This window comes from Zea mays, chromosome 5, assembly GCF_902167145.1.
Source record: "Zea mays cultivar B73 chromosome 5, Zm-B73-REFERENCE-NAM-5.0, whole genome shotgun sequence".
Taxonomy (NCBI): domain Eukaryota; kingdom Viridiplantae; phylum Streptophyta; class Magnoliopsida; order Poales; family Poaceae; genus Zea; species Zea mays.
In genome coordinates, this window is record NC_050100.1 from 51362850 (window position 1) to 51434628 (window position 71779).

General features: G+C 47.0%; 1 protein-coding gene and 3 pseudogenes across 4 annotated transcripts; all 4 read left to right on the plus strand.

Moving 5' to 3' along the window:
- Positions 1-25949: 25949 nt before the first annotated feature.
- Positions 25950-26473, plus strand: LOC109939681 (30S ribosomal protein S9, chloroplastic-like; annotated as a pseudogene).
- Positions 26474-26842: 369 nt separating this feature from the next.
- LOC103626339 (guanosine nucleotide diphosphate dissociation inhibitor pseudogene) lies at positions 26843-27479 on the plus strand (annotated as a pseudogene). Its single transcript, XR_002261931.1, has 4 exons — positions 26843-26959; positions 27080-27160; positions 27248-27310; positions 27392-27479. The product of XR_002261931.1 is annotated as a guanosine nucleotide diphosphate dissociation inhibitor pseudogene (transcript).
- A 585-nt stretch (positions 27480-28064) lies between these two features.
- LOC103628192 (probable protein S-acyltransferase 7) lies at positions 28065-29134 on the plus strand (annotated as a pseudogene). Its single transcript, XR_553930.2, has 2 exons — positions 28065-28248; positions 28333-29134. The product of XR_553930.2 is annotated as a probable protein S-acyltransferase 7 (transcript).
- Positions 29135-30552: 1418 nt separating this feature from the next.
- Positions 30553-51780, plus strand: LOC100384686 (uncharacterized). 2 transcript variants are annotated; one of them, XM_020537487.2, is made up of 17 exons: positions 30553-30945; positions 31049-31130; positions 31243-31295; positions 31377-31521; positions 31668-31806; positions 31888-31942; positions 36613-36817; positions 37022-37117; positions 37254-37373; positions 37488-37613; positions 37788-37943; positions 48209-48325; positions 49085-49207; positions 49285-49352; positions 49481-49616; positions 50568-50733; positions 50820-51780. In XM_020537487.2, the coding sequence occupies exons 4-17, from the start codon at positions 31462-31464 to the stop codon at positions 51056-51058; spliced, it is 1806 nt and encodes a 601-aa protein (XP_020393076.1). In that variant the 5' UTR covers positions 30553-30945; positions 31049-31130; positions 31243-31295; positions 31377-31461; the 3' UTR covers positions 51059-51780. The 2 variants fall into 2 exon arrangements, with proteins under 2 accessions (XP_020393076.1, NP_001349347.1); NM_001362418.1 differs by having other exon boundaries at positions 30640-30945; positions 31377-31431; positions 50820-51726.
- Positions 51781-71779: the final 19999 nt, after the last annotated feature.

Here is a 71779-nt window from a genome sequence, read left to right on the forward strand (position 1 = left end):
AGGATTTAATTTCCCCATTGGGGTATTAACATAATTATTATTTTTTTTTTGTTTACCATATTTTTATATCATCACAAAATGCACACAAAGTAAGATCCAGCATGATGCACAAGTTGTTTATGTGCCACTTGTTAATTATTCACTTTTCAATGTGGTTATTCACATGTACCAATGAGTAATGGCAACACATATAGGGAGAATAATCTTAGTTCTTATGCTTTTACAAATTTGGGTATTACAAATCCTACCCCCCTTAAAAATAATCTCGTCCTCGAGATTAGTAAGAAAAGGGATATAGAAAGAATGGTTTGCAATTGAGATTTTAGGTTCAAAATTTAAGAGTCTTTTTTAGTCTTTAATACTGATTAGTATGTGATTAGAAAAGCATTAGCATCTTTTATTTCTGGCCATCTAGTAGACAAGATTTGGTTAGAGCAAGGATAGGTTGAGGCAATAAAGGCAGGGCAAGAAAAGACTTCATCTTGGATGGTGGATCTTGATCCATCTGAAGTTCTGATTCAATTCATATCCTTCCTTGTCGAGGTTGACCTTCTTCTTTCCTTCGGTCTTGGCGTGATCATCTGAGTTAGGAACATATTGTTAAGATATATGTGGGTAGGATGGATTACATGGCGTAGGTAGGTTAGAATCTCTGTTGGGTTAAAACAGAGGGGTTATGCAACCATCAGATGGTCAGGTAGTTGTGTATGGTCAAGTTAGTCCAATGCACCAATTTATCTTAGGACATATTTATAGGAGTATGGTCTAATCTATTTCATCACTATGAACTTGTTAAGTAGCTGACCTTAAATTAGCTCAACTTAAGGTTAGACTTCGTTAGCTTAGATGGATCTATCACACAAGATTGAATCTAGGTTAGATTGGTATGACTAGTTTGACTAAATAAGATCTAATTAATCTGCATTAGATCATGGTTGTTTAATCTAGGGTGGATAAGTATGCTTATTAGGATAAGATGGATCCATAAAGATAAGATAGAATCTTTTGAGATCAGTTAGATTTATTAGGATAAGGATTAAATCTTTTCAAGATAAGATGGATCTAGATACATTAGGATAAGTTAAGATCTTTTGAGATAAGATAGATCTATGAGTGTAAGATAGAATCTTTTAAGATGAGATGAATCCATTAAGCTAGATACATTTTTTTAATGAGGGATAATCCAACTTGTCTAGTTACTTTTATAAGCATTTTTTTTATATGTATATGCAGATGTAATTGTGGACATTACTCCACAACTAATCACACTCAATCAAAGATCCAAATCAAACAAGTACCATAAGAACAAGCATTCATGTGCATAGATATCTATAAAAAAATAGTTTTGTTTTTGTTCCTATGAGTAGGTCTCCTATTCCTAAAGTCACTTTAGGCACAGGATTTCAAAGTGTGAAATCCACATTTTTCTTTAGAATGAAAAGGTAAGAATAATCAGAGTAAAGCGGAAATAGATGAGAAAAGATTAAGAAAAGTTTAGAAAAGAATTAGAGTAGCAAGGGTAAGTAAAGAATGGTTGTCCAGTTCTATCTAGGTTTCGTCCTACAGTCAACATTCCTCTGATACCACTTCTGTCACACCCGGATTTTAGGGGTCCAAAACCCGGGCGCGAACATAAACACCAGGTGTGCTGGGACCAAGTCTCACACATATGATGCATAGTGGCACAGGATCGAATGTCACATCTTTACTAGATAACAGGAGTTCTGTACGAAAATAATTAAACAATTACATCATATGAGGAAACGATCCAGCAACCCAAAGTTGACTGGGAGACGACGGCCTAGACCTCTCACGAACACATCACAGCATCCTCCATGCGCCTCATCCTGCGGTACCTGATCTTGACCTGTGGGGGGGGTGTGAGACAGCAAGAGTGAGCTCACATACGTTCATCGCTCAACAAGTTGTGGGGAATAATGTGAATGAACTCGCCAAAGGTGGGAGTTCATGTGAAGTGTAAGGCTTACCAAAGAGAATGGTTAGAGCTGAGCATTGCTTTTAAAGTTGGTCAAAATTTTATTAGCAATTACTAAGTATAAGTAAATACCAACCCAATTAAATAGTAGAACAGAAGTAACGACATCACCTGCGATGCAATGCATATGACAAATTGAATTTAGTTCCATAAATTAATCATGTGAGGGTCCGAGCTGCTCATGACCGTGAGCACGGCTAGTATACCAGTTTTACACTCTGCAGAGGTGGCGCATCTTTACCCACAAGTCATGTTACCCATCTGCCAAGGGATCGCGACTTCCCATACACCTCTACCGAGGAGGCGAGGCAGGGTAACACTACGAGGCCTTTACAAAGTTCCACTAGCTTCAGAAAACCCGCTACAGTTTATAGGAAGCTCCAATGCAGGAATTCCCTTGCAGGACCGCCATCGCAGCAAAATCCTCCCGAGGGCCTCCCTACACTGACCACTCCCCTACTGCCCTTGCCCCTTTCGGGTAAGGTAGTCCTCCACTAGCTTTCCTAATTAATCAGCCAAGGGCGTCCCATTATACCCTTGTGGTAGCACTGTTTTCCCGGGTGGTCGCTCCATGTTCCAATTAACATAATGATCTTATCATGAATGATAAATAACAACGGATAACAAAAGTAAAATCATGAGTAATGTATCTTCATACCCAAAACCACATAAAGCACTAGCAAGTACTACCCAAAAAGTTCAGTGGTAACAAGGTATAATGATAATCAAACTAGGGTAACCTATTGGGTCCCATCAAAATTAACCTATGCAGATCATTATGATTAATCAGAACATGGCTGGGTAAAAAGAAGTGATCAAGGGCACAACTTGCCTGGCACTTGAGATTACAGGTACCAACTTGCTTTTCAGATGACACGCGTCCTCGCGCTAGTCGTAGCAATACAAACAAACATGGTATAGATAAAATTAACATCACACCATACAAACTGAATAATAATAATCTATGTGTTTCTACGAGACTAACGCAACTGGAACGAGTCAAATCGGATTTAAAACGGGGAAATTATAAATTTCCTAAGGTTTATGTATTTTGCACAATATTAAATAGGATATAAATTTTAATGTGACTTTCATGTGAAAACAGTGACACTAAGTGATAAACAACATTCTTACAAAATTATAGGAATTAGAATGGATCAATTTGGGCTCAATATGAATTTTCTATGAATTTTATAAGTTCTAGCCATTATTTTCCTATTAAAAATCCCTTTACCAATTTATTTACTCAATTTCAAACAGCTCTGGATTGGGCCATTAAATCTGAGAAAGGCAGGGGCCTCAGGGAAAATTGCCCAAGACACAGTGAACAGCGCTCACTGGACGGCGGGTTTATTTCAGTGAAACCGAGGGGCTCTTAAGTAAAATGGACCCGCGAAGGGGTACGCAGCGATCCTGGCCGCCCAGATCTAATTCTACGGCCCAGATTAGATTGCCCTAATATCTAAACGGTACACAGCAGGAACCCTTGGATCTAAAATCACGGGCGGGGATTTAAAGAAGACGAGATCAATCTGGATCCATCTGATCCGATCCTATGGCCCGGATTTAACCCCCGCCTAAACAATTCGCGCGACCAATCTAAGTCGCCCGCTATCGATCCGATGGTCCATCCATCAACGCATCTGACATCGGCCCACTTAGATCGAACGGCCCGCGGCTGTCTTCCTATCTCACGGTCACCAGAGCGGCGGCGCGCGCACACCCGATGGCGAGCCCCGGTGAGCACACGCCCAACACCCCAGAGCACGATTCCTACTGCCGATTGGTAATAGACGTTCTACAGAGCATATTGAACGGATTACGGTGAGGCTTACTTGGATAGAGGGGCGGTAAGGATGCTGCCTACGCGGCGCAGCGGGTCCGCCGCGGTTGACGAAGCCCGGCGGCAAGATTCGGACCATCCAATGACCCATGCGCCCGCCCAGATGTGGATGTGTGATCCATGAGCCCCGACGGACCCCATGACCCAACACAGTGGCCGAAACGATGGCGAGGTTGTCCATCCATGGCGACGGCGGAGGTCGTTGGCAGCGAATCCGCACCAACAGAGCCATGGTGGCGCTAATCCAAGGCAGAACTCGATTCGAGGGGTGAGGAGGTCACGGGGTCCCGCGTTTATACTCTAGGGGCGAGGGCGAGTCGATTGAAGCCCAGCCGGATAGGGATCCCGCGATCCCCGGTGGTGGTTCACAACGACCCGGAGCTATCTTGATTCAGACTTGAAGGAGACAACTGACGCACTGGGCCCACACGGCAGCAACGCAGCGAGACCCACCGGCGAGCGGGTCCGGGTTGTCAGCGAGGGTTGCGGGCGCGCGGAGTTAAGGGGTGCTGGTGGGCTGACACAATGGCCCCACAAGCCAGTGGCGCCCCGCGCGTGGTGTGGCTGGCCCGTGGGCCCACCATGTCGGCGCAATACCACGGCGAACAGGGGCGTGCACAAGTTGGGCTGTGCGGGTGTGAGAGGAATAGTGGGCCAAAATGGAAGCAGCCGGCCCAAACAGGATTTCTTCTTTTTCTTTTTTTTTCTCTCTCTTTTCAAATTCAAGTTGTGTTCAAATTTTAATTCAAACTCTTGTGACCAAATATTCTCAGATGATATTGCGCCAGAAACAGAACTACTTTGAAGATATATTATTATTTATATTATTTTTATATCTTTTCTCTTTTTGGTTTCACTTCTAGAATTTCTTTTCCAAACTCTAGAATTTCTTTTAGGATTTAATTTCCCCATTGGGGTATTAACATAATTATTATTTTTTTTTTGTTTACCATATTTTTATATCATCACAAAATGCACACAAAGTAAGATCTAGCATGATGCACATGTTGTTTATGTGCCACTTGTTAATTATTCACTTTTCAATGTGGTTATTCACATGTACCAATGAGTAATGGCAACACATATAGGGAGAATAATCTTAGTTCTTATGCTTTTACAAATTTGGGTATTACACTGGGGATGTCAGTTAAATCCGCTGGTGATAGGCTGAAGTTAGGCCTGTTCATGATCTTCCCATGCGTGCAACCAATCTTCATGAAAGCAACAGTTGTGCCGCGAGAAGCTAGCAGGGCACAGAAGTCACTGTGCCCAGCTATAACTTCGTCAAGCGCATCAACTTCGCCCTCAATATGTTCGAAGGTGCCTGGCAGGTCTTCAACCGAAGGTTCAAATTTTTCAGAACTGGCTCCAACTGAGTTGAAGACCTGCTTCAGCCGTTGCACGCACCGGTTGCCGAAGTTTAAACATTTGTCCTGGAGCTCCTTCGAAGATTTTTGCAAATCCAAACTTTTTTCGACTTCGGCTTCAAGCTTCGTATTAAATTTCTTCTTTTCTTTCTCGAAGCTTTCCGACTTCAGGAGAAGTTCACTATTTAATTTGGCAATTTCGGCTTGGGCCTCCGCTAGTGAACCCTCCATTGTTTGGAGAACAAAATCTTTCTTTTCAAGAGCAGCTTCATGGTCTTTGATCTTGCTCTCCAAGCCCTCAATTATAACATCATTTTTCTTATCTTTGAGGTCCTGTTGCATCCTCAAGGCTTTACTTAGTAGCATACTCTGTGCAAAACAACCTTCATCAACAATCACCTTCATCGTAAAACAGTGAAAAGCCGAAGGAAAATTTTTACCTTGAAATTAGAATAGAATAAACTGCCAACGATATGTTGTCGTCGGTAGCAACTAATGTCAGCTTCAAGCTTCGGAAAACCAACATTCTTCGACAGAGTGCTGATAACCTTCGCTCCAGTTCGATCTCGGATGCATCCTAAGCTTTCTTCATTAATTCCGCCGAAGAGCAACGCTCCTGGTTGGTAGCCACAGGATATAGCATACTCCTGCAGCTCTTATTTTTCAGCCTTAGATAATTCTTGACCAATTATATTTTGAAAATTGAAGCCTTTTTCCTCCGAAGTATCTTTGGTGATTTCCTTCCCTTTTTCAGGCACTGCGGCCAGGGTTTCTTCTGCAGCTGCAGCAGCTTCTTCCGCCACCATATCCAAGAGCATTTTATCAATATCAGAGAATGTGCTTTCCAGATTGGTAGCTTCGGAAGTTGCAGCTTCGACAGTTGTAGCTTCGGGTGGAGTAGCTTTGGTAGAGGCAGCAACTTCGGCAGTTGGTGTTATTTTTGATGCTGAGGCCGGCAGTGGCATTTCTTCAATTGCTTGCATAACAGTAACAATCTTTCGCTTTTTTCGCCCAACCTCCTTCTTCGCTGCCGAAGGCTCGTCCTTCTTCTGTAAAAGTTTCATCAGTTCTGGCCTCAGTGGGCTTAGCAGCCTGATAGGTAAGGATTCGGTCATTACCTTTAAAATTTCTTCCACTTCGGCAGCAGAAGGTGTCGAAGGAACTCCCTCTTCTATCTCGGCCATCTTCGGCTCTGGAGTTGCAGTTTTCCTCTTCTTCGTGGTTGTCACCTTCGGCTCAGGGCTGGATTTTTTCTTTTTCAAAAATTTTTCATCTTCTTTTATCATCCTAGCAGTCTGTCTGTTCATAACACTGACAACCCTTTTTCGCTTTGACCCTTCGGCACCCTTGCTTAATCGTTCATAGTCAGGGTATTCAAAGTTCAGGGCATCCATTACTCGATTCAGCCTTCGTTTTGGTCAGGTGCCGAAGGCGCAGTCATCAGTTGATCTTCTTTTTTAGTATAGTTGCCCAGAATTTCGTTGCACATAGCCTCAATCATTTCTAGCCACTCTTGGCAAGGCTCTTTGAATTGTTTCTTGAACTTGAAGTGATAGGGCAATCAAACAAGTTCATTCTTTTTCTTTTCTCCCTTCAGCTTCGGCATATTCCATTCACTCAAGTCGGAAATACCCCATTGGCTAAGTATTCTTGCACCAGATCTCTAGTGCCGATCTGCTTAGTCACAACTCTGAATTCTGCCACAGCCTGTTGGCATGGTGACCCCGACGACATGCGGCACAGGGGCCTGGTTAGCCCGAAGCTTAAACTCAGCGGCCTCATTACCAGCGTCTTCAATTTCTCTCTCTTCTTCTCATCAGCCTTAATATAGAACCACTCACTTTTCCAACCGGTTGGCCACTTGGTGCGGTAGCTTAGCACCGGGGCCTTCATATCCTTGTGGTAAGCGAAGTTGTAACAGCCAAAATTCTCATGAAGTCCATCTTCTTTGGCCTTCATCTGATAATGTAGCTCATGCACTCGACAGAAAGCTTCAGCATTTGGGTCCATTCCCTGGCTTCGAAGGGCCCAAATGAAGATGCTGAGCCTAACGATAGCGTTAGGAGTCAGCTGATGAAGATAAATTTCATAATTATCCAAAACTTCCCCAATCATCTCATGAAGCGAAAACCGCAGTCCAGCTTTGAAAAAGCTTTTGAAAACTACTACTTCGTCATTTTTTGGTTCTGGGGTGGTTTCTTCGCCGGCAAAACGAAGAAGCTTCTTCTCTGTCTCCCCGAAGTAACCGAGCTTCAACATCATGGGCACATCGGCCTCAGAGACAGTAGATTTTTCAAAATCTAAGTGGTTGGGCTTTGCTGGGATTAGAGTGTTATAGTCTTCCTCTTCATCAGCATTTTCTTCCTCAAAATCAGCTTATTCAGCCTCAGCAGTATGTGCATCTTCGTCAACAGCCCCTCTGTCACAACCAATCCCGATTGCTTCATAACTTCAGAAATTGGGGCTGTTTCGGTGGCTTCAGACTCCTCTCCGTCATGGGTCACCCTAGCAGTTGAACGTACTCTGGCCATCTGATGTTGAATCTATCATAGTTCTTACGAAGTTGATGATTTTTACAGTTTTGACGAAACTCCCTCTTATGCCGAAGCTAAATCAAAACGATGTTTTGCTCGAGAATGCGATGAAAAAGCTTCGGCTATGGTTAAATTTTTTAGCAGCGCAACAGTGCAATGACAATGAATGTTGTGGTAACTTCGCACCTACCCGTCTGTTTATATAGTGTTGCAGGTGTGAAGGTGAATCGTCAAGTCGCCCGCACCCGCTGAACAGTTACCTGCACCCACTGAACTGTGGACCACTCGGCGCGTGGGAGGTGAATCGCCAGATCGCACGTACCCGCTGCATGGTGGGCCACCTCGCATTCGGAATATTTTAATCGTTTCTCGGCAACGAGCTTAGGGAAGGTGTTTTTCGGACCTTCGGCATTCCGAAGCCTTGGAAAAGTTTTTCACGGGTCAAGCTCATTACGAAAAACGATCTAGCACCGCGAAGGGGCTACTATTGGGGGTCTGCTTCGTCGCCGAAGGTCCTGTAAGAAGAAACACCTTCGAAAAATCAACACAGAAGCAACACCGAAGGTAACATCCAGGGAGCTTCGGCATAGCGACACGCCTTGAGACGAAGGGTTGAACCGACTTAAATATGAAAATACTGATTGGCCCATGATAATTTGTGTCATGATTTTAACTAGTTGTAAAGGACATAAATGTAATTTCGCACAGGTTGCGACTTGTGCCTATAAATAGATGAACAGTACCCCCGTACTGTTCACGCTGATTTATACTCGCTTGTGCATCACGCTTGTACTTTTGTCTCCTGTGAAGCCGAAGGTACAAATGTAATTCAATATTGTTCTTATTCATTCATAATTATATAATAAAAGATATATTATGATGTCGTATGATTATCCATGTTATTTCTCATGTTTCATATGCTTCGTCTTTTATTGATATATGCTATGATGATGAAGGTACGTCCTTCATAACCTTCGTCCGAAGATCGTTATATCCTTGGGGAAATAATGCTTCGAACGATGAAGGGCATTAACCATTAACCTATTTTTGTGTTGCCTTGTTCTTAATTCATAGCATTTGAGAACAAGTCCCCAACAATGGCCAAGTCAAAAGACAAGCACCAGTATATTTTGTCTCCGAGGTTCTAAGCTTATCAAAGAAAAATTATACAGAATTAGAGAAGGTATTATATGTTGTGTTGATGGTCTCCAGGAAGCTTCGACATTATTTTCAAGCATATCATATAATTGTTCCTTCGTCACAACCTCTAAAGGACATAATGAGGAATAGAGAAGCTACTGGGAGGATCGGAAAATGGGTTGCCGAGCTCAATGAATTCTCTATTGATTATGTACACAGATCCTCAATTCAGTCTCAGGCGTTAGCGGACTTCATTGCTGATTGGACGCCAGGGGCTCAGGGAGAAGAAGTAACAAAAGACGCCGAAGCCTGGACAGTCTTTTGTGATGGTTCTTGGGGAACCTTCGGCGCAGGAGCGGCTGCTGTTCTAGTAGCGCCCTCTAAAGTCAGAACATGCTATGCAACAAGACTGGACTTTAGTTGTACAAATAACATTGCTGAGTATGAAGCCCTTATGTTGGGGCTTCGGAAGCTAAAGGCAATGGGAATAAGAAGGGCGATCCTTAAAACTGACTCCCAAGTCATCTCTGGCCATGTAGACAAAAACAACAAGGCAAGCGATCCGAAGCTTGAAAAACATTTGGACACAGTTCGAAGGTTAGAGGCTTCTTTCGAAGGTTTTTCTGTAAAAAATATTCCAAGAGGGGAAAATGAGCATGCAGATCTGCTAGCTAAGTCAGCAGCACAGGGGCTCCCTCTACCTTCAGAAGTATTCTTTGAGACAATAAAACCACCTTTGGTTGAACTTCTAGAGAGAGCAGTGCTCATAATATCACCTGTGCATAGTGAAGATTGGAGGACTGAAATCATATCTTTCCTCCAAGTAACTGTCTTTCGGATGACGAAGTTTATAATAAAAGAATGGAAGCAAGGACAAGACCATATGTCATAATAGAAGGGGAGTTATACAAACATGGAGTCTGCTCTCCACTTCTCAAGTGTTTATCCAGAACCGAAGGTATAGAGTTGATGAAGGAAATACATGTAGGTTTGTGTGGATCTCACATTGGGTCTAGACCTTTGCTGGGAAAGGTTTTTAGACAAGGATTTTATTGGCCGAAGGCAGCTTCGGATGCAGCAGATTTGGTTCAAAAATGTGAAAATTGTCAAAATGTGCAAGAGACCACAAACAACCTTCTCGCTAACCCAGTTAATACAGCCAACCTGGCCATTGCAAAGATGGGGACTAGATTTGTTAGGACCACTCCCACCAGCACAAGGCAACTTGAAGTATGTTGTGGTGGCAGTAGAATATTTTTCCAAGTGGATTGAGGCGAAGCCTTTGGCTACAATAACTTCAGTCACGGTTCAAAAATTCTTCTGGCAGAATATTGTTTGTCGCTTCGGTGTGCCGAACGCAATAACTATGGACAATGGCACACAATTTGATGCCGAAACATTCAAAGATTTTTGTGACCGAATTGGTACGAAGACTCATTTTGCATCAGTCAAGCATCCAGAATCAAATGGGCTGGTAGAAAGAGCAAATGACATTATAATGACAAAAATAATGAAGCTAATCTTCAACCAGCCCAGAGGAAAGTGGCCAGATGAGTTGATTAAAGTGGTATGGAGCCACAACACAACTGTGTCAAGGTCAACATGATTTACACCCTTCAAGCTCCTATTTGGTGACAAAGCAATAACTCCAGAAGAAGCAAAAACAGGGTCAATAAGAACAACAGCTTCGACAGAAGACGAAGTTGACTATCAAATAACAAAAGATACCATAGAAGGGACCAGACTTCAGGCTATAGAGCACATCAGTAAATATCGGGCTGAAACAATAAGGTGGCGTGATAGAAAAGTTCGATTGAAAAACATCAAACCAGGACATCTGGTGCTTCGGCGAGTGGCCAACCCAGATACAGTGGGCAAGTTGCAAATGAAGTGGGAAGGTCCTTTTCTGGTGATATCTTCGTCAAGACCCAGTTCTTATAGATTGAAGGATATGGACGGCAACGGCATACCCAGATCTTGGAATGCGGATGAGCTTCAGCGATTCTATGTGTAATTTGATGTAATCTTTTTTTCTTTTTCTATGGTACCCTTTTCCTTTCAAGAGGGGGGAAAGGTTTTTAATGGGGCCATAGCTTGTACTTTTTCATTCTTATTTAGCCCTACGAGGGCCAAATCCCCCAAAGATGTAATATGTAAAATCTGAGCTTGCACCATCGAGTGCAAAAAGAAAAACAGGGAGAAGCTCAAAAGACGTCACCAAGGGGATGCAAAGCATGACGAAGCTGCAAAAAAGTCGTTCCTAAGGGAGCGCAGTGTAAGTTTTCTGCTCAAAAGTCATTCCTAAGGGAATGCAGAGCCAAAAATTTGACGAAGATGCAAAAGTCGTTCCTAAGGGAGCGCAGAGTAAGTTTTCTGCTCAAAAGTCGTTCCAAAGGGAATGCATAGCCAAATACCACCAAAATATAAGGTGAAGAAGTTCAAAAGTCGTTCCTAAGGGGATGCAATGCCACCGAAATAGAAGGTGAAGAAACTCAAAAGTCGTTCCTAAGGGGATGCAGAGCTTAAAAGTCTCAAAAGTCATTTCTAAGGGGATGCAGAGTCTGGGTGTGGTTTTGTGTGTGAGTTCGGGACATTCATTTGCACATTACATTACATCATTCATTGCATTCATATACATTCATGTAGACATTCATAGGATCATCATCATCATAACACGAAGCACAAACAGAAATACTTCAGCTTTGATAGCAATGCTTCGATGAGCACGAAGAAGCAAATATATGCTTCGTTGTGAACGAAAAGAAGGGAAGGTGTTTTTCGCCTTCGGCTCAAAAGATACAAGTTTCGTCCACAACAAAGCAATTTATACATGGATGGAAAGGTAAAAATATATTACAAGGTATGGACAAATATACAAATGTTCAATTCTCGATTACAATGTCTTTTACAAAGATAATGCAAATGCTTCTAAGCTCTATGCAGGCAGGCCTAAAAAAGAGCTTCAGCAGCCTTCGGAATGTGCTTCGGACTATCAATCTTCGACACCATCATCCTGCACACAACAAAGCAGTATAAGGTAAAAAGTACTTACAAGAGAAGGTAAGCAACAAGTATAAGTTTCATACCAGCTTAAGCAAGCTTCGGGCCTCGTCACCAACTAAATCTAGCCCACCCTTCACCCAAATCTGTGTTATAAATCTGCTCCCTATGCTTCGGGCTTCACTAGGGATATCAACCAAATCCATTGAGGATAAGTTGAAGGTTGGTCTATTCACAATCTTCGCGTGCGTACAACCAGCCTTCAAAAATGCTGCAGCTGTGCCGCGAGAAGCTAGCAGGGCACAGAAGTCACTGTGCCCGGCTATCACTTCATCAAGCGCCTCGACTTCGCCTTCAATGTGTTCGAAGGTGCCTGATATGTTTTCAGCTGAAGGGGTAAATTTTTTCAGCACTGGCTCCAACAGAGTTGAATTTTTTTTTTCATTCGCTGTACGCAGCGGCCGCCAAAACCCAAACACATGTTCTGAAGCCCTTTTAAAGATTGCTACAACTTTGTATTTTTGTCAGCTTCAGCTTTGTATTTTGTTTGTAAATCTTTTCTCTCTTGTTCGAAGCTCTCTGATTTTTGGAGAAGTTCCTTGTTTAATCTAGCATTTTCGGCTTGGGCTTCTGCAAGTGAACCCTCCATTGCCTGAAGCAGGAAGTCTTTCTTCTCAAGAGAAGCTTCGTAGTCTTTAATTTTGTTCTCTAAGCCCTCGATTATAACTTCGTTTTTTGTCTTCGAGGTCTTGCTACATTCGCAGGGCTTTGCTTAGCAACATACTCTGTAGAAGTAAACCTTCATCAGCAAATTTACTTCATCATAAAAATAAAAAGAGAAATTTTGCTTTACCACAAGAATTTTACCTTAAAGTTGGAATAAAATAAACTGCCGACGATATGTTGTCGCCGATAGTTGCTAATATCAGCTTCGAGCTTCGGGAAACCGACACTCTTCAATAAAGTACCGATTATCTTGGCCCTGGTGCGGTCGCGAATGCATCCTAATGCCCCTTCATCAATCCCACCAAAGAGCATGGCTCCTGGATGGTAGCCACAGGAAATGCCATATTCCTGCTGTGGCGGAACCGCCCGAATTATTCCAACTTAAGTGCCTAGGTCCCACCTTAAAGGCTAGACCACACTTAAATGGGAATAAAATGTCAGTCCCTCGGATCTAGTCCGACGAGGCCACTAACAGGATCAAGTACCACATACTCACTCGATGGTGAGGCACAGAGCAAATACAATAAAACATAAAACCATACATTAAGGAGTATTAAATTTATTACAACATCATCGGAGTTTAGCAAAGGCAGTGATCATTGTTTGGAAATGCAGCGGAATAAAACTAACGGAAAAATAAACGGAGAAATGGGGAAGCCTGTCCCATCACTCCTCATGCTCCTCCTCTGCCGAGGTAGGGTCCCACTCGACTGTCCAACCCAGTGGCAAGGTGGACGGCCAAGTCACTCCAGCAACCATGTCCTCCAGGGAACCTGTAAAAATTATGCCACAAGCAAGGCTGAGTACACTAATACTCAGCTAGACTTACCCGATGTGAGGAGTCTGCTCCTCTACCTCTAGACATGCAGCTGTTTGGCTGAAGGGTTTGGTTTGCCAAAAGCACTAGCTGAGTCTAAAATCAAGTTTTAGCTTTTTCAAGTTTTAGTGTGACTCTCTTAAGACTAAATGTGTACCTATCTAATCATACATGGTATCAAGCATTTAGCAATCATCAACTTTTGCCAAATCAACTCATTTCCACTTATTACTCAATGCAGTACAATGGATCAAGCAGTCTCATTAGCTGCGAGAAGCAGACGATTCGAAACGAGTTTTTATCCTTGCAAGGTAAACCTAAACACACGACGTGGTGAGGCACTCCATCCCCACACACATCAACCATCCCCATCGATTCCCCGTCAGCAGATCAGGGCTCACCGTCTTGGCGTACAATGCCTCACTGACCCCGACTGCCGTCGTGCAGTGACCGCACTTGTACCCACCATAACCGGAATGGGAGACCACGTCTCAGGTCGCGTGAGGGGTAAAGTCTGCTGCCAGGTTCACTCAGGTACTAGGCTTACCGATTTACCATATTTCTCGTCATGTGCTTAGTACGTTCAAACGCTTGACACAGGTATCTGCACGTTAATTCTTATTCCAATTTTGTCTCGTAGACCACGCATCCCCATGGATCCATGTCCATAGACTATCATCATTCTGATATAAAAATGGATACAATCAATTCCTGACCTCGCGCGAGTGCTAGAAAAATCACTCGACTTCTACCGAGATCCCTAATTAGCAAAGCAGCTACTCGACCTAGCATACTAGTATCCACCTCAAAAGGAATCCTGAGTTCATGCAACTAGGGTTTCAGACAACTCCTACACTTAAGTGCACAGTACAAGCCTACAAACATTAAGTGCAGTAAAATAACATATATAACGGTTATGCATAAAACCGGGGCTTGCCTTTCAAAGATGGGGCAGGCAGATCCTCGATGGCAGGCTCTGGTGCTGAATCCTGGGCTACCTCCTGAGCAACTCCTTGCTCCGGCACGAGGATGTACTCCCCGTCAGCGAGATTACAGTCTATCGAATGCAATGAATAAGATACATGCTTATTAATGACATGATAAATTGTAAAGGTTATGCATGGTAAAATTAGTACTAAGTTGAGTGAGACTCTAGGGTTTCCTTTGGGTATACTTAAGGGTTTTATACCTTCACCCATGGAATTTTGGATGACTTTTTTTAATTTTACTTTTATGTTCCATGAGATCCTTGGAAAGTTTTGGTTGTACATTATCCAATTCTCCCAACATTTTCCTTTTTCTTTCCATTGTGCTTCTATTTAAGCATTTTTGAACTATCATGGTCAGTTAACATTTTCCAAAAATGTCATAAAAATTACAGTGGGTAAACATTTACCTTTGTGGGTTATTCTAGAAGTTTGAGGTTGAAATTAATTTAGATGCTCCTTGTGTAAAATTATCAAAAGTAAGGGTAAAAGGGCACTTTACACTACAGCTCTAATTTAGGTGAGGTCTCTGCACTAAATTTTATTTTGGTCAAGATTCATAGGTGATATTAGGCCTCTGTGTTACAAATCACAGAAAAAGACCTACTGGATATTTAGTTGTGATTTTCTAAAGTTTAATGCCAAAAAGGTACTTATAACTAACTTGTTATTTGAAAAATATCAAACAACAGAACTCTTATTTTTCCTATATTCATAATAACAAAATATTAGTTATCCCAAGGCTGGGGGTGGTTTCTTCTCAGGATTATTTTTCTAAGATTTTCCTAAGTTTTCATTGTTTTCATAAAATAAAAGGAAATGCATTTCTTTTGCACTAACAGAGGGTCTAACAAAATTTTCCAGTGAACTACACTAAATAAGTGAGCTAGCAAAAATGTGGTTGCCCCCTGGTTCTTATTTTAAACTACCTTTTCTATTTTCTTTAACTTTGGGCTAAAAAGAGTTTAAATGGTAAACCCTCCCTTAATTTGGTGTACTGAGGGGTGTACTATTTTTAAACAGATTAGGAAGTGGTTAAGTACTTCTCTCATTTTTCTTAACTCCAGTCTAACAGTGTAACTATTTTTCTCTATTTATTTAGCTTTTGGCCAGAACACTATTTAATTCAAAACTTTAAATTCTTCTGCAACACTTAGGGGGTTTTGTATTTTTTTCTAAGTAGTTCACATTATTTAGAACCTGGCAAAATTGGTTTGACTAAATTTGGTTGAATAAAACTGAAGTTGTGAATTTTACAAGCTCTGTTTGTATTTAAATGAGAAATGTTTAAAAGGTTTTCTGGAAAACCAGTTTACACCGAGGACCCTTGGCTTTTCCTAAACCAACTCTTTAACTTATGCCCCTGCGCCACTATTCATCTGAGTCTCTGACCATTCAAAAAACCCCTGATTTCTTTTCCTTCTTCCCCGAGGTCCCTCCCCCTTTTGAACAGTACACGCGGAAGTAAATAGGGCGGCGCGGCTTACCGGCGGCGAGGGAGGTCCGGCGAAGGGCGAGGTTGGCTTTGAGAAGTCCTTGCGGTCACGACGAGGTATGGCTCAACGACGGTGATGGCCGGAATCGGCCGATCCACGTGCGCAGGCGGGCGAGCTCGTCGGCGGCGGGTGCTCCGGCCTATCCACGACGATATAGTTCAATCCAAGGGCACGGGAAGCTTCACGGGGTGCTAAGGAGTCTACCCGTGCAAGGAATTGAAGAAAAGCTCACCGTGGAGCTCGGTCTACGCTCGCCGGCGGTCGGGTGAAGTCCAGTGACCTTGATCTGGTGTCTCTGGCGAGGCAGAACTCGATTCCTCGCTCTGGAAGCTTCATCGAGGCACATAGAGTCTCTCTCGAGGGTCGGATGGGGCTGGGGATGGCTCGGTTGGCCGGTCTACGGTGGTGGGTGCTCGGGCGGCCGCTGGCACGCTGTGTGCCGGGCAAACGTCGGTGATCTTGCGCTCCAGCGAGGTTGAGAGCGAGCGGGGGCGTACGGTTGAAGCCTTGACTGGCTTTATAGGCGCGGGCGCGGACAGTAGCACGGGCTTGGCTTGGCGCGGCGTGGGGCGCGCGGGGTCGGGCGTCGGGCATGCTCTGGCGAGGTCAGGGCGCGTCGAACACGTGGAGGTGTGTTTCTATCCTTGTTCAAACGCTTGCTGAGATCGCAAACGTGTGAATCTTGGCAAAAATCCTGCGCAGACCTCTTCCTGACACCTAGGGCTATCTCTTGTATGTGAGTTCCAATGGGAGATATGCCCTAGCTAGGGAGATATGCGGATGCCAAATCTGGGTTGTCTCACTGTTCACCCCGAGACAAAAGTGGTGTCAAGTCGTGTCAAATGAATTTGGCTCGGGTTCAAATTTTTCCAGTGGGTTCCTTAGGTAGTTTGGCTCCTTTTTGGTATTCAGACCAAGTGGTTTTGGCGCCATTTACTAAGTGAACACGCCTGATCTTTAGATTAGGGTTTATTTTTGACTCAGAGAAGATTAGAGAGCTCTAGTGTGCTCTCTACTTAAAGAATAGATTTAGGGTCTTTAAGGGGGCCTTTTTGTAATGTTTCCCCTCTGCATTTTATAGATTTTAATGTGTACTTACTTTGGTTAAGGGTTAACTCATGATTTGCACATTTGCTTAACCTTTCCCTTAAACCAGGGTTTTGGGAGTTAAGGGCTCAAGAAGGGTCTAGGGTTTAATCTTCTCTTGCCCAAGGTGATAATTTCATAAATGCTTAGGTAATGCTTTTGTCATGGACATTCCTTAGCTAACACATTATTACCAAAGTTTCTAGGTGCTCCTTCTCCTCCACTTAACCACATGAGATAACATGTCATGAGTGTAAGTAGGGAGTCAGGGCCATGGTAACACCTGGGGTGTTACACCTGCAGCTCCTTCTTTTCGGCCTCGGATAATTCTTGCCCGACCAGGTTCCGAAGGTCGAAGTCTTTTTTCTCCGAAGCAACATCGACAATCTTCTTTCCTTTGTCAGGCATTGGGGCCATGACCTCTTCTACAGCCGCAGCTGTTTCTTTCGCAACCATACCCAATAGTAATTTATCAATTCCAGATAGTGTACTCTCTAAGTTGGTAGCTTCTACGACAGCTATAGCTTCGGTAGAGATGTCTGCTCCGGCAGTGGCCTCGGCGCTTGTAATAGGTATTATTTTAGATGCCGAGGCCGATGGTGGCGTCCGTTCAATGGCTTCCATTATAGTACCGATCTTTCGCTTTTTCTGCCCATCCACCTTTTTTGTAGCCGAAGGCTCGTCCTTCTTCTGTAAAAGCTTCGTCAGTTCCGGTCCCAGAGGACTTAGCAGCTTGATAGGTAGAGATTCAGTCATTACCTTTAAAATTTCTGTCACTTCGGCAGCAGGAGGTGTCGAAGGAATCTCCTCTTCTACCTCAGTCACCTTCGGCTCTAGAGTTGCAGCTTTTCTTTTCTACAAAGCTGCCACCTTCGGCTCAGGAGTGGATTTTCTCTTCTTTAAAATCTTCTTCATCCTCTTCAATATCTTCTTCTTCAGCAACGGTCTGTTCAGCTTCGGTAACAGGGGTACCTTCGTCAGTAGTTCCCTCTGTCACAACTAGACTTGATTGTTTCATGACTTCGGAAATTGGTGTTGTCTCGGTGACCTCGGTCTCTTCTCCTTCACGAGTCACCCTTGCAGTAGAACGCACTCTGGCCATCTGATGGATTTTTTGTGATTTTAACAAAGTTGATGTCTTTTTTAGCAGTTTTGACGAAGTTCACTTTTTTTACGAAGTTAACTCTAAATGATGAAGTGTTCGCTTGAGAGCGCAGTGAAAAAGCTTCAGCTATGGTTAATTTTTTAACAGCACAACAATGCAATATCAATGAATGTTGTGGTAACTCTGTACCAACCCGTCTGTTTATATAGTGCTGCAGGTGGGAAGGTGAACCGCCAAATCGCCTACACCCGCTAAAAGGTGGACCACTCGGCGCTTGGAAGGGGAACCGCCAGATCGCTCTTGTCCGCTGAACGGTGGACCACCCGACGCTTGGAGTATTTTAATTGTTTCTCAGCAACGAGCTCAGGAAAGGTGTTTTTTGGACCTTCGGCATTCCGAAGCTTTTGAGATTTTTTGCGGATCGAGCTCATTACGAAAAACGATCTAGCACCGCGAAGGGGCTACTGTTGGGGGCCTTCTTCTTCGCCGAAGGTCCTCTAAGCAAAAACACCTTCGGCAGGACGATATGCAAGCAGACATAACGCGAAGGTATATGCCGAAGCTACAATCCAGGGAGCTTCGGCATGATGACACGCCTTGAGACGAAGGGCAGCACCGACTTAAAGAGGAAAAGACCATTTAGTCCATTATAACTTGTGTCATGATTATAATTAGTTATTAAGGACATAAATGTAATTTTGACCGGGTTGCATCCCGTGCCTATAAATAGGTGAACAATACCCTTGTACTGTTCACGCTGACTTGTATTCACTCGCACGTCACACTTGGATTCTTACCTTCTGCCAAGCCAAAGGTACAAATGTAATTCAATATCATCAATGTTTATTCATGATTATTTAATAATAATACAGATAATATAATGATTTAAGATGTTTATTCGTATTCTTTATATGTAATTTATGCTCCTGTTTTCTACTACATAATGAGATGACGAAGGTATGCTCTTCATGACCTTCGTCTGAAGATCATTATATCCTGAGGGAGATAATGCTTCGGAGGACAAAGGCCTTTAACCATTAACATTTGTCTTGCCTTGTTCTTAACTCATAGCATTTGAGAACAAGTCCCCAACACTTGTATACTCCAAATTGTATGTTTAAGAAAGTAATTTCTAATGTATAATATATTTTAATTTAGATATTTGAGGAGGTATTTATATACATATCACTCATATAAGGAAAAAACCTTTATTTAAGTTACAAGATAATTTTTCCTAGGTTATCCAAAATGGGATTTTTGGGGTGTGACAACATCTAACTCAAATAGAGGCAAAACAGGGCAAATCATGAAGGAGGTGAACCATGGTTAGTTCTAAGATTGGAACAAGTTTCAATTGCTCTAAGGAATGTTTTTGAGCACATTAGATTATTTAACTATGCATATTCTAGAGAAAGTGCTTTTTGGTGTTGTTTTGAGCTAGAACAGGTTTTTGAATTGAAGAATGAACTATATGTGTGGATCTATGACTTAGACAAGTTGAACATACTTTAAATATGTTTTTCTAAGTCATAAGAAAGCTCCCAAGTACAACCAATTAGAATTGAAGAAAGTTGCTCTTTTCATCTATGTTGTGGCTCACCGGATCGGTCCGGTGGTGCACCAGACCATTTTATTCAGAGAGCCCTGTATAATAGCTTCGATGGCCTGACACACTAGATCAGTCTGGTGGTGCATCAGACCACTTTACCAGAGAGGGCTAAAGTAAGACTTTGGCACACCGACTCAATCCGGTGGTGTACTGAGCCTCGATCCAACGACTACTTCTAGCTCCAACAATAACCACAACGACTAGTTAAAGGTGATAGGCAATACGATGGCACACCAGACTGGTTCAGCGCAAGCTTCAATTGGAAGGTACTAGTCAGGATCCTAGAGGAGGCAACACTGTTGTGGGTCCGATGGTGCACCGAACTGGTCTAGAGCGCTTGCGCAGAGCAGATTTTTCAGGTGTCACATATTCACCCCCTCTAGGTGACTATCAAGTCCTTACTCAAAGAATTTGATAATGTATTTGCTACTCCAACTAGGTTACCACCCTCTCGAGCCTATGATAATCATATTCCACTGATTCCGAGATCTATCCCCGACAATTCTAGGCAATATAGATACTCTCCTCACCATAAAATAGAAACTGAAAAGCAAATCTCAAAATTGTTGGCTGCTAGTTTAATCGTGCAAAGTGTTAATCCTTTTGCATCTCTAGTTTTGCTACTTCAGGATGAAAGTTGGCGTTTCTGTGTGGACTACAAAAGGTTAAACGCCATGGCTATTAAAAACATGTTCCCAGTGCCATTGGTTAAGGAGATCCTAGATGAGTTAGCAGGTGCTTAATTTTTCCTTAGTTTGGACATGACTTTGGGCTATCACCAGATTAAAATGGGGATTTATGATGAGAGAAAAACAACCTTTAAAACACACCATGACCACTACCAATTTAGAGTCATGCATTTTGGCTAGACTAATGCTCCAGCTACATTCCAGTATGCAATGAATGTAGTACTTGAACCCTTATTATGGAAGTTTGTGATGGTGTTTTTGGACGATATATTGATATATAGTCCTACTCTAGAGAATCATTATCAACACTTGAGATTACTGTTGTCCACACTCAGAGAGCACTAATTCTACTTGAAAAGAAACAAGTGCTCATTTGTTCAACTAGAGTTGAGGTACTTGGGTCATATTATATCTAGAGAAGGGGTGTTAACTGACCCATCCAAGACTTATTCTATGCAATATTGACCACAAACACACACAATGACTGAACTCAAAGGATTTCTTGGACTCACTAGGCATTATAGGAAATTTGTGAGAATTTTTGGAGTGATAGCCAAGCAACTGACATAGCTACTGAAGAAGCAGAAGGAGTTTTAGTGGACTGTTGAAACATAGGTTGCATTTGAGAAACTAAAATAAGCCATGATCACCACCCGAGTATTGGTCTTGCCTCATTTTGATTTGCCTTTTGTAGTGGAATATGACACCAGTGAGGTGGGAATTGGTGTTGTGCTTATGCGGCAGGGAAGACCTTTGGCTTTTCTTAGCAAAGCCTTGGGAGAGAGAAATAAGCACTTATATATCTATGAGAAGGAATTCTTAGCTCTAATCATGGTTATGGATAGATGGCGTCCCTATTTACAGAAAGGACATTTTATCATAAGGACTAATCGTCAATCTTTGTGATTCTTGGGGGATCAACAACTTTAGTCTTATTTACAACACAAAGCCATGGCAAACCTCGTGGGACTACAGTTTCAAATTGTCTATAAAAGGGGTGCTTAAAACGTGGTGTCTGATGCATTATCAAGAGTGAGACACATGATGGCGATTGCTGCAGTATCTGAGGTTTATCCTATGTGAACCTAGGAGGTTCTTAACTCCTATGTAACTGATATTGAGGCCCGTGCCCTAAGGACTTAGTTGTCAATTGCTACCCCAGATGAAAATGGGTTTAGACTTCACCAATGACTGATCTATAAAGCAAATAAATTATGGATTGGGGCAAACTCAGCGCTAAGGACTAGACCGATCTCTGTTCTGCATGACAGTGCTCTGGGAAGACATTCAGGGGTGCAGGCAACTTATCAGCATGCGAAGAGGGTTTTTTGGTGGAAAGACCTTAAATCAGATGTCTCTAACTTTATGCAGCAGTGCCTCACATGCCAACAAGCTAAAGCCAAAAGGACACATTCAATGGGTCTCCTTCATCCATTGCCAGTTCCATAGGGTGCATGGTAAGATCACTATGGACTTCATAGAAGGGTTTCCAAAATCCGAGGGTTTTGATACTACTCCCTCTGTTCACTTATGATATATTCCTATTTCACCTTGGAACAATGACCAATGAGAAAAACTCTTGCTTATCATCTAATTAATTACATCATCAAACACTCCTTGTTTTTTTTTGCGAAAACTCCTCGATATTAATGTTTTTATATACATGCACCAGTCTTTTTTCTAGATGAGTTACTCTGCACAAGGACCTAAAGAGTCATTCATATCAGATTTGAGACCACAACTCAAATAAGAATATAAAAAAAATGGAAAACTCAATTTTAAAAATATGACTATGAAAAGTGAATGGTGGGAGTATATTAGTAGTGGTGAACATATTCTCAAAGTATAGCTATTTCTTACCCCCTTCAACACCCCTTTGCTGCATAAGGAGTGGCTCAATTGTTATTGAACAATATTGTTAAACTGTATGGGGCACCTAAGTCCATAGTTTCAAACAGGGACAAGCTATTTACCAGTCAATTTTGGAAGCATCTATCTCAGTTGATGGATGGTAAACTGCTTCTATCCACAAAATATTATCTGCAAATGGATGGACAAAGTGAACGGGTTAACCAATGTCTAGAGATGTATTTGAGATGTGTTGTCAACGCTCACCCTCAGATATGGAAGTCTTGGTTAGCAATGGCCCTTTTTGTACACCATTCAAAGTTTTGTATGGATATGACACGCTGGTGGGTGGTGCTCCTTAGTTGACTGGTACTGAAGATCAGACTATGGTGGCTTAGGTATCAGAAAGGGCTGCTCATACTTAGGGCTGACAATGGGCTATAATTTTTGCACTATAAGATTTAAGGATCGAAGCGAGTTAGGATCGGGCTTTATTTCTAGTCATTTTTAAACTATAATTTATTTAGGGCCTTAACATTTTGTGAAGAACTATTTGGATCACGATCCATTACCACCCCTACTCATACTACATTTTTGAAGGAGCAACTTGCTCAGGCTCAAAACCAGATGAAGTTATTTTTGCTAACAAAGGTTGTACTCCTCGCTAGTTTTATATTCGCGAGTTGGTGCTATTGAAACATCAGTCGTATGCACAGAAATCAATGGTCAATCGTCCTTGCCCAAAGTTATCATTCATGTTTTTTGGTCCTTTTTTGGTTCTTGCTCGTATTGGGGTTGTGGCCTATAAGCTTAACCTTCCAAAGAATGCTCTTGTGCATCCAATTTTCCATGTGTCTCAGTTGAAACCATTCCCAAACTATACTCTAGCCTTTAATGAGTTCCCCAGGGTCACGGATCTTTCTCAAGACATGTTTCTCCAGCAACGACACTAGAACATAGGCTGGTCTGGAAGGGTAGCCACATTATTCCTCAAGTGTTGATTGCTTGGTCTGGTCTTCCTCTTGATTTTGCTACTTAGGAAGACTATAACACGGTGAAGATGAGGTATTCGGATGCTCTCACTTGGGGTCAACATCGACGGGATATAGAGAAGGGCTGGTGTGCAGGTGTTCAAATGTATGTGGGCTAGGTTCCATGGACCATCAACCATTCAACCATTCTAAAAGCTATTGGAGAGTATACATAACTAAATCAGACATATATGAGAAATAACAAAAACGTGCCTGTGTTCTTCGATTCAGGTGAATCCGCTTGTTCACGTCCCTGTGTTCTTCTGTTACTTATGAAACAAGTGAGGTTGCAACCACTTCTACAGGTTGCTTCCCCACTTCACCCTAATTGCCAAGTCCTTTTATAAGTTCTACAAATTATTCCAACAATGATAGTCCACCACTCATTCATCATATTTGTGCGGAACATCAACTAAGTTAGCATTATCTAGTTTTGTTGTAAAATATGAAACCTGAACATACATTTAAATGCCCCATCTGGATGGACCCCAACTGAATTCATAAAAAAATATAACCGTGAGCATCAGGCATGTACTTCATTTCCAATCAACCCCAAGTCCAACAAAGAAACCATGGGAGAAGAAAGGGATGGATAGGGATTTGCGTTCTTAGGTTATGGCCAGAGATAGTGCATATGGTCGTGGAAAACACTATTTGTATTGTTTTGCACGTGAAGTTTGAAACATGAGATAGGGACAAGTAAGCTGTTGATAGCCTTACCCTCGGGACCTCGAAGAGGATCATAACTAGGGGTATAATCGGACCAGATACGAACTGATATTACTTGTTCTATATTTGTTTTCATATTTTCTCTTCGGTTTCGGATCGGATATGAATATTACCAAGCTGTGCCGGATAAGATTTGAATAGATATTGACATCTTAACTATCTAATTTTGAGAATACAGATATCCCTTTTGTTAAACCTCACTCGACTTTCGAGCCCTCTCCGCGTTTCTCGCACGCCATGGCCATCAGGCGTGTGTCACGTCGCAGGCCTAGGTTGCTGTCTCACTCACTGCTACCCGTGGCAACAAAATTAAGGCGTTGCTAACACGATAAAAAAATCATAACATAAACTAAAGCAATTCATATCTACATAATAAGTGATGAATGTAAAAAAATATTCAAGAGTTACCATGATCATAATCCATGATATATAATATACACTACCGGAATCCGGCTCTGTGACGAGTCCTCGGCGCTTTGCCGATGAGTGCAATTTATCGGGCAAGGCAAGCTTTGTCGAGTGCCACTCTCGGCGAACTAAGACTCCCGACACAGATCTAGTTTGCCGAGGACAAAACACTCGGCTAGAAACACACTCGGTAAAGGAGGCTTTTGCCGAGTGTCAAGCCCTCGGCGAAACGCAACGCTCGGCAAAAGGTCGTCAGCACCCATCTATAGTTGACGACTGTTAACTTTGCCGATTGTAAGATGTTGACACTCTGCAAAATATCTTCTTTGCACAGTGCCACCTGGCAAACACTTGGCAAACCTTTATTTTGCCAAGTGTCCTTGACACTCGGCAAAGTATATTTATTTTTTCATTTTTCCAAACTTTTTTGTTGTGTGTTACTATAGTATATAAACCCAGATGTTCAATTTTGGCACAATTATCAAAGTGTTTGTGTCGTGGTTTCTGGAACCGGAGGACAATAAGATTTGTGTTCGGCAGGGGTGTTAGCGCGGACTCACTCGAAATGGTGAGCTATGGGGGGCTCAAGGGTGGATCTGAGGTGAGTTGGTTATACTGGTTCATGTCGAAGCCCTAGTATATATAAAGATCATATACGAATGTGATACTGAGAACTCAGACTCAAATACAGATCATATCTCAACTCTTTTAGACGATCGAATTCGAATACGGACAGATAATATCCGTGCCATTTACATAGTTGACGTGATCCGACGTCCACCCAAATCTGTACTTGGGTGTTTGGTTTGAGAAATAAGCTAGTCTATCATCTTCCCACTCCTTACTTTTTTGTTTGGTTTGTAGAATGAAATGAGTTGATCCATCATCACATTATTCTTATAGTTAGTTATCTCTACTACTCTTTAAGTTATTAGTGTAGGCATCCACAGCTTTGTGGTTGTGCCATGCCCACGCCTCCGCCGCTCCGTGATTCGCGTCTGCCGCCATTCCAGGGATTACCCACCATTCTTGCCCCCATCCGCCATCCTCGCCCCCACCCGCCCCCGCCATCCTTGCCCTGCCCCCGTCGTCTCCGCGGCATCCTTGGATCCAGGGATCCGGAGTCCGCGCAAGGGTCCGTCGTCTCGCAAGGGCGCCGCTTCCCCTGCCCCCGTCGTCTCTGCGCCATCCTTGGATCCGGGGATCCGGAGTCCGCGCAAGGGTCCATCGTCTCGCAAGGGCGCCCCTTTCCCTGCCCCCGTCGTCTCTGCGCAAGGGCCCATCGTCTCGCAAGGGAGGAGCAGAGGAGGAGGTGATGGCTGTCGAGGAGGAGGCGGACGAGGATGCCATTGTGGCCCCTTCCCCTGCCACAAGTTGTTCGCGGCGCTCGAGCCCCTCAAGAAGAAGGGCAACAAGGGCGCGGCCATGCCCCCGTCCCGTGCCCTTGCCCCTCTCCCACGCGTGTTCTGAGGCCCCTTCCCCATCCTCTACCCTCCCCTGCGATTCTAGCATTGGTGCCCGCATCCCCCCGTCCGAAGCATGGCGCTCTCCGTCTCCTTCCTCGCTGCCGCCCTCTCCCACCTCTCCCTCCCATCGACCTCCACCCCCAAGCCTCACCCATCCTCGCTCCTGCGCCTGCGCTCCACCTACCACCGCGCTGTTAGCCTTGCGCTCCGCGCCTCCGCAGGCGAAGCCGCCGAAGCCTTCGAAGCGGGCCTGCCCGCGGAGGAGGTGATGGCTGTCGAGGAGGAGGCGAAGGAGGATGCCCTGTCGGGTTCGCGGCACAGCGGATCACCGCCACGGGCCATTGCAAGACGGCTATCGCCCGCTTCGTTCTCCAAGAGGGCACCGACAAGGTCTTCATCAACTTCCGCGACGCTAAGGTGCCTATCAATCCCAGAATTGCACACACTTATTATACCAACGTCGCTCCATTATGTTGTTTGGGCCGCATTGCAATCGGTAGTACTATACATGTAAATCTGCAATTGGTTAATACCTTAGAATTTCAGGAGACGAATTAAACCGCTATGGTCAAAATGCTGCAGTACTATTGTTACTGATATCTACCAATGTGCTTATTACATGCTACTTGTAGTAGTAACAACAAAGAGTCAAAGACCCTGAAGCTTTGGTGCCTGGCGGTAAGACTTCTGAAAGAAATGTGGAAGAGGTGGATATTTTGGCATATTACACGTTGAATAGCATGAATAGCATTTTATTCCATATGCGGTGCGAAGATATTTCTTTTGCATGTTGCTGCTACGTTCTTGTGTAAAATTCGACATATGCATGTTCTAATCCCCTTAATGTGTTCATGACATGTGGGTCCATGATCAACATGTCAGTGACACATTTTGGGGTTGCAAATTTTGCAGTGGCAAATAACTAACCTCTTTCTGCACAAAGGTAACTCCATGTTCCATGTGTATTTCAGAAAATATGGTTTAAGTGATGATACAGTGGATTTTGTTGGACATGCACTTGCTCTTCATAGAGATGATCGTTATCTCGATGAACCGGCACTTGATACAGTGAAAAGGATGAAAGTAAGTCTTGGCCAAAGCTGCTCCCTAGCTGTTGCTATGGATAAACTTGTGTGGTTCCTAATGCTTGGAATATATTTCCTTTATATAGTGCAGTTATATTTACCTATTGTGTGCCTTTAGCTATATGCAGACTCTCTTGCACGCTTTCAAGGAGGATCACCTTATATCTATCCACTATATGGGCTGGGTGAGCTACCACAGGTCTGTCAAAATCGAATTTGTTAATGTAATACTTCTCGAGTAGGCACATGTTCCTTGTTGATGACCAGTGCTTGTTTTGGGCTACAGGGTTTTGCACGACTGAGTGCTGTTTATGGTGGTACTTACATGTTAAACAAGCCAGATTGCAAGGTCTTCTTTTCACCTCGCTTCACATAATTTGAATAACAAGAAAATGCTCTCATTTTTTTCCTATGTTGCCTCATTTTATAGGTTTAATTCGATATGGAGGGGAAAGTGTGTGGTGTCACATCTGAAGGTGAAACTGCAAAGTGCAAGAAGGTGGTGTGTGATCCTTTCAGGATCTGAGTCTTCTGCTTCTAACTTCTGAGAGAGATCCAGGGATCATACCTCGCAATGCACATCCTCCAGAACCCGAAGGGTTTGATGGCAATGCAGAGGTTGGGGCTAACCAGACTCCACCCGTGCGTTTGCCCCGAGTGAAGGATGTTGTTGTCAACGGAATCACTGTGAAGACAAAATACTGTGACACTTGCATGTTGTATAGGCCTCCTCGTTGCTCCCATTGCTCTATCTGCAACAACTGCGTGTAACGTTTTGACCATCACTGCCCCTGGGTTGGACAATGCATAGGACTTGTAAGTTTATTAACTTAACACTTGTGACTCAGAAAGCATGTCTTTCTATTCATATACAATCTTTTGCAACACTTTATGTTAAATATTTCAGCCCCTGTTGTCTCTTCATTTAACACATCGATTCCCTCACACTGCTAAAAGATATAACACATTTGTCTTTTAGAATCCCTAGATTCCTGCTTAAACTTGATGGATTGTGAGACATCAAACACCTTACAAGATTTCTTATGTTTGTGCAGAGGAATTACATGTTCTTCTATATGTTTGTATTCTCAACAACTTTCCTCTGCCTGTATGTCTTTGGGTTCTGCTGGGTTCATTATTAAGATCAGAAATGCCGAGCAGATAACAATTTGGAAGGCAATGACAAAGACCCCTGCATCTATTGCCTTAATCATCTACACATTCATTGCAGTTTGGTTTGTTGGTGGCCTCTCTGTGTTCCATCTGTATCTCATGAGCACAAATCAGGTAAAAATTGTTGCCATTTATATCCTTGCCTGATGAAGTATGTTGTGCCAATTGCTAATCAGTTGTCCTACTTCTGCTTTGTAGACAACATATGAGAACTCCAGGTATCGCTATGATCAGCGAGACAACCCATACAAAAGGGAGTCATGGAAAACATCAAAGAGTTCTTCTTTACAACGATCCCTCCTTCCAAGAACAACTTCTGTGGTAGGGGCGAACAGGAGCATGGTCTGAGGCCCCGTCCAACGAATGGTTTCATGAGTCCAAACATGGGGAGAGCTGTTGGCGACATTGAGATGGGTAGAAAACCAGTGGCTTGGGATGAGCCTAGGATGGCGGCTGAAATTGGTGATTGAGGAGCAGGTCTGAGCAACCTGTTGGAGGACAAGGATGGCAGGTTTCGTACCACATCTCCAAATCTCAGCCGCGACACCCTTGCGGTTGGAGGAGGCTTAGAAGAGCACGGATCCTCGGCAATGAACCCTGGGCGCTCAAGCTGGGGAGTTGAAGCTGGTCGATGATGGCAATGGCATTGACCATGTAAGGCGGATGTAGTGAGATGCTCAGGGTTGTTAGTGCCAGTTTGTCGCTAATTTGTTGTTTTGTTGGAGATTTGAGGTCACTAATGTTATTAGACTTATGACCTGTATGGCTGTTGTTTCTGGACTTTCTTTTCTTCTTCCTCTTAATTTGGGGCGTCTTCCATGTCCATTGTTTGAAGCAGTCGGTTTGTGACGCCTCCAGCTTGGTACTGTCAGGTTTTGTCTGTATATAATCGGAGCAGTAAGCCTAAAATAGGTTTCGGTTGCTTGAGTTTGGATGGTAATGGTTGTGAACAATGTCGAACCTTCGCATTGCAGTAAATGAACATCGTTTGATTGGAGTGCTTATGTTGAGATTCATTTCTTCCTTATCTGTATGTGTCAGTTTATCACCAAATTACCTTGTGAATAGATAGATATTCCTAATATAGGTTGACTGTAATGGAGATCACTAAAATGTTAGTAATTTAACTTCTATTCACACTTTCAATTCCATCGTCCGTGAAAAATTGATAAATATGAATGTGTTGACTTGACTCCATTTTATCATCTCATTTGAGCTTGTATTCTTATTTTTGAAGACATTGCTGCCCTGCACTGAGATTTCTATTGTTAATAAACAAGGTGCTATTTAAATTTTGATTTATTCCTTACGAATGTCTGCTGGTTTTAGGAAAGTGCTTAGAGAGGTGGCATCTAGAGGATGTCATGTCGAACGTGTGAAGATTTTTTAGAAATATGTATATTTGTGTGAAGCTTTTTAGAAACTTGACTCCATTTTATTTTTTATGTCCCTCTCGGCTTTGTTTCCTATCATTTCCAATGACTTGCTATGCATTTGCACTGTATTTGACATGTCTAAAACTGCTACAAAAAACTTGCTATATATTTTATCTAAAAATACTATATCCTTGTTATGCTTGCTTGATCTTTATTTTTTCTGCTCTTCTATTCTTGTGTGGGTCATTAAGAATGAGGCGATTATATAAGGATATATGCTTTGTCAGTATTGTCTGAGTCTTTGAGCGTAGCAGCAAAAGTTTTGGTACATCATTGTTTTAGTTATTATGACCTGAACAACCCAGTTTATATATAGAGCTCGTGGCAATGGAAGTCCCATGGTAGGACAATGAAACCCGTGGCATCAAGTGGTGTCGCGCTCATCTGCAACAAGGCACTATTCCCGTGAGGGTTTCTATCACTATTGTGCTCATGTCGCGAGTATCTTGAGCTATTGGAGGCTCGTTAATTTGTGATCCGTCGCAACGCACGTCATATACCTAGTTAGTACTAATATGAGAATTGAGGTTATCCCACCAATTTGAGTAATGAACTCATGATGCACCACCTCAATTTGGATGAAGTGATTTCTCAAACCAAACACCTTCTACGTGTAGTCTAGAGATCAAACACGGCTACACTTGCGTTCAACTACGAGAGACAGAGGAGGCCATGAGAGAAATAGAGAAACACAGAGTGTGGGAAGCAATGCAATGCAATGCTTCTGAGCCAGCAGAAAAAATGGTTAGTTTGATCATTTAACCTTGTCCTGGTACCAAAAGAAACAAATGATAAATGAAGAAAAAAGAGAGAACACCTGTTTTCAACCAATTCTCACCCCGAGTGTCAAATTTTCGACGACATACGAATTAAATGTCAAATGTTCACTGGTGCGCAGATTGGGTGTCAAATATTCAATTTTCTCAATGATTCTCCATCCAAAGGAGTTATCACTGACCGCTCGATCAACTATAGGCGGCCTTGATTGAGCAAAAGGAAACGGCGAAGGGATGCAAGCACCCTGGAACCCTTCTATTTTGCACTGACTTCCACGGCTCGCCTCGCTTCCCCATCCCACTCTCTGTCCCTCCGGCGAGTGGCGGCGGCAGAGACGGAGGCCGAGTGAGCAGTACAACGCCGCCGACACCAATCACGAGGGTATATCAACTACAAGTAGAGGGAGGCCAAGCACGAAACCATCAAAGCTGACCAACTGAGCGCCCGCCGCAATGCTCTCGCGCGCCGCCGCCATCCGTCGCGGCGCTGCGGCGGCGTTCTCCACAGTCTCGGAGAAACCGGAGACGGGGCTATACGGCTTCGACGTGCTTCGCACGGCGAAGGGGTTCCGCCGCTTCGTGGACGACGCCATCCATCGGTAAAGGGGAAGCCTGAAGGCTTACACCACTCTCCCAGTGCTACCACGCCCCTATCAAATTATGGGCTGCTAAACCTCAGCGAAAGCTTGCTCGAACTCGCAGGTCGGACGAACTCGTGGCACGCGTCGCGCGGCTGCCGTCGTCCACCGAGATAGTGCGGACCATGGACGAGATTTCCAATACAGTAATCTACATCCTCCTCTGTTTGTGGCTTTTGAATCGATCTGTTTGAGTTGATGCAGCGTAGGCGCGTAGCTTGATGTAATGATGTGTCTTTGTCTTTGTCGTGTTGTTAGGTTTGTTCTGTCATTGATTCGGCCGAGCTGTGCAGGAATACACACCCTGATAGGTGAGTTTGTGCTTCTCATACAATTGGGTGCTGGGTGGCAATGTGTCTTCTCGTTTGATTGAAGATATACTTTTGTGCTAGGGAGTTTGTGGATGAGGCAGATAAGGCGTCGATGAGGATTTATGAGCATCTTCAGGTGAGCTTGGCATTGAACATGGCTTGATAAATGATGTGGACTTGGACTGTTATCTGTATTAGTGGCGTAAACAATCAACATCTCTGCATGGTATGTTGACCTTAAAATGTATTGTGATAGGTTGTCGAACACTTTTGTGAAACCTTTGCCATTCTTTGTAGCTAATTGCAAAAAGTCTGAAATCTAATCACTCGATCAAGTTACAGTAACATTTTGATTTCTATAACTCACTGCAGTACCTGAATACAAACACTACTTTGTACAATGCTGTACTGAAAGCTGAGGGTGAAAGTGTCCTGCTCACAGAGGAAGCTCGAAGGGCAGCAACTACCTTGCATATTGACTTTCAAAAAGGAGGGATTCATCTTCCTAAAGGTTGCCCCACTCAAATTTATATTTTTTTCTATACTAATAACATTTGAATGTAAAGTAAATCATAGTTCTACTTTTTGGCAGATAAACTTGAGAATGCTAATCAGCTGAACCTTGAGATTGCCCAGCTGGGTAGAAAGTAGGTACATTAATTGGACACTTTTGCTTTCTATATAAGCTGGGTATTACCTCTGTCAAACAAATATTAATTGGACACTTTCTGTTTATACTCGTACCGTATTTGTTGTCAAACTGCTTTGTAATCTGTTATTTTAGTTGCACGTTTTCAAGCTATCTATTGGCAAGTAATTTCATCACTTAAATGACAGGGCTTTTTGGTAAGCTAGATATGTTCCAATTCTTGATGTTTGCACAAGCCCTAGAGTCTCTTATGTTGGATAGACTGAAACCCTAACCCTAATCTTGGGTTGGGAGTATATTAAATAGAAGAGTTAGGTGGGCCAAAGCCCATTACAGAAGGGGTAAACAGGGAAATAAAGGAAAACTCTAATATAACCCTAACAATATTCTAACACCCCCGCAGTCACAACTCTATCATGTATAGATGTTGAGACTGCATCGAAACTCAGTGACACATTAGATGGAAGCTCCTTGGTGAAGATGTCAGCGAACTATGAAGTGGTCAGGATGCGAAGAACACTAATATCACTGACAGCGACACGCTCGCAGACAAAGTAAAGGTCGATCTCCACGTGCTTCGTGCGCTGATGTTGCACGTGATTGGTGGAGAAGTAGACCGCGCTGACGTTATCGGAGTAGACGAGGGTGGAGCGCTCGAGGGGGCTGTGGAGCTTCTGAAGAACCTGGCGGAGCAGGAGGCCTTGGCCACGCCGTTGATCGCGACGAGATACTCGCCCTCAGCGCTGGAGCGTGAGACGACGAGCTGCTGCTTCAATGACTAGGAGAAGAGGTTGGTGCCCAGAAGCACGACGTAGCCAGATGTGGACCGACGTGTGTCAGGGCAACCAGTCTAGTCGGCGTTGGTGTACACCACCGGCTTAAAAATCGAGGAGGGTCAAAATAGAAGGTCGAAGTCGGTGGAGCCGCGAAGGTAGCAAAGAATCCACTTGAGAGCATTGAGGTGGGGCTCTCGTTGGGTGTACATGTGAAGGCACACATTGTGATATCCTGGCCCTTGGGATGGTGATATCCTGGCCCAAGGCTTAATATAATTAATAGAGTACTCATATCAACAAGTGCATCTTCTTTTTTGGAAGCCTATCTCGAAAGAACCTCCAAGTTAAGCGTGCTTAGAGAAATTTGGGATAGGTGACCGACCGGGAAGTTTTCTCAGGTGCACATGAGTGAGGACAAAGTGCACACAAAAGACTCGCGTTGGTCTGTGGGGATGGTCTATGGTCCTAGAGAGCTGTCAGGAGTAGGTACCGTCGGTCCGGGAGTGGATGGGGTGTTACAAGTGGTATCAGAGCCGATCCTCGCGGTTTCACGAGCGTGTGTGGGTTAGGTGTTCGGGTATATGGCGCATGGTGCATGTGGGCCCGAAGTGGTCACATGGCATGACATATGACGACACTAGACACACAGGCGTGGTCAAGAGGGGAGGTTTCTGGCTTGGGGTTGACCAACGAGGACGTCGGTCTTCTAAGTGGGGTGGATTGTGATATCCTGGCCCCTGGGATGGTGATATCCTGGCCCAAGGCTTAATAGAATTAATATAATACTCATATAAAAAGGTGCATCTTCTTTTTCGGAAGGCTATCTCGAAAGAACCTCCAAATTAAGCGTGTTTAGCTTGGAGAAATTTGGGATGAGTGACCGACCGGAAAGTTTTCACGGGTGCGCATGAGTGAGCATAAAGTGCGCACAAAAGACCCGCGTTGGTCTGTGGGGATGATCTATGGTCCTAGAGAGCTGCCAGGAGTAAGTACCGCCGGTCCGTGAGTGGACGGGGTGTTACACACCTACTGAACGATGTAGGCGTTGTTGGGCCGGGAGAATGTGAGGTACTAGAGGACGTCGGTGATCGGGGGCTCATCGTCGTCGGAGAGCTTCGCTTAAGCATTGACAAGAGTGCAACAAGGCTTGTAGTCGAACATGCCAGCCCGCTCCAGAATGTCGTGGGCGTACTGACGCTGATGGAGGAAGAAGCCATGGGGCCATCGCTCCATAGTGATCCCGAGGAAGTGGTGGAGAGGGACTAGGTCCTTCATCATGAACTCGCGCTGAAGGGCGGGGATCGTGCACTGTAGGGCAACATTGGACGCCGTGAGCATGATGTCGTCGACGTAGAGGAGGTAGACAGTGTCAGCGCTGTGCCGAAGGATGAATATGGGCGTGTTTGACTTGGCCTCAACGAAGCCAAGGGAGACTAAGTGGGAGGCGAAGCGACTGTATCGAGCCCTCGGCGCTTGCTTGAGGCCATATAGGGAGCGGTTCCGTCTGTAGAGTAGATTCAGGTGAGTGGAGTCAATGAAACCGGTGGGCTGGCTATAGTACACCGTCTCAGTTAGAATGCCATGGAGGAAGGCATTCTTGACGTCCAGCCATAGTTGTTAAGGCGTCGCCTAGCGTCGCCTAGGCGGTAAGGCGCCCCGGGGACGTAAGGCGTCCTACTCGCCTTACTCGCACGTAAGGCGAGTGGAAGAAGCTGTCGGAGGCTGGAAGGGCGCGACAGCAACAACGGCACGACAACGTCGGATGCAGGCCTGCAGCAGCGTGGTGGGGCGGCGCCGGTACTGGAGAAAGGGAGGAGCACCAACGGGGAGAGGGAGAGAGCAGGGAGAGGCACCGTGTAGAGCTCTAAAAGTGGCGCGGGGAGGGAGAGCGGCGGCGCAGTGGACAGGGAGAGAGGAGAGCGGCGGCATGGTGGTGAGGGGGGGGAGAGGAGAGCTGTCGGCTGAGGGAGAGGAGAACAACTCTGCTAGGTTTTAGGTTTTCTAGTGTTTTGGGCTGGGTTGGGCTGTTGTGGGCCTTTTTTCTTTTTTCTTGTTTCTTTTTTCTACTAGGCTGAAATGGACCTAATAGGTTTTACTATTATGGTAGCTTGCTTATTAACTTTAAATTGGTGATATATATATACACACAATATGCGGTCTAATTTATATACTTATCTATATTATTAAGGCGTCGCTTTGCCTTACGCTTTATCGCCTAAAAGATAAAAAGGGGGTCGGTCGCCTTATGTTGCCTTACCCCGCCTTAATACCTATGTGTCCAGCGGGTGGACCGCCTAGTCCCGGGAGAGGGCGAGGGAGAGGACAACCCGAACGGTGGCGAACTTGATGATGAGGCTGAAGGTCTTGCCTTAGTCCACTTTGGGGCGCTGAGTGAAGCCCCGAAGGATCCAACAAGCTTTGTAGCGATCGAGCGAGTCGTCAGGGGTGAGCTTGTGGTGGAAGATCCACTTGCCGGTAACCACGTCTGTGTCCGGTGGACGCGACACCAAGTTCCAAATATGGTTGGCTAGTAGGGCCGCGTACTCCTCCATAGCGCGACGCCAGTGGAGATTGGCGAGAGCAGCGTGAACGGAGGAGGGGACAAGTGAGGGAGCTGGTGTAGCGTCGGTCGTGACCACTAGCCGGTCGACGGGGCGGAGAACACCGGCCGAGCGTCACGTCACCATTGGGTGGATGTGGCCGGGGTCACGGTGGATGGCGAACGGGTGGTGCACCGACGACTCGTCATAGAGCAGGCCGAGGCACGGACCGGCGGAGCGGGGGGAGGACCGGGGTGTTGGTCCGCCCACAACGGTGGTAGACACGGACGAGGTTGGCGAAGCGTGCCGTGTGGGGCCGCGCGTAGCGCAGGCTGATGGAATAAGTCTTGTGGCCTTTTGTGGAGGACATCATCTCTGCAGTCTTGTGGAGGACTGCAGTCTGTGGTCTTTGTATAGGACAACATCTTTGCATGGTCTTTGGTCTTTGTGTAGGACAATATCTTTGCATGTCTAGGATAGTCTTTGGCCTTTTGTGTAGGACATCATCTTTGCATGTCTAGGACAACATCTCTAGGAGCATCTTAGTATATGCTCGGCAGCCCCTTGGGCTATAAATATGTATCCCCAACCATTAGATGGATATGGCATTGTGTGTTGTGTGAGAAATAAACCAGAAAATTGCCCTACGGACGCTAACACTGCGGGGGGTGGGAGTGTTAGAAAGTGCAGCAGGGCCTGTCGTCTGGCATATCTGCCGGCCGGCCTTTATGGAAGTCTAGACACAGATATAGATAGAGAGAATTAGGGGAGGATCTCAATCCCTCTGATTGATCTGATTCTAGTCTAGGATCTTTCCTTTGGTGTAGAAGGCTTCCTTTTACCTCTCACCTTCCTCCCCTATATATACATGTACCTGTACTGTCTCTCATATATCAATCAATATACGCTTCCAACTCACTTACATTCTTAATAAAGCAATTAGATTGCACACATTGAATATTTTCAGGTTAAAGAGTATATTTGTTGAGTTATTGCATTTATTCGAAATGTTTTTTGATGATTTCCTTTGATATTTTCCAATTAGTGCTGAAAAATGAAAAAGGTTATTGGTTGATTTTAAAGTATTTTGCTTCATTGTGCACCTATTATGCGTGCAACTAGTTGATCCCATTGTCAGCCAAATAGCCCTCTAAACTGTGGAGTGGAATTCTGTTTGCTTTACTAGAAACTTATATACAATTTGACTACATCTCTCCCTGGATCCTGTTGCTTTCCCTTCGCTGCTCAATGCCTCATTTTAGTGAATTGACTAGTTGCTTCAGAATTTATGCTGAGATTGTCGATTGATACTGCATTTTGGTGATAGTGTACACTATTTTTGGCTGTGCCAGGTTCAATGAAAATGTAATGAACAAGCCAGGTTTTGTGGATGTATATCCAGCTTCACGAATAACAAGGAATATACAGCATCATTTCGAGTCTGTTTCCCGTTTTAATACTAGCAAACTGATGAACACTGAGAAGCAAAAAGGCCTAAGGATTGTAACAGAACCAAGAAATCTGTCATCAGCACTAAGATGGATTTCTGATGAGGAAGTAACTTTTCTTCCACTTGCAGAACATCTCTTACATTCATATTACCAAATTTTGTATCTTGGATAAAGATGTCTCTATAGCATCGAACAATTCTTGTATTTCTTATGTCACCACTAACCTTTCGTCTGGATTTATTCAATGAGTACAGTTGTATATTATTAGTCCAGTGCCAGTGGAAAGCTAACTATTTTAAAATTTCCAAAGGTCAGAAAACAGGTATATATCGTTGGGAACTCTGAACCTCGTGAAAATATTGGCGTTCTTAATGAACTTATACATGCTCGTGATGAACTTGCAAAGGTAATGTGTCTTCTTCATACTATGAAGTTTATTGGTTGTATTATTCAAACATAGCATTGATCTTAACTGTAACTTGTGGTGCGCAACTGCCCTAAATAATTGAGTAACACAGTTTCATCTGTTTATGGTCTTACAGATTATGGGATGCAAATCTTATGCTGAATTTGCTATTCGTCCTAACATGGCCGCGTCAGCCGATGTGGTTATGTCATTTCTTGAAAATTTGAGCAACACTGTTAAGCATAAAGCTGAAGAGGTTTGAATGGATCCAGCTAATACTGGCATATTTTGGCAAAATGCACTGCGGCTCCTGTTGAAATGCATCATTAAATTCTATGATCCATCTCTCTTGATAACATCTCTTATGCAGGAATTTAAGACCATACATAATTTCAAGAGAAGAACATGTAATGAAAAGAGTGCCGATCTAGAACCCTGGGATGAGGATTACTTCATTGGAATGATGAAATCATCTGTATATGACCTGGACGCTTCAGTATGTGCTAAACTGGCATCTCCGTGATGAAATAACTGTACCTAAAGCTTATGTTCAATTCTGGTTTGACATATACTGCATGCATGCCTGTAGAGTACAGTCCTTACCCTTTTGTTTCGATAAGTTATTGACCCCCCCCCCCCCCCCCCCCCCCCTCTGTTTGGCATCTATCAGGTTATTGCAAAATACTTTCCCTTGTCGCAGTGCCTAAAAGGGTTAAATGTTCTCGTTGAATCATTATTTGGTGCAACATTTCATCAAATTCCTATGAGGGATGGGGAGTCATGGCATCCAGATGTGATAAAGCTCCGTCTCCATCATCCTGATGAGGTACAACCATGTCAACCATGTTTTTTAATGATAATTCTACAACAAACATAGAATAAATACTTTTAGCTTCTCTGCTTTGGTTATTTGTGTATGTGCCCGACCTATGTAATAAGATAAAATCTGTAATTTCCAGCTGCAGCTCTTGGAAATATGCAGATGTTACCACTATCACCATGGTTTTCTACTTTTCATTATCAAAACTGAAATGACAACTCACAAATTAAGGCTCAAACACCTACTCGGTGGCTTGAATGACCATGCGTTACAATGTGTCTTGCCCGTTTGTGTGTTGGAATCCAGCTGGTCTGCGCAGGTGAATGTTAGTACTCACGCTGACTCTCACGAATGGTAATATGTGGGTGGTGGAATTCGCGTGGCGACGATTATCAGAGTACGAGCTCGACCTGCCGATCGCCGTCGCTGCCAGAGGGTTCTTCTCCTTACACAAGTCTACCCTCACATACTCGCCCTCTCCCCTATATGGCTCTGGATCGCTATTACATCATGGGCCTATACAAGCCACTGTGGACCCACGCATTTGCTATTGGGCCGGATTGACCTGTTGCTGCGCCTGGGCCATGCTCCTGCCATCTTCCCGCCATCAGCCATGCCTTCCCGCGCCTCATCAATAGCCTTGGACGCCGCCGGTGTGCTGACATCCCCTCCCCCTTCACTGCCGGCTTGTCCCCAAGCCGGCGCCGCCGAGAATTGAAGTTGGATCATCTGCTTGTGTATTAGCACTGACCGCGGGTTTCAGTTGCGACACATGGAACACCGGATGGATCATGCTGTTGGCTGGCATGTCAAGTTCATATGCCACTGCGTTAACCTTGAGCACCTGGAATGGCCCGAATAATCTAAAGGCCAATTTATGGTTCTTGCGTTCGGCAACTGAGATTTACAATATGGCTGTAATTTCAGGTACACTCGGTCTCCCACTGAAAACACTCTCTGAACGACCTTTGTCGGCTTGTTGCTTCATCTGATCTTGTGCACGTTGCAGATGCATTCTGACCTGCTGAAGAACCTCTTGTTGACTGTTGAGCAGATTCCTGAGATCTGGGATTGTGCACTGGTTAGGGGAATCAAGTCCAAAGTGTGTAGGTAAGTGACCATACAAGACCTCGAACGGTGACTTTCCAAGAGCGGAATGGTAGCAGGTATTATACCAATACTTAGCTAGAGACAACCATGATGACCACTGTTTGGGACGTGTGTGGACAAAACATCTCAGGTAAGCCTCCAAACACTGGTTGACCCGTTCGGTTTGTCCATCGGACTGCGGGTGATAGGCACTGCTAAGACATAGTTTGGTTCTCGCTAGTTTGAACAATTCTTGCCAAAGCTTGCTAGTGAAAATAGGATCTCTGTCTGAAATGATAGACTGGGGTAACCGTGCAATCTGTACACCTCTGACAGAATATTTTGGCCACGGTTAAAGCAGTGAAAGGATGAGTTAAGAGCAAGAAATGCACATACTTAGAAAACTTGTCGACAATGACCATGATGCAGTTGTATTGGCGGGACTGGTGAAGACCGGTAATGAAGTCCATACTGATCACTTGCCAGGCATGTTCTGGGACTGGTAAAGGCATAAGCAATCCTGGGTATTTTGCACGGTCTGGCTTCGCTTGCTGGCAGGTATTGCAAGCCTGGACAAAGGTTTTGATTTGCTTCTTCATGCCTGGCTAGCTCATGTATTTGCTTTTCGATCTCATCTTTTTGCCGCGGAGTATACCGATAGGGTTGAAGTCTAAAAGGTTGAGCTCCACTTAGTAAAGGAATATGATGGTCCACATTTCTCCTGGGAGGTAAACTGGTGGGCTTCTGAAATAGGTGCTGGAACTTCTGCACCAGAGCTGCAATTTCTGGATGCAGTTCAGATGGAACTGGTGCCCTCACTGGCTGCAGTTCTAACAGCTGCTCGACGGCCTCTTGCCTGACCAAGGCCTCTAGTTGTAAACTGGACAGTTGGTGACAGGAATGCAGTTGAGGACTTGAGGTTTGACTCCTTGCAACCGAATGGTAGCCCCCTTATAATCAAACTGCATCCACTTATGGGCCCAATGCCCAAACATGGGACTATGATCTTCCAACCAATCCATTCCCACCAATCCATTCCCAGTATCAAATCATACACTCCAAGTGGTAAAACTTTAAGTCATTACAGAAAGTGATCGCTTCACATAGCCAGAAACAGTTGTGCACCACAAAATTACTCCACATGACATTTCCATTGGCCACTTTCACCTGCACTGGTTGCTTCAGACTTCTCACATTCTGTAGAGTCCCCATCAGGTGGCTGCCTACGAAACTGGCTGAACTCCCTGAGTCAACTAGTATTAGGACTTGTTGGCAATGGATCGAAGCCCATAACCTGATAGTTTTGTTACCTTCCCCACCATTAACTGCTGCGAGAGATTGTTAGAGTATATGGATTAGGCCCATGAGGCTAAGCCCATGTGGCCCATGTATAAACTCTATATAGCCACCCTTTAGGGTTGGCCCTGATAATCCAATGATTATTACCTTAACATGGTATCAGATTAGGGTTTCGCTCCTCCCTCACCCCACAACCGCCGACAGCTAGGGTTTCCTTCCCTACCCTCCAGGCGCTGCCGCCTCTCTGCTGCCCGCCGCCGCGCCGCTAGGCGCCCTGCCCGCGACCCCGAGCCGGCTGGGCCGCGCCGCCAATGCCTCCAGCTCGCCGCCAGCGCCTCCAGCTTCTGCCCGCTGCGCCGCTAGACGCCCTGCCCGCGACCCCCTCCCCCCATGGCTGGCGAGCAGCCTGCTCCTCCTTCCCCCTCCTATTTCCACGTCTTCCCTCCCCTCTCCTCCTCTTGGGCCCGCGCCGTCGCCGCTGCTCCACCCCGCGACGGTTCTCTCGGACGCGCGGGCACTGGAGCCGCCGCCGCCGCCGGTGGGAGGGCCACCCCCTACGTCGCGCGTGCCCCCCCGGTCTCCCCTGCGCTCGGGCCGGAGTGGGGGCAGGGGGTATTGAAGGGCACCGACAAGACTCCTGTACCCGGTGGGGTCCTCGACTGGGTCACCCTTGTCCTCAGAGAGCTTCGCCTGCGTGTCGACTGGGGTAGAGCAGGGCTTGCAGTCAATCATCCTGACCCGCTCGTGGCTCAGCTCCACCTTCAGGCTGGGAGTGTCCAAAACATTCGCCTCATGGTCCCCGTCGTCCTGGAGCCCGAGTCGCCGTCCTACGCACGCTGGCGGGACCTACTCCTCCTCACCCTTCGCCGCTACGCCCTGGATGACCACGTCCTCTGCGACCCCACCGGCGTGGCGCCGACTGCCGCGTGGGTGCGCCTCGACAGTATCGTGCTCACCTGGATCGTGGGGACGATCTCCGTCGACCTCCACAGCCTCCTCCGGAACCTTCCTCACGCTTGGGCTGCTTGGCTGGCCATCGAGGGCCAGTTCCTGGGCAACGCCGAGGCCCTGGCTCTCCGCCTCGACGCGGCCTTCCGCACCTTCGTCTAGGGGGACCTCAGTGTCAGTGAGACTGCCGCAAGATGAAGACCATGGCAGACTCACTTGGCGATCTGGGCTGCCCCGTGGAGGACCGCATGCTCGTCCTCAACGTCCTCCGCGGCCTCAGTGATCGTTACACCCACCTCCGGTCGTTGATCAAGCGCCAGCGCCCCTTCCCTACCTTCCTCCAGGTCCGCGACGACCTTGCCCTGGAGATCACTCTGGGTGCTCAGGCTGCATCGATCTCTGGCCCGGGGTCCTCGTCTTCCTCGACAGCACTGGCGGCTACACCCCGACCCGTCCACCTACTCCGTCACAGTCTGCCCTTGGCCCTCATCCACCCGGGCCGAGCGGGGGCGGTGGGGGCCGAGGTGGCGGAGGCGGTTGCGGTGGTGGCCGTCGCCGCCGTGGTGGCCGCGGTGGTGGTGGTGGTGGCGGTTCCGGCGGCGGTGCCCATGGCAACGCACCGACGCCGGGACCCCAGCAGGGTGCCCCTTGGCCCACCTTCTACCACCCGTGGTCAGGGCGCATCTCCATGTGGCCGTTCCAGGGGCCAGGTTCTGAGGCTCGTCCCCCGGCGGCCATGTTCGCCGGTGCGCCGCCGGGGTTCACCTCGCCGCCAGGGTTTGCCTTCGCCTCTCCGTCGCCCTGGACCTCGACACCTGCCGCTACGTCGTGGCCCACGCCGCCGGCTGCTCCACCGTCTGGGCCAGTTGGTTGGGACGCGGCCGCCCTTGCTGCCTTCCAGACTCCTACTCTGACTCCGTCGATGGGTCCCGAGTGGATCGCAGACACTGGTGCTACCTACCACACCACTCCCAACCCTGGTATACTCACCTCTGTTCGCCCTCCTTCTTCCTCTCTTCCTTCGTCCATCATGGTGGCGAATAGCTCGTGTCTTCCTATCACATCCGTGGGTGCCGTTGGCGCTCCCGGCTCTTTTCGCATTCCTGATGTTCTTGTCGTTCCTTCTTTGGTCCACAATCTTCTCTCTATTCGCCGTTTTACCGCTGATAATTCTTGTTCTGTCGAGTTTGACTCTTCTGGTCTTACTGTGAAGGACTCGGCAACTCGGCGCCCCCTCCTCAGATGTGACAGCACCGGCCCCCTCTACAGCCTTCGGCTCCCGCATGCCACCTCTTCTTCGTCTTCGTCGCCTGACACAGCTGTTGTTTTTGCCGCCACCACATCTTCTACTACCTGGCATCGTCGCCTTGGTCACCCCGGACGTGATGCCTTGATGCAGCTTACTCGTAGTGCCACTATCCCAGAGGAGCATCTTTGTCATGCGTGCCAATTAGGCCGCCATGTTTGTCTTCCTTTTTCTTCTTCCTCGCATGCTACTCATGCATTTGATCTTGTACACTGCGATTTGTGGACTTCACCTATTACCAGTATGTCGGGCTACAAATACTATCTTGTGGTGCTTGATGATTTTTCTCATTATGTGTGGACTTTTCCGTTGCGTGCCATGTCTGAGACTTTCCCCACCCTCCGCGCACTTCTTCGCCTGGGTGTCCACTCAGTTCGGCCTCACCATTAAGGCCGTTCAGTGTGACAACGGTCGGGAGTTCGATAACTCCACCTCCCATGACTTCTTTCTCTCCCACGGGATACAATTGCGGATGTCTTGCCCGTATACCTCCTCCCAGAACGGCAAGGCTGAGCGCATGATCCGCACGACCAACGACACCATCCGCACTCTTCTTCTCCAGGCACACCTACCGGCACGCTTCTGGGCCAAGGGCCTCCACACCTCTACCTACCTCCTCAATCGTCTCCCTTCCACTGCGTGCCCGGCCCCCACTCCTCACCAGGCACTCTTCGGTACCCCTCCGCGCTATGACCACCTCCGTATCTTCGGGTGTGCTTGCTACCCAAACACCGCTGCTGCTCCTCACAAGCTAGCACCCCGTTCCACCCTCTGTGTGTTTCTCGGATACTCCCCGGATCACAAGGGCTACTGCTGCTTTGACCTCCTCTCGCCGGGTCCTCATCTCTCGCCATGTGGTGTTTGATGAGCCCGTTTTTCCTTACTCCACCACACCCACTCCACCTTCCCCTGACCCTGACCTTGATCTCTTCACTCCCTTTCCGACTGACACGGTGGTCGAGCCACCTATACTTCCTCTTTCTGCAGGTACTCGCTCGCCGCCTGTCGCTACTACTCCCGGCCCGGTGCCTTGCCCGGGTCCGGTGGTGTCGCCTACGGTGGTGTCGGCACCGGCCCCTCCGGCCCGCTTTGCACAGCCGGTGCGGGTCTACCAACGCCGGCCCCCGGTGACCACGTCGCCGGGTGCGGGACCGCTGCCGCTGGTCCCTCCGGCACGCTTCGCCCGGCCGGTGCGCGTCTACCAGCGCAGGCTGCCGCCGCCAGGGTTCGCACCACCGCCGCCGCTGTCGCCCCCATCGCCATCGTCCCCACTGGTGACCTCTTCTCCGGCGGCGCTGCCGGTGGCCCAGTCCCCACCAGGGACACCTACACCTCCACCGCGGCCACCCGCGGCACGTGTCTAGACACCGGTGTATCACCCACCGCTCCTTCACCGAGACCTGCGGCACGTCCACCCGATGGTGACGCGACACGCAGCTGGTACCCTGCCGCCCCGGGTTCTGGCGGCCACGCTCGGGGACTCGCAGGTCTCTCCGGTACCCTCGTCCGTCCGCACCGCCCTGCTGGACCCCCACTGGCGTCGGGCGATGGAGGAGGAGTACGCGGCGCTCGTCGCCAACCAGACGTGGGATCTGGTGCCCCGTCCGCCCGGCGCCAACGTTGTCACTGGCAAGTGGATCTAGACGCACAAGCGGCGGGCCGATGGTACCCTGGAACGATACAAGGCTCGCTGGGTTCTTCGGGGCTTCACTCAGCGCCCCGGAGTCGACTACGCCGAGACCTTCAGCCCGACTGTGAAGCCGGCCACCGTCCGCACGGTGCTCTCGCTGGCCCTCGCTCGCTCCTGGCCAGTTCACCAACTCGACGTCAAGAACGCCTTCTTGCACGACGCCCTCACCGAGACCGTCTACTGCTGTCAGCCGGCGGGGTTCGTGGACTCCTCTCGCCCTGACATGGTCTGCCGGCTCAATAGGTCTCTCTATGGCCTCAAGCAGGCCCCCCGGGCGTGGCACTCCAGATTGGCTACGTTCCTTGTGACACTGGGCTTCGTGGAGGCCAAGTCAGACATGTCTTTGTTCATCCACCATCATGGAGCAGAGACTGCCTACTTGCTTCTCTACGTGAATGACATTGTCCTCACCGCCTCCAGTCAGTCACTTCTTCGCCGCCTCGTCGACGCGCTTCAGCGGGAGTTTCCGGTCAAGGATCTGGGCGTGCTTCACCATTTCCTGGGGGTCACTGCTGAGCCTCGCCCCTCAGGACTCCTACTTCACCAGCGGCAGTACACTCTTGACATTCTGGAGCGGGCCAAGATGATTGACTGCAAGCCCTGCTCTACCCCAGTCGACACGTAGGCGAAGCTCTCTGAGGCCAAGGGTGACCCAGTCGAGGACCCCACCGAGTACAGGAGTCTTGCCGGTGCCCTTCAGTACCTCACTTTCACCAGGCCGGACATCTCCTACGCCGTGCAGCAGGTCTGTCTCCATATGCACGACCCCTGGGAGCCCCACCTCGCGGCTCTCAAGCGCCTCCTCCGCTACCTCCAGGGCACCGTCGACTACGGGCTGCTTCTTCACCGGTCTACCTCCTCCGAGCTGGTCGTCTACACCGACGCTGACTGGGCCGGGTGCCCGGACACTCGGCGCTCCACCTCCGGCTACGCCGTCTTCTTAAGCGGTAACCTGGTGTCCTGGTCGTCGAAGCGCCAGCCGGTCGTCTCCCGCTCGAGCGCCGAGGCGGAATACCGTGTCGTGGCCAACGGCGTGGCGGAGGCTGCGTGGCTCCGGCAGCTCCTCGCCGAGCTCCACAGTCCCCTCTCCAGGAGCACGTTGGTCTACTGCGACAACGTCAGCGTCGTCTACCTCTCCACCAACCCGGTGCAGCACCAGCAGACCAAGCATGTGGAGATCGATCTACACTTCGTCCGAGATAGGGTCGTCGTCGGTGATGTTCGAGTCCTCCATGTCCCGACACGTCCCAGTTTGCCGATATCTTCACCAAGGGTCTTCCGTCCTCGACCTTCGCCGAGTTTCGCTCCAGCCTCAACATCAGTAGTGGCTAGTTGAGTCTGTGGGGGGATCCTATGGTGTGATGTACTTCTTCTTTTCGAGTCCAGTCTGTGAACTCCGCTGCGACGGAAGTTCAGACTACGGGGGGTGTTAGAGTATATGGATTAGGCCCATGAGGCTAAGCCCATGTGGCCCATGTATAAACTCTATATAGCCACCCTCTAGGGTTGGCCCTGATAATCCAATGATTATTACCTTAACAGAGATATAGCCAGAACAGTCTCTTCGTTACCAATTTTAGGCGCATCCACCCATTCTTCAGTTGTATGGTCCTCTTCGTCAGTTAACGCCATAGCCCACATTTCTTCAACCATATGCAGCGGGACACTAGCTGAACATTTGTGTGCATGGCCCCACCTTTCTCCGCACTTGAAACACAATCCTTTCGCCCTGCGATATGCCTTCAGTGCAATCAGTTTACTGTCTTCTTTTTGATTATTGCCATTGACTGACCCACACCTTTCATCAGCAGTTGGAGGGGTCCGGTGACTAGCAAATGTCGACAGCATGTTCAGAAGATCTCCAGGCTTCACAGAGGGTTTCCAAGCCACACTGTTCTCCATCCTCCTGTTGTCACGACGTTTAGTATTTATCAGCACGACATCCTGGAAAAGCGCGAGAGAGCAAGCAATATCGCGATGGGGGGGGTCACTGAATCACAACTACAAACTTAATTTCATCCCTTAGCCCATCAACAAATCTAGCTATTATCATAGTAGGAGTGAGCTGACTCTCGTGTGCTAAAAGTTGGTGCACGAATTGATCAAAATGTTCTATATAATCACCAATCAAAGCATGTTGATGAATGTGATAAAACTGTCTAGTTAATATGCTATGCTGGTCCCTACCAAATCTGGTGATTATAGACACACATAAGTCTTCCCAGTTCATTTCCCTTAACTTGGACTCTATTGACTGCAACCAAAATGTAGTCGACTCCTCAAAGTGCATGGTTGCCAGACCAATCCACCGGTGCATTGGAACAACATAGAGTTTGAAATATGTTTCACATCGCCTTTTCCAGAGTTTGGGATTAGCCCCATCAAACACTGTAAAGCTCATGCTCGGGACTCCAGAACTCGATCCCTGAGACCAATCACCCATGGATTGTCTCCCTGCTGACTTGAATTCGAAAGGTATAAAACCATGGTTCAGGGCTGGGCTCGTACCTCTGACCGGAGGAGGTGTCTGGGCTGTTCCCGACCCAACACCTGCTCTCCGGTATGGATCGACAGCATGGTGGCGGAATTGCCCGGTGGTCGCCTCGTTAAAGGTTGCTTCCAGTTGGGCAGAAGCTGGCACACCTTCGTCCTTCAGGAGATCATTAGTGGGCGTAACGCCGGTTGTTTCTCAGCGAAACGCTCCACCTTACTCTGGATCGTCTTCAGGATGTTGGTGATCTCTTGAACCTTCGTCTCAACCTTCGGTCTCCATCGCTGGAACTCACTCTGCTCCGTCACGATGCTTTGCACCGTCGTCTCCATACCCGCCACCGATCGTTGCATCGCCTCCATGAGTCGGTGCGTCTCGCGGTCCCCCCTCGATCTTCACCATCAATTGTGCCATGGGGTCGTTGAGCCGTGGTGGTGCCATCCCCGTTGCCTTCGTCTAGAAGTGTGTTCGATACTCGTGTAGTCGTGTGTCGGCTCTAGCTCCAAATACCAAATGTTAGTACTCGCTCTGACTCTCACGAATGGTAGTATGTGGGAGGTGGAATTCGCGTAGCGACGATTATCAGAGTACGAGCTTGACCGGTTGATCGCCGATCGCCGCCGCCGCCAGAGAGTTCTTCCACTTACACAAGTCTACCCTCACATACGAACCCTCTCCCCTATATGACTCTGGATCGCTATTACATCATGGGCCTATACAAGCCACTGTGGACCCACGTATTTGCTATTGGGCCGGATTGACCTGTTGCTGCACCTGGGCCGTGCTCCTGCCGTCTTCCCGCGCCTCATCAATAGCCTTGGATGCTGCCGGTGTGCTGACAGAGTAGCACCTCAAACAGCAGCACACACACACAACACCTTTGGCTGGAGGTAGAAGAGGGAGTGAGCACAGAACATAGCACGAGCACACCTCTGCATGTGCAGCAACTGAACTGCCTTCCATTGTCAAGCAAGCTGACACGCGCACACACACAACTCTAGCTACCAACAAGGTACACTAGTACCACTATAGCCACTATTTGGCACTATTGCCATGATGCTACAGTAGATAGAAGGACAGCAGAATTGACCTATTGTCTAACTCCTGCTGCAGCAAAAGATCAGGAGCAAACATCAGATTATCTGTTCCTCTTGGCTAAGTAGATGATTCCCAACTTCACGGTTAAAATTAGACTGCTCGATAGTGATGGTTTGCACTGTGCTATCTTGATGATGATGGTGATCATTATCTAGTAATGTTATATGTTTTGTTGTCAGTTCTTGCTGTTTATAATCATGCAAATTTCATAAAATATTAAATGCTTAGGGGAAATCTAATCAAGGATCCCCTGTACTACTACTTGCACATAGTGTACTACCTTCTTTTCTTACCTATTCTTATGTTTGCTGGGCCAAAAGTAACCGAAGGATATGATGTCTCATGAACAGGGTGATTTAGGATTCATGTATCTGGACCTCTACTCCAGAAAGGGGAAACATCCAGGATGCGCACATTTTGCTATCCAAGGGGGGCGGAGATTATCAGACTCAAACTACCAATTGCCGGTATATATTATCTTATTAATTATTTATTCCATGTTGCTGGACAATATGTAGTGCTCTTCTATCAAGATCAAGGCTTTTCATAAAAGGAAATGGTAGCTAGCAGCATCGGTAGTTTGCTTGGTAATGATTTTACACAGCCTATAAGCCCAAACATATGAAGTTCAGTAAACTCCTAGGATATGTACCTTATGTGCACCGGCGGAGTGCCCGGTATGGCGTGCTATGGCTCACGCCATACCTTGGCCCACCTGTCTTCTTCGCGGCCTCTCGCAACCTTGCCGAGTCGCTCGCACGACGCACCGCCTACTCCCACAGCCCATTTCTCCGCTGCCAACCACCGCTGTTCCAGCTCTCCTCCAGCTTCGCCTAGCCTGCTCCGCCCTCCAGTCCCCAGTTCCCATGTGTGGCATGCGCAACTGCGCTGTGCGGCTGCCGGTCTCAGACTGCAGCCCTCCTCGGCGTAAGCGCTCTTGCGCGTCGCGTCCGTGCGGCGGCCCTTAGCTCCCTCCGACCCTCCCCAACTGCAGCAGTCCAGGCAACGTCCGACCTCCCCTCTCTGTCCAGTCATACCTTGTTTCTTAGTTGCGCTCCGCCACTGCTTATGTGGATCAACTTTTACATGGCTCCATCTGCATAACTTTATGCTCGTACAAGGACATTAAATAAAGTAAAAAAATCATAATAGATTGCTGTTGTACAATTTCACAAAGTTGTTTCGTTTGGGCTTTTAACCTATGGACTCCATGCTCGCTTTTTCAGATCATTGCCTTAATATGCAACTTCTCAGGTGCTTGTAGAAAAACTGCAAGGCTTAACCATGGGGATGTTGAAACTCTTTTTCATGAGTTTGGGCATGCCCTTCACTCTCTGTTGTCAAGAACGGTATTTTGCTTGTTCTTAATATATTAGCTCCGCTATTACCTTTACTGTAGTTACCTGGTAGTATATTGTATTTGCAGGAATATCAGCATTTCTCTGGTACTAGGGTTGCTCTTGATGTGGCTGAAACCCCCTCAAACCTATTTGAGTATGTACGAGCTTTTAGGTTTTACATACGATGACAGTTTACTTTGTAGCACATCTAATTTTGGTTTGTTCAAAAATAAGGTATTTTTATTGTCAACCCATTTGAGTTGAGTTTCATTCACATTACAGATATTATGCCTGGGACTATCGTGTCTTGAAGACATTTGCTCTAGATGAAACAACTGGAGATGCAATACCAGAAAAGCTGGTAAAGGCACTAAATGCTTCTCGGAACATGTTTCCTGCTACTGAGCTCCAGAGGCAGGTATGTTTTTCGTTGTAGTTCTTAGGCTGTCTCCAACAATAGCCGGTAAATTGTTCTGTCCGCTACATATAGCGTTTTCTTCCGTCCTGGCTCCGCCCAACAATAGCCAGTAAAAGATCCGCTAAAATTTAGCGGGTGCTCGCTGTCCGCCAAACGTAGCGCACGAGCGGTCGTCCTCTATACGCAGCTGTCCGCTGTCTGTTTCTTCCTCTGGCTTTTTTAATATTTTTTTCTCTGGACGATCGCCCAGCTTGCTCCGCCTTTGTTTATTATTTCTTTGGACGATCGGCGCATATCTACATTGGCACAGAACGTGACAACGAACAAATATATAACAGAAATTTTCAATAATTTGTTAATGCTACTATTGAAAGACGAGTAATTTGGCTATGAATTTTTTTTTGACAAGGTTTTTTCTTTCATAAACTAAGGTGCTAATTTTTTTTATAATAAAAAGGTGAGAAGAAAACAAATAAAAACTAAAGAAATGAGAAAAGAAAGTCTGTTGTAGTTTTAGAGGACCGAATTTAGGGGACGTTGTTGGAGATTGAGAAGATATAGAGGACATAATTTTTTAGAGTGTGATATAAAGGACAGAGAATATTTTTTTAGGGGACGAAATTTAGAGAACGTTGCTGGAGACAGCCTTAGGCTATGGCCAGTAGGTCGTGTATGTTTTGCATTGTAGTCTTGTAGACTGCAAGGATGATGAGTAAGAGCACTCCCAACGCTCCAGCTAATCTGGTTTCCATAGAATTTATTAGACTGCCATGTCAACTTTTTGATGATGTGTCAAGAGAGTTATTGTGGAAAGAGAAGGAACCGGTTTCTCCCCTGAGAAACGAAGTCTGGTCTCGCACCAGGACACATGGAAACGACGAAAATAGCGTTGATCCCTGTTGGTGGTTTCCATCCTCGTTTCACTTAGTGCTGTTATGCTCCCTTTCCCAGATCTTCTACTCTATAATGGACCTAACCTTGTTTGGCGAGCAATCATCCAAGCCTATGGACACGATTTCCACTGTTGCCGATTTGAGAAGGAAGCATACAAGTGGGAAATACGCAGAAGGCACACACTGGCATACACGATTTACTCATCTCGTAACCTACGGTGCTGGTAAGTGTTCGAGCTGTGCTCTAGTCCCTGAGTTGCCTCATTCTTCCCTTCTCATAGACTACATTAATTATATTACATTATTGCAGGCTACTATACCTATCTATATGCTAGATGTTTTGCCACAACTATATGGCAAGAAGTATGCCAAGAAGACCCGTTGTCCCGCAGTGCAGGCAGTGCCATCAGGGACAAATTCTTGCGGTTCGGCGGGTCAAAGGACCCATCATCCCTGCTGAAGGATTTTGCAGGTGATGCCGTCATTAGAAACTCCGGGAGTGGAATAATCCCGAACGCTAGTTCCTTGTGCAAAGAAATTGGATTGTGAAATAGCACTGTGGGGGCGGAGGCTGGCATCTTTCTGCTTGAGCTTGGCTGAAGGGCCAAGAACTAAACCTCGAGGGCTTGAGGTAGTTTGAGGGAGATTGGAGATGATTTAATCCTCTCCTATTCAATTCACCTCTAACCGGACAAGTCCGAACAAGTCATGAAGGGGCAGAGTCGCTGGAGTTCCGGTGCTTGACCTCTCGGCATACATTAATGGTGTGGTGCTAGCGGAAGATGGTTCTCCTAGACATACTTTCTTCAAAGTTTCACCTGCGGATGGTTTTGCAATCTGTCAAATTTTACTAGAGGACGGTTGACGGTACCATATTATTACTCCCATTGCCTGGGATTTTTCCTTCAAAATGTTATGATGAAGTCTGTCAGCCCTGTAGCTTATAGCACTGATTCATAGGAGCCATAGGTCTTCCTTGCTCGTTTCATGGAAATGAGACCCCGTTTGGTAAAGATTAGTGCCTTTATTTTTGTCCTATTTAGTCTCTGAATTGCCAAAAGGTGGGACTAAAACATAAACAGAACTATTTTAGTCTCTAGTCTCTCAAGGAGTGACTAAAAGAGAGTAAACCACATAAATTTCACCTTTTGTCTCTCCTTTATTTTAGTTGTACTAATAGTGTGAGAATGCTAAAAGATATTTTGACACTCTTATATATGTTTTGAATACTTTTAGTCTCTACAAACAAACAGGGTAGAGACTAAACTTTAGTCCTTGGCTTAAAGGAACCAAACTGGGCCTAAGAAAGATCTTGAATGCAAGGCAGCTTTGTATCACCGACCTGAACAGCCTGTTCAGATACTTGTTCGTATCACTATTCTACTACATGTTTATTTGTGACAGCTCCAATTAGTGGAAATTGAATCCAAATCATATTTATCGTGAAATAACTCTATTAGTGAATCTGAGCTCTATCACAAAATTGTTTGGTTTACATAACAACTTTATGTTATATTAGAGAACCTGGATCGTCCTCCGCCTCTAGAAAGTCAATCCAATCTATAACACCTCAATCATGAGTGAGTCCTAATCTAGTTTTAATCTAGCTGAGGGATGACCACGGTGAAAGGACTACGGACGTATAAGTGGGGATGAAATAGGACTTTTATTTTTCTCGCTAATCATGACCACAAATAATTCTTCTAAACAAAAGTTATGCAAATAATTAAACAATAATGTGTAAACTAAGTTTTGTCCAAGTGTTGCTATCTCTACTGTAAAAAGTAGTTATGCAATCTAAGCTCTAATCCTAGATATTCTAAACTAATAATAGTAAAAACTGCAACTTAAGTAATTAATGTAAATGCGGAGGCATAAAGACAAAGGTAGAGATGCAAACTCCCATGAACGCGATGATATTTTTATCGAGGTATCTAGAATCGTGCAAGGTTCTGACTAATTCTCGTTGATGCCCCTACGCAAAGGGAAGGCCACGTGAGGGCCAAGCACCCGATCGAGTAACTCCGTAGAGAGGTATGTGCCTTATTCACGTGTAAGTGGTGCTCATTTCCAACCTCCTCTCAGACGCTCCTCGTCGTCTTCAGTATCAAGCTTCGAGCCGAGACACCGTGGGGCTCATGTACTCTGGTACACGGTGGCGGCCACACCAGAAACTTAGTTGATGTGGTCTCGCAAGACTCTCACCCCACTTTGTACAATATTACAACTAGGGATGAAAACTGTTTCCAAAAATCCTGTAACCGGGGCATCGTAATCACATCGTTTCCGTAAATTACCGTTTTTAAAATTTGAATTTTAAATATCTATCAACATCATATTGTAGTCGCCAACAAGTAGATTAATTATGAAATCGGGTAAATTTCCGACCAACCGACAATCGTTTTCGTATAGACGATATCATTTTTGACCGTTTTCATCCTTGGAGCCAAAGGTTTTGAGGTTTTTTTCTAACCTCACTCAATCAACTAGGACTAAATCTAGAGCAAGTGCAAAGCGGCCTAACTAACATAAGCACTTCATAGAGCACCTACACTAAGCACCAAGTAATTCTATTAAGCATTTGGATGTTTGGAGCAATAGATATGTGTATCAACTCAATGACAAGGTTGCTCCACACCTTTAAATGACCGACTATGGGGGTATATATAGAGCCCCCATCCAAATAGAGCTGTTGGAGGACAACAACTTTTCTGCGTCGCACCAGACCGAGGATCCAGTGCACCCACGTCACCTAGTCGATGGCTTCTGTTAGGAGTCTCTACAATAGTGCAGAGGTCTGGTGCACACGAACCCAGTCTGGTGCCCAGAGAGCTGTTGGAACTAGCCGTTGCTGAACGTTTAAACTGGCCCGGTGCACACCCGCACGGTCAGGTGTGCCAGTCGGCGAAATGCCCAAGAAAGAGCTATCTGGCAAACTGGTCTGCACCAGTCCGGTGTTCACTTGCATCCGGTGCGCCCAATTTCAGCCCATCTTCTAATTCTTCAACTTTCTTTACTTGGGCTCTTCTAGTCTTGTGTCTTGTACTTGTGCTGAATATTTGTAAATCTTCTATTGATCTTTAATGTATTATTTGAGGTGTTGCATCCTCAGAGCCTTATCCAATCCACTTTGTATCCTGTGAACTACAAAATACAAACACTTGCAAAATCATTAGTACACAGATTATGTTGATCGTCAAACACCAAAATCACTTAATCAAATGACCCGAGGTTCATTTTCCTTACATTCTCCCCACTTTTTGTGATTGATGACAACACAACCAAAGCAAGCAAATATTAAATACCAAAAGGAAATATGCATTCTACTTGCTACGGATGCATGTGCATAGGCAAGATATATGAGATACCAAATTGAAAGATGAGTGGCCATTTGGAATTTAAACTTTTATTCTTGCGTATGCAAATAGTCCCCATAATGCGTGATTATGGACTTAAGCCTCCCCCTAACTTCATACTCCACATACTTCCTATGTTGGTACGAAAACAATCATAAATAACCAATTGAAAGATCACAAAAACTTTAAAATATATTGGTTTTAGTATTTGATATACTAAGGTTTGCTTTGGTTGATATACTAAGGTTTTTGTTGGGGACTTGTTCTCAAATGCTATGAGTTAAGAACAAGGCAACACAAAATGTTAATGATTAAAGTCCTTCATCCTTCGAAGCAGATATAATGATCTTCAGACGAAGGTCATGAAGGGCGTACCTTCATCATCGTAGCATATATTAATGAAAGAAAGAAGCATATGAAACATGAGAAATAACATGAATAACCATATGACATTGTTAATATGTCTTTATTATATCATCATGAATGAACATGAACAATATTGAATTACATTTGTACCTTCGGCTTGACAGAAGGTAAAACTGCAAGCGTGACACACGAATGAATACAAGTCAGCATGAACAGTACAGGGGTATGTTCATCTATTTATAGGCACAGGGCGCAGCCTGTGTAAAATTACATTCATGCCCTTTATGTTTACTACTGACTTAAGGACAATCTATCGAGGACTAGATAGCCTTCTCCTCTTTAAGTCGGTTCCTTTTTCTGCTGCTGAGCCGAAGTTTCCTTGCGTGTAGCTTCGGAACCGGTTCAACCTTCGTCCCGACCATGCTTTTTCATATTGTGTACATCTTCATTCCGGGTCCGAAGGTTCTTGTGCACATATCACACTTGGGAAACATTGTTAATCATGTTTTTGAGGACCTTCGAAAGACGAAGGCCCCCAACAGTAGTCCCTTGCAGTATTAATTTGTTATGACAACGGATTTAGACTGCGACACGAACGAAGGACTTAAGCCGAAGGTCCGAAAAAACACCTTCCCTTTGCTAGAATAGCAACAGTCAATGACAGACGGGGTCCACCAAGTTGCAAAGCACTAGGCGTATAAATATGAGCCATAGCGGCAACGTTTGATACGCCATTTCTGTCGTTTACGTTATTTTTCTCAAACTTTTAGCTCTTGCTCATTAGCTCTTGTCTGATTTTCGAGTTTTTAGAGCTTCGGTTTAAAGGCACATTTGCTCCAAATTTGAAGAGAAGAAGATGAGTGGAGAGAAGAAGATGACTGAAGATAAGAAAAATAACCGAGGAGACGAAGCTGTATGAAGAGAAAAAAGTTGCAGATCCTTTCATCGTTGGATTTTATGAGTCCATGGCGAAAACAAATACAGATAAAACTACTAAGGATATCATGGAGGGTTTATCCGAAGATTCTGAAGACAGTGATAGCTATGACGTAGAGAGTGGGGATGAACATTCTGAGGATCGGCCCTGGCGGCCAAGTCATACTATCTTCAGAAAGTCGACTATCAAACAGAGTCATATTGATGCTATGAGGGGAGGTACTTTCGCGACATGTCTCTTGTGAGGGTTGGAGGAGACAATACTGCCCCTGCTCCGAAGGAAAACGAAGTTGTTATTTACCGAAGCTTCTTGAAGGCAGGCCTTCGGTTTCCACTGAGTAAACTTGTGGTCGAAGTATTAAAGATTTTCCAAATCTATCTTCATCAGATTACCCCTGAAGCTATAATCAGGATGGGGATATTTGTCTGGGCTGTAAGGAGCTAGGGGCTGGAGCCGAGCGCAAAGTGCTTCTGCAGTATGCACGAGCTTTTATACGAGACGAAGGCTACTGACAAAGAACAGTACCATAACAACTTCGGTTGTTATGGATTTATTGCTCGCCCCAATGCAAGCCACCCAGTGCCAACATTCTGGAAAAGATGGCCCAGAGCCTGGATGGAGGAGTGGTTTTACGTTAAAAATGATTTAAAGAAAAGGGAGGATATTAAGGAAGTTATCCAGCGCCCCATCTGGTCCCGCTTCGGCCTCCGAAGGCCGAAGGTGGATATTGATGGCGATGTTGAAGAGTGTCAGAAGGCCTTTAGTACTGTGTGCTCCTTCATTGGCACGAGGGATTTAATTCAAGAGCACATAGCCTTCAGGGTATGGCCACTTGTGGAGAGCTGGGATATGCCGAAGGAGACCACTGCCGAATCCAGTGAAGGTGGTCTAGTCTGATTGAAGTATACCTTCAGATTTAGGGAGAAGTTTGATGAGTCAGATGATGACTGGTTAAAATGTATTGAAGCTACCAGTGACGAGCTGCTTGGAACATATTCCAAGGCCGAAGATGATGCCTTGTCTGCAGCCTTCGGGGGCCGGGGAAGAAAAGATTGAACAGGGTATTCGATGCAATTGGCTTCATATATCCTGATTATCACTACCCGCTGCGAAGGCAAGGGAAAAAGAGGAAAGCTGTTGCTTCGGCCACCACTGATGTGCCGAAGGGCAAAAAGGTGAAGGTTCTAGCCCACCGGTCGTGGTATATTGAACCGGTCGTAGTGCCTGAACTTGGCGAAGGGGCCTCTTCAAATGTCGAAGCGCGACAAGCTACTCAGATTATGCAGAGCGTTGAAGAGCCGAATGTAGCACTGAAGGTACCTACAATCGGAGCAGCCGAAGCTAAGACTGATAAGGCTAAAGAGCCACAAGCGGAAAAAATAAAGAAAATGCCTGAAATTCTGAGCCCACCAGCTGAGGCAAGTTTGCCGAAGGTGCAAAAGGCTCCTGCCGCAACTCCCAAGAGGAGAATGGCCAGCGTGCTAGACGCTGTCTTGGAGACTACGAAGGCCTTGAGCCCTGGAGCTACTAAGAAAGATGTTGAAGCTACCAAAGTCCAAGACGAGGCCGAAGCTGGGCCTTCAGTGCCCGTTGAGACAAAGGCTGTCGTGCCTGAAGATAAAGCTGATCAGGAAACTGCAGATACTGACATGGCAGCAAGGCAAGACATGGCAGAAAAAGCAAAACCTTCTGTCCCCGAAGCACTAGCTGAAGATATTTGTCGGTACCCTAAAACTAAGGTACCCCTTACTACTGTATAAAGACGCAGTACCCACTATATGTGGGACCAGGCCATGACTCGCCCCAGCCTCAGGCGACTACTCTGGGCCAGCAACAGCACCTGACCCCACCACATGTGCGGGTCCGGTGCCGCCACGTGTCCAGAGAAAGTGACATACTCTGAGGTATCACCAGTGAGTCCGGACCCTCATGGGCAGGTGCCGGACCCCTGTATATACGGTCTGGGCCTCCAAGTTTGGTCCAGGACCTCCACTTGTGTGAACCAGACCCCTGGAATGGGATCCGGACCCCCTGTATGGGGTCCAGGCCGTCCACAGTGAGGTCCCAGGGTCCCAGGACAGAGCATACCCGGGCCTTAATCAGGACCCAGGCGGGGGTCTGGTGCCGACACGTGTCCAGACCTGATCTGGTGGGATCCGGACCTTATCACATACACTCCTGCTCCCCGCCCAGGCAGAGACCCGATGCTGCCATGTGGCCTACTACGCGCGGCGTAAGCCAACGGGCGGAGCCTGACATAAAGCCTCTGGGCTACGCGCGTCTTTGCATTTATTACGGATAGGACGTGCGTCTGTCCATTCCAGTGATAGGCGGCGCGCCCAGTCCACATTGCGTGGGTCGTGCTGTTACTCACATGTTACCATAGCAAGGACAATGACTCACCATTACTCCCGCGTTACCAGGAAAAGGGTCACTGCCTATCAATACTGCATGGACTGCAGTCATCATGACTCCCGCTGATTACTCATGCGTTACTAAGGCGGAGGGAATCTGAACGGCTCCGCCTATACGCCTCTACTCATGTGTGTTGTCAGCATTAATTATTCACATAATGTATTCCTTCCATTATGCTCCTCGGCCCACATGTCGGAGCTCAGCATCCTTGTATGTACCCCCTTAAACTATAAAAGGGAGGGGACACGACGTTACAAGGGACACGCTCAATACAACTTACAGATAGTGGAGGTAGGGTATTACGCTCCAGCGGCCTGAACCACTATAAACCCTCGAGTGTTCTTGTGTTCGTACGAAATTCACCAAACAGGCAAGCGCTTAGGCCCCCTTCTCATCTTAGGATTAGGGCGGGTGCATTCCGCCACCCGGTCGGAGGATTTTCCCTCCGGACCCCCATGGGAAGGTGCCGGACCCCTGTATATACGGTCCGGGCCTCCAAGTTTGGTCCAGGACATCCACGTATGCGAACCAGACCCCTGGAATGGGATCCGGACCCCCTGTATGGGGTCCAGGATGTCACACCCGTTTCTAATGGGGCAGAGCCGGGTGCATAGCATATGTGAGCCATGATCTATTTCCACACATATGTTGACGTCACAGGTGTAATATATCAAAAGAACAATGCATAAAAGCGTAAATAACGATTATATTAACATATTACACTTCGAACAGACATAATGTCTTAACCTTTATTCATCAAAGTACAGCGAGACATGGACATCCATCCACAGGAAGATGACCGGGGGTATCACTAGACTAGCATCTATGGAGCTCAGCATCATAACTTCATTTGCAAACTTCTGATCAAAATTAAGCAAGGGTGAGCTCACTTATGGTCGGGGCTCTGCAAGTGGGGGAAAAACTAATGCAAGTTTAACAAGGTGAGGCTAAGGTTGAGTAGTAAGCATTTTAGTTGGTCAACATTTTTATTAACAACACCTGTCTTACTAATAAGTGTGAATCCCAAGTATTCCCATTAAACAAAGGTATAAGAGTATGTCGGTACCCTGAATCAGGGCTACCCTCTTTTACAGTATGAAGGCGCTGCACCCGTACGACGCCTCCAGATCGCACGGAGAGTGGCACCTGACCCCACCATGTGGATAGGCCCAAGGGTACCACGTGGCGAAGAAGGATAATGCATCCCAGGAAGCACTGTCGGGTTCGGACCTCCGCAAAGGAACAACGGTCCCCTGTACGTACAGATCCGGAGCTCCCAAGAGGGCATGCCGGCCCCCCGGGTGGGTCCCAGGTCCCCCCGAGTGAGGTCCGGGCCTTAGCAAGGTCCCGGGGCGGAGAGGACCTCGGCACAGGCAAGGGTCCGGTGCCGACACGTGTCCAGGCTTGGCCCTACGCTCCTCGCTCAGGCAGAGACCCGCCACGGCCGCGCGGCTTGTGGCCCGTAACATAGGCCAACTGGCCGAGCCTAACGTAAGGCCCATACAGCTGTGCAGTCTTTGCATTTATTGCGGAGAGGACGCGCCGTCTGCCACCACGTTGACGGGCGACGCGCCCTCTCAGCATTTAATGCGTCCTGTCCAATCCGCCGACAGACGGCATCAGGGTCGCCCAGCAGACGGCGCGCCTGACCAGTCTATTGGTGAACAGTGCGCCTGTACCGAGTGGCGCACAATACTCATCATCCCTTCTACAAGAAGCTTCCCCTGCACGACGAGGATACGAAGATCTTGGGCGTCAGGACACAAGAAGATTGCTCCAGCAGCACACATTTGTGGCTCCAAGCGCTATATTCTTTATGTCCCTGGGCCCACATGTCGGGGCCCAGTACCTTTGTGCATACCCCCCTTCAACTATAAAAGGGGAGGCATGCGACGTTACACACAAGCTCAATCTTTCAGACCCAACCGTAGTCTCACAAGTTCATACAAGTTCTCAGGCAATACATCACATAGTGGAGTAGGGTGTTACGCTCCGGTGGCCCGAACCACTCTAAATCCTTGTGTGTTTTTGTGTTCTTCCCACTTTTCCGACTAACAAGCAAAACGCTTAGGCCCCTCCTCATCTTAGGATTTAGGGCGGGTGCACTCCGCCACCCGGCCGGAGATTTGCTCTCCGACATTTGGCGCGCCAGGTAGGGGCTAGGCTTTAGGTTTTTGCTTCTCTCCTTGCTCAAGCATGATGGTGCAAATCATTGAGCACCGTGCCGAGACTTCGGTGGATTTCACGGCGGAGGAAGAGGATGCTTCCTCCACGCCGCAAGTTCCCAACCACCCCGTGCCAGGCACTGCTGCTGTGCACGCCGCTCGGCAGCACACGGCTGCGCAGACATCCCGGACTCCATCGAGGGCGGCTCCGGGAGCATTGTCAGCAGCCAGGGAGTTGTTGCGACACCCTCCAAGCTCCACGGACTCACCAGGGGCCATGAAGCAGTGGCGGGACGATGTCGACCGACTACTCGGTATGGCACATTCTACCCCGTTTAGGTCGAGGACGCGGTCATCCCGGCATCAACACGAGGCGTCAGGATCTGTGCGCTCGCCTTCAGTAAGGGGCGCACAGACCAATGACCTCCGGGCAGAACTGAACCGCAGGTGTGCGGGAGAGGATGCCCGGGTCTCTTTGAAAAGGGCGCGCGAGCGCTGCCAAAACATAGATGGTCGCAACCTCGACCAAGACTTCGCTGCGGTTGCACCGCAGACACCAATGGGCACCCGGTCCCAAACGGGTGTCCCCTTGGCCGGTGTGGGTTGCGCCGCCCTCGCGGATCATCTCCGCGCGACGTCATGGCCGCCCAAGTTCCGGCCGTACCTGCCGGAAAAATACGACGGAACATCGAACCCGTTGGAGTTCCTGCAGGTGTACGTTACCGCCATCACGGCAGCAGGTGGAAACACCGCTGTGATGGCAACATACTTTCATGTGGCCTTGTCTGGACCTGCCCGGACCTGGCTCATGAACCTCACCCCGGGGTCAGTCTACTCCTGGGAAGAGCTCTGCGCACGGTTCGTTGCGAACTTCGCTAGTGCTTACCAGCAGCACGGTGTGGAGGCCCACCTCCATGCGGTGAGGCAGGAGCCCGGGGAGACTCTCCAGAAGTTCATCTCCCGCTTCACCAAGGTGCGAGGTACTATACCTCGTATTTATGATGCTTCCATCATCACAGCCTTCCAACAGGGAGTACGTGATGAGAAGATGCTGGAGAAATTGGCTACACATGATGTGGAAACTGTCCCCACACTCTTTGCCCTGGCCGATAAATGCGCTAGAGCCGTCGAGGGCCGTGCATGGCACTCGGCCCCACAAACCGGAGTTGCCCAGTCGGGTGGCTCGGGCGCCATCCCCCAGGACGGAAAGAAGAAAAAGAAGAAGGACCGCGACTACCAGAACCCGCGGTCCACCGCTCTAGTGGTCGCAGCCGCGACCGGGGGCCAGGGCAACCGCAACAAACACCCACAGTCATAGAGGGGTAACAGCGGCTCATGCCCAGTGCACCCCAACGGTCGCCACAGCGCCGCGAAGTGTCGCGAGTCCATTGACCTCGCGAAATGCGTCAATGAGCGGCGCGAGCAGTTTTCCAAAGACAGCTCCCCACCTCGTCGCCGACCTGGCAAAGAAAAGGTGGACGATGGCGAGGTGGCCGCGGTTGAGCGGGATCTCGGGTATCAGTCGCCCGAAGGGGACCTGAAGGATTTTTTGCCGGAGGCTCCTACTCCGGTGAAGACAACTAGGCGGACCCCAGGGGACCTCGTGCTCCCCAGTCTACGGAGCTGAAGCATGCCTTCCTCCGGAAACCCTTCTGGATCCCCCGCAGATCCAGGCAGCCAACAGGTACACGCAGAAGTGACCACAACCAAAGACAAGGGCTCCCGTGTCAAATGCAGGTGGGGACCCAAGGTCAGGACCTAGCCCTACGGCAAGTACCAAACCAAGAAGGGCTCCGTAACTCTCCCCCAGTTGGGAAGGACCCTTCAAGGTAACGGGAATACACCGACTTAGGGGCAGCCATCTAGCTATGACCGAAGGAGTGCCTTACCCCGATGCCGAAACATCTCTGTAAGTTCTATCCATAAAGCAAGTCTTAGGGGTCGAATCTGCTTTTTGTAACTAGGTAACGCATACGTGTACGACAACCCGGTGGGGTCTGTCCCCGTAAACTCGGCCTATTGGTCTGCACACATGCACGACGAGTTATAAAGAGAAACTACCCCCTCAGTTGTGCTCTTGTGATAGTTCCATCTTGCTGCTCCATGGTCCTATCTTGCAGTCTTTCAGATAGTACTTTTTAGCTAACCCACCCGTACGGTTTCCATCTGTCTGACATGACGACATCCGAATTAAGCAGCCAGGCTTGCAGTTTAGGGCCCCTGATATGAAAGTAGGGACGTCCGACAGCCTGGGGGCCGGCTCTAGAGAATGGGACCCCGTTCCATGGGGTGGTCCGGAGCCAGTGTAGCCGCTCAGCCTGGTCCCGTACCATGGGCCTGCATGCTCCGCCACCCCGTGACGAGAACTTAGTATCTGGAGTTATAAGTCCTGCGGGTCCGACAACCTCGGGACCGGAGCTAGAGAATGGACATTAGTCTCCTGGGGTGGTCCGGAGCCCGTGCAGCCGCTCAGCCTGGTCCCGTACCGTGGGCCTACACACTCCACCGCCCTGCGACAAGTGTCCTAGTATCTAGAACCGCAACCCAAGGGGGTCCGGACACGTAACTTGGCCACCCAGACTAAAACATGCGAGTCCCGAGCATGTATCAAAGGACGACTAATGTCAGACGGAGAACCCTATGAGGTGTACTACTAATGCTTCCTAGCTAAAAGTTGTGTACAGATCCAGATCCCGGTGAGTTTGCCTCCTGAGGATTGTTGACAACCTTTTCAGAAACGCTGGTATCCAACCTCAACACATCAAGCCTACATCCCAGGCAGGGGGCCAGGTACCAAGGAGGAGTCAACAGTATCGCACACAACAGGAACAAGTTGAAAATAGATAAGTGCTAATACTGCTTAACAAATAGTACTCTTGAGTACCTTACAAAAAGAGAAAGTATTACATCTATTTTCAAGCGGATCCCTAGTTCCATTTCTACTCTGTAGGTATGAACTACCTCCACACCAGTAAGGGCCGCGGGATAGCTAGCTCCGAGCGGCTCGCCGGCGGAGGCGACCACATCAGCACCGACGACGGCGGCCACCTCTGCACCGACAACTCGCCAGCAGCAGCGATCATCTCAGCATGTACGCCGTTGCGGAAAGGTCCTCGCCCCTGTCTCCCTACGGGGGGTGACAACGAGGCCATTAAAGCCAAAGAGTCGGGGGCCCGGCGGCAGGTGGCACTGACGGTCTCGCCAGCGGAGGCAACCACCTCTGCAGTTGGGAGCCTCATCAGCAGCGGCGACCACCTCAGCACCGATGACAACGGCCACCTACGCACCAGTGTCGCACCGGCAAATGGCGACCGCCCCGGCGTGCACGAAGAGGTCCTCGCTCCCGTCCTCATTGCGGGAGTGAGGACAAGACCATCCAAGAACGTCGTCGCCGCCCCCGCGGCGTACGACGTCTTGTACGTCCCCCCGGTACGGCCGACAGCGCGGGAGAAGCCGTGGATGTGGCCGACCTACGCATGGCGCAACCGTCACCCGTGCAGTGGACGGGCAGCCACGCCCCGTCTAAGCGGCAGGAGGTAGCGCCGGAGGCGGCACCAAAGCCACCCAGGCCGAGGAGCCAGACACGCGGCAGCTGACGGCGCCTCAGACGGCCAGCCCCGCGTACCCGTATTTGCCTCTTTCGCAAGGCTGGCGAACGCCCTTCTCCCCCGAATGCTGGAGGAAGAAGCGGGCCGCCAGCCCGTGCGGAAGGCAGAACCCCAACTCGGTTCGCCCTCCTCCCCAGCACGAATGATGAACATCCTTGAAGCTGAGGGCAGGGGGAGGCCGCAGCCCGGCTCGCTTCTCTCCACCACAAGGCCGATGGTCATCCCTCTAGATGACCACCGGTGGGGGGTTGCACCCGGGCTGCATGATGAAAATCCTTGAAGCCGAATCATGACGGAAGAATGCCAACCCCCATAGGGTTGCATTCCTCTAACAACAACAAGAAGGAGACAAGATCGGCGCCACCACCGCGAGTGCAAGCTCTTCGGCGATAAGATCACCAGAGGAGACGGCCCTAACGCGGATCCCTCCAGAGAACACCGGCGCACCCCATCTGGAGGCCTGGAAGGCGGAAGGGCGCGATGGTCGCTAGAGGAGCGAGGCATGGCTACTACCCGGGAGATCGACCCCCTTTTAAAGGCAGATCTCCCCACTCACGCCCCCGAAGCGTCACGGGCGAAGTCTCCCCCGACGTGCACAAGGGTTCCCACCTTATGACACGGGGGCCAGGCCCCACATGTCACACAGACTGACCCGAACAAGGAGCGTGAAACTGCCCCGCAATTATGCGCCCCTTCATTTTCGGGGCAACCAGCGGTCTGGAAGGCGAACCGCCGCACAAGGAGCATGCAACCACCCCGCGGTGAAGCGCCCCTTCATCTTCGCCGTAACTAGTGGTCAAAAAGGAGAACTGCCACGCAAGATGCGCACAACCGCCCCGCGGTTGTGCGCCCCCTCAGCTCCGCTGCAATCGGCGGACCAGCACGGGGGCTCAGGCCCACATGTCATGCAACCGGCGCGCCGGTTACTGAGTGCGGAAAAATCGCACCGCCGCTTGCGCCAATGCCATGACTTCTCGAGGCCGTCGCGGAAGTCTGAAAAGCTAAGTTTTTTCAGAACCAGTGCAGCGACTCGAGGCACCTCGAGCATGGCCCAACAGTGACATTAAGTATGAAGGTCACGAGCCAGTCAACCGCGGGAATAGGCGTGGCAGACGGCATAGGCGGGCCAGCGGTAATCGCGCCAACGGGCGCACAGGAGCAGCAGGCCAACCAGACTCTGGCCCCACCTACAGGCTCGCATCCTCCCCTCAGGCGGGCTCAGGGGCCACTGTCGGTACCCTGAATCAGGGGTACCCTCTTTTACAGTATGAAGGCGCTGCACCCGTACGACGCCTCCAGGTCGCACGGAGAGTGGCACCTGACCCCACCACGTGGACAGGCCCAAGGGTACCACGTGGCGAAGAAGGATAATGCATCCCAGGAAGCACCATCGGGTTCGGACCTCCGCAAAGGAACACCGGACCCCTGTACGTACAGGTCCGGAGCTCCCAAGAGGGCATGCCGGGCCCCCCGGTGGGTCCCAGGTCCCCCCGAGTGAGGTTCGGGCCTTAGCAAGGTCCCGGGGCGGAGAGGACCTCGACACAGGCAAGGGTCCGGTGCCGACACGTGTCCAGGCCTGGCCCTACGCTCCCCGCTCAGGCGGAGACCCGCCACGGCCGCGCGGCTTGTGGCCCGTAACATAGGCCAACGGGCCAAGCCTGACGTAAGGCCCATACAGCTGTGCAGTCTTTGCATTTATTGCGGAGAGGACGCACCGCCTGCCACCACGCTGACGGGCGACACACCCTCTCAGCATTTAATGCATCCTGTCCAATCCGCCGACAGACGGCGTCAGGGTTGCCCAGCAGACGGTGCGCCTGACCAGTCTGTTGGTGAACAGTGCGCCTGTGACAAGCCGCGCACAGTACTCATCATCCCTTCTACAAGAAGCTTCCCCTGCACGACGAGGATACGAAGATCTTGGGCGTCAGGACACAAGAAGATTCCTCCAGTAGCACACATTTGTGGCTCCAAGCGCTATATTCTTTATATCCCTAGGCCCACATATCGGGGCCCAGTACCTTTGTGCATACCCCCCTTCAACTATAAAAGGGGAGGCATGCGACGTTACACACAATCTCAATCTTTCAGACCCAACCGTAATCTCACAAGTTCATACAAGCTCTCAAGCAATACATCACACAGTGGAGTAGGGTGTTACGCTCTGGCGGTCCGAACCACTCTAAATCCTTGTGTGTTCTTGTGTTCTTCCCACTTTTCCGACTAACAAGCAAAACGCTTAGGCCCCTCCTCATCTTAGGATTTAGGGCGGGTGCACTTCGCCACCCGGCCGGAGATTTGCTCTCCGACAGAGTATATCAAAACACTTAAGTGAAACCACTTAAGCAAACCATAAGCAGATCATCGGATCTCGATTTATTTCCATCTTCAAGTTCAATTATCATGTGAGGAGTCCAGGCTACTCATAACCGTGAGCACGACTGATATATCAGTTTTACACTCTACAGAGGTGGCGCATCTTTACCCATGAGTCGCGATTCCCTTCTAGCTCGGGTTAGCTAGACCCGTATTCACTTCCGAGGTGAATGGTCAGGGTCTCACTACGAGGCTTCTCCCTAGAGTCCTCATTACACAAATGCTGGAAATGGTCAAAATGCATAAAGCACACCTAACGTAACCAACTTATAGCCCATACTGCAGGGTAAAGCTTTGGTAACTATGCTCGTATCCAATCTGCCTGAGCCGGAACTATAAGAGCTTGCCAGGTGCCCCCATTCCAGTCAACCACGACCAGCACCCACTGTTAGGACCATGCTTCGTCGCCGAAGGTCCTGCAGGAAGAAACAGCTTCGGCTGAAGCTGTCCGTATGTGATGCCGAAGGGTGCCGTTCATGGAGCTTCGGAATTACAAACCGACTTAAAGATAGAATGACCTTTTAGTCCATAAGAGTTTGGGTCGTTGATTGTAAACTTTTATGAGGGGTATGATTGTAATTGCTCACAGGCTGTGTCCTGTGCCTATAAATAGTGAACAGTATTCCTTTACCGTTCACGCATTCTGGTAATTGCAATCACATCACTCGGAAATTATTCCTTGCCAAGGCAGAGGTATAAATGTATCTAAACATTATATTTGAATATCTTAAGTTTATTTAATATGTAAATGATATTGTTTACTTCTAATTTACTTGTCTTTAATGCTTTATGACTCGTGTTATTTTACATTATCTTTGAAAGTTCAATTACGAAGATATAACCTTCGTAATTGTGTTATTATAACCTTCGTCCGAAGTTCATTAAATCCTTGGGGAAATAATGTTTCAGCGGACGAAGGACATTAATATTTAACATTTTATGTTGCCTTGTTCTTAATTCATAGCATTTGAGAACAAGTCCCCAACATTGGCGCCCACCTCCGGTGAACTCACTTCCACTTTTTTGAGCTGATGGCTTCGTTCAACATTCAAGCTGGAGCTGATTTAGCTCCAAAGCTTGTACTCCCGATAACAGGCGGTTCATGCTCAGAGCCAGCCAACAAGAAGCAGAAGAAGGAGGCACAGAGAAGGGTACAACACGTCGGGGTGCAAGGACCCTTCATCAAGTCAAGATGGTCTCACATTCCTATTACCTTCTCCCAAGAGGATCTTCAACTCAAGGATTACCCACACAACGATGCTATGGTTATCTCTTGTGTTATCAAAGGATTTCTGGTCCACAATGTTTTGGTTGATACAGGCAGTGCAGCTGATATCATATTTGCTAAGGCCTTCAGACAGATGCAAGAGCCCGAAGATAAAATTCTTGATGCCACACATCCCCTTTGCGGTTTCGGAGGAAGGCAGATTGTAGCACTCGGCAAAATCTCAATGCCAGTGACCTTCGGATTTATCAACAACACAAGGACTGAACAAATTGCGTTTGATATTGATGACAAGGCCGAAGGTGCTCGGAATGAAGTGAAAAGACTCCTCAGCGCCGGAGTTATTAGAGAGGTAAAATACCTAGAATGGTTGGCTAACACTGTTATGGTGAAGAAGGCCAATGGTAAATGGAGAATGTGTATCGATTTTACTGATCTCAATGAGGCCTATCCGAAGGACGAGTTTCCATTGCCAAGGATAGATTCCTTAGTCGATGCAGCAGCTTCATCAGAGCTTATGAGTCTGCTGGATTGCTATTCAGGCTATCATCAAATCTGGATGAAGAAGGAGGATGAACCGAAAACCAGCTTCATAACCCCTAGTGGGACATATTGTTACCTTCGGATGCCAGAGGGGCTTAAAAATGCTGGAGGAAGCTTCAGCAGAATGACAGCGAAGGTTCTCCATTCTCAGATAGGCAGGAATGTGCTAACTTATGTTGATGATATCATTGTAAAAAGCACGAAGCAAGATAACCACATTGCTGATCTGCAGGAGACCTTCGCTAATTTTAGACAGGCTGGCTTGAAGCTGAATCCAGAAAAATGTGTCTTCGGAGTAAAGAAGGGGAAATTTCTTGGTTGCTTAGTTTCAACAAAGGGAATTGAGGCTAATCCAAGCAAAATCGAAGCTATACTTCGAATGGAACCACCAAGTACAAAGAATGGGGCCCAAAGATTGACAGGAAGGCTGACATCCCTCAACAGATTCATATCTAGATCAGCAGAGAGAAATTTACCATTTTTCGAAGTGCTGAAGTCAGCCGAAGTTTTTCAATGGGGACCAGTCCAGCAGAGAGCCTTCGAAGAACTGAAGCAATATTTGATAGATTTAACAACATTAAGTCCACCAATGCCAGGGGCTCCTTTGTTATTATATGTGGCAGCTTCGCACTCAGCGGTAAGTGCAGCACTTGTCCAGGAGAAGTTTGAAGGCCAAGTCAAGAAACAGGCTCCAATATATTTCGTATCCGAAGTTCTTAGTTTTTCAAAGAGAAATTATACAGAATTGGAGAAAGTATTGTATGCTGTTTTGATGGCTTCCAGGAAGCTTCGGCATTATTTTCAAGCTTATAACATAATTGTTCCTTCTTCACAACCGTTGAAGGATATTATGAGAAATCAAGAGGTTACTGGAAGGATTGGAAAATGGGCTGCAGAGCTCAATGAATTTTGTATTGATTATGTTCATAGATCTTCGATTCAGTCTCAAGCGTTGGCAGACTTCATTGCTGACTGGACGCCAGGGGCTCAGGAGGAAGAAACGAATAAAGATGCCGAAACATGGACAATGTTTTGCGATGGGTCTTGGGGAACCTTCGGAGCAGGAGCAGCTGCTGTGTTGGTTTCACCTTCTAAAGTTAAAACCTGTTATGCGGCAAGACTCAATTTCAGTTGCACAAATAATATTGCTGAGTACGAAGCTCTGCTCTTGGGTCTTCGGAAGTTAAAGGCAATGGGAATCAGAAGGGCCATTCTTAAAACTGATTCTCAAGTTATTTCTGGTCATGTTGACAAGAGCTATAAAGCAAGAGACCCGAAGCTTGAAAAATATCTAGATACAGTCCGAAGGATTGAGGCTTCCTTCGAAGGTTTCTCTGTCAAAAATATTCCTCATGGAGAAAATGAATATGCTGATCTATTGTCAGCAGCCCATGGGCTGCCTATACCTTCGGAAGTATTTTTCGAAACAATAGAAGCACCTTCGGTCGAGCTTCTTGAAAGAGCAATCCTTAACATATCCCCTGTTTATAGCGAAGACTGGAGAACTGAGATCATCTCTTTCCTTCAGGGTAATTTCCTTTCAGACGACGAAGCTTACAACATGAGAGTAGAAGCAAGAGCTCGACCATATGTCATAATAAAAGGGGAGTTATACAAGCGTGGGGTATGTTCCCCATTGCTCAAGTGTTTATCCAGATCCGAAGGTATAGAATTAATGAAGGAAATACATGCAGGCCTGTGTGGATCTCACATTGGATCGAGGCCCTTGCTTGGGAAAGTTTTTCGCCAAGGATTTTATTGGCCAAAGGCAGCTTCGGATGCAGCGGATCTGGTCCAAAAGTGCGAAGGTTGTCAGAAATGTGCAAAAGATCAAAAGCAACCTTCGTCTTTAACCCAATTAATACAACTCACTTGGCCGTTGCAAAGGTGGGGCCTCGATTTACTAGGCCCATTACCACCAGCACAGGGGAACCTAAGATATGTAGTAGTGGCAGTGGAATATTTTTCCAAGTGGATTGAGGCAAAACCCTTAGCCACAATAACTTCATTTACTATTCAAAAGTTTTTCTGGCAAAACATTGTTTGTCGATTCGGAGTGCCGAAGGCTATTACTGTGGACAATGGGACACAGTTTGATTCTGAAGCCTTCAGAGAATTTTGTGATCAAATTGGCACGAAGATCCATTTTGCATCAGTCCGACACCCAGAGTCAAATGGGCTTGTCGAAAGAGCTAATGGGATCATAATGACAGGAATAATGAAGTCAATCTTCAATCAGCCCAGGGGAAAATGGCCAGACGAGTTAATCAAAGTGGTGTGGAGCCATAACACAACCATGTCAAGGTCAACAGGGTTTACGCCCTTTAAACTATTGTTCAGAGACGAAGCGATAACCCCGGAAGAGGCCAAAGCATGATCAATAAGGACAGTAGCTTCGGCAGAAGGCGAAGACGAAGCTGATTGCTCTATAGAAAAAGATGCTATTGAAGGGTTCAGACTTCAAGCCGTGGAAAACATTAATAAGTATCAAGCCGAAACAATAAAATGGCGTGACAGAAAAGTTAAGCTGAAAAACATTGAACCAGGACATTTGGTGCTTCGAAGAGTAGCCAACCCTGAGACAGTAGGCAAATTATAGTTGAAGTGGGAAGGCCCCTTTTTGGTAGTATCTTCGTCAAGACCCGGTTCCTACAGATTGAAGGATATGGACGGCAACGACATTCCAAGATCATGGAATGCAGATGAGCTTCGGCGATATTATGTTTAGCTTGATGTAATTTTTTCTATTCTTTTTTGTGGCACCCTTTTCCTTTCCAAAGGGGGAGAAAGGTTTTTAATGGGGCCACAACATGTAATTTTCGTTATTTCAATTCTATGAGAGTGATATCCCCCAAAAAATGTAAATGTAAATGCAAAGGAAAAAAGAAAAGGAAACAAGGAGAAGCTCAAAAGTCGTTCCTAAGGGAATGCAGAGCTTACAGCGAAAAATAAACGCTGATTCCGCCGAAAGTAAAAGGCGAAGAAGCTCCTAAGGGAGGCTTACAACGAAAAATAAACGCTGATTCCGTTGAAAGTAAAAGGCGAAGAAGCTCCCAAGGGAGGCTTACAGCGAAAAGTCAACGCTGATACACCGAAAAGTAAACGGTGAAGCCGAAAAGTAAACGGCAAAAAGATTTGAATCATTCCTAAGGGGATGAAGGGCTGTGCTTATGGTTTTTGAACATGTGTCCCAATATTCATTTGCACAGTACATTTCATCATGTCATTTGCATTCATAAACATTCATTTAGACATATATAGAATCATCATCATACCACACAAAAAAGACAGGTGCTTCAGCAATGAGGAAGAACTTCGAAGGAAAATTTTTATGCTTCGTTGTGTATGAAAAGAAGGGAAAGTGTTTTTCGCCTTCGGCTCAAAAGAGAAGTTTCGTCCACAGCAAAGCAGATTGTACACATATAGCAGAAACAAAATATATTACAAGGTATGTACAAATTTACATAAGTTGTTCCATAACTATATTACAAAAGTTTCTCCAGAATTTTTGCAGGAAAGTATATAGTAAACAACTATCAAGCTTCAGGCTAGGCTTCGTCAAGCTTCAGCTTCGTCATTCTTCAGCTTCGTCATCCTGCGTGTATCAAACAGCAGAATAAGAAAGGTGCAAATTTCAAGGAGAAGGTAAAAGTAACAAGTATAAGTTTTTTACCGGCTTAAGATGACTTCGAGCTTCGTCACCCGCCATTTTTCGCCCGCCACTTACCCAGATCTGGGTCATGAATCTATTTCCAATGCTTCGGGCTAGGCTTGGGATATCTATCAGATCTGATGCTGATAAGCTAAAGTTTGGTCTATTCACAATATTTCCATGCGTACAGCCAACCTTCAGAAAAGCGGTGGCTGTGCCCCGAGAAGCTACCAGGGCGCAGAAGTCCGCATGCCCACCAATAACTTCGTCAAGGGCATCAACCTCGCCTTCAATATATTCTAATGTGCTGGGCAGATTTTCAGCTGAAGGTGTAAATTTTGCAGAGCTAGCTCCGACAGAATGAAACACATCCTTCAGCCGTTGCACGCATCGGCTGCCGAAGCTTAGGCATTTTTCTTGAAGTTCTTTAAAGGATTTCTGCAAATTTGAATTTTTATCCACCTCAGTTTTCAGGCTTGCTTCAAGATATTTCTTTTCTTGCTCAAATTTTTCTGACTGTTGGAGCAATTCATTCTTTAAAATGTTATTCTCAGTTTGGACTTCAGCCAAAGAACCCTCCATAGTCTGAATAACAAAATCTTTCTTTTCTAATGCACCCTCGTGCTC

Coding starts and splice junctions, on each gene's coding strand:
- LOC100384686 (NM_001362418.1), top strand. CDS start 30,800: ATGCTCTCGCGCGCCGCCGCCATCCGTCGCGGCGCTGCGGCGGCGTTC. Junction 31,131..31,242: donor TGGACGAGATTTCCAATACA/GTAATCTACATC, acceptor TCGTGTTGTTAG/GTTTGTTCTGTCATTGATTC. Junction 37,374..37,487: donor TTAAGCATAAAGCTGAAGAG/GTTTGAATGGAT, acceptor TCTCTTATGCAG/GAATTTAAGACCATACATAA.